The following is a 72,089-nucleotide window of genomic DNA, read 5'->3' on the forward strand; positions in this document are numbered from 1 at the left end:
TTAGGAGTCCCACAAGAAGATCAAATTATACATATGCAGAGGGTCTCTGCCAGTACCATTCAGGCTCCCTAATTGTCAACTCAGTATGTGCGGGCCTCTATGAACCCAGTTAGTTGATTCTGTGGATTTTCTTGTGGTGTTCTTAACCCCTCTGACTCCTTACTAGAATTAAATGCTTTGGATTTTTAATGCATTTCTGTATAGTAAGTATAACATTTACTATTCAAGAATATACTCATTTAAAAAGTTTTAAAAGAGACCATAAAAGGAAACAATCAAGTTCAAGAACATTGAAATGCAGGCTATTTGTAGTCTACTGACACAGCTCTAGATCCATAGCTATCCAGATTAAGTCTGTAAGCTGCATAATATCTGAGTCTTGAAGTGAATTTTATACTCCTCAGAATTAAGTGCACATGTGTTAGAATGATGTACATACATGCACATAAAATAAACTTACTGGAACATACTTAAAATTTTTTCAGTTTGTATAAATTGCCTGATTTATCAAGTGTTGGTGTGTGTGTGTGTGTGTGTGTGTGTGTGTGTGTGTGTGTGTGTGTGTGTGTGTGTAGAATTTGTTAAGCTAAAAAGAGCACTCTGAATTCTAGGGATGTTTCTACAACCTTAGTTTCACTCATATGTAAAACTTTAGTATGTATTACTTGACTTTTTTTCTTTTAGTGTTTTAGATTCACTCTCAATATGCTGTCGAGCTGCTCTTATGCTTACAGATTTGCAGATGTTACAATCACCAGTGCAAATATTATAAAGCATAATAGTTTGTTTTACATAATTATGTGATAAAAATTTCAAGGCAGATGCTTTAAAAAATCAGAAAACATCAAACCTCAGGAATCCTCCTGTGCTGTAAGCTAATAAGGTCTTTGTATTCCTGGGCTACACGACTTATTTTGCATCTTTCTAAGACAGAAGGAAAATATCCTTTGTATCTCAGGATAGTCAAGACAGAACAAGCATTCATTTGATGCTTTTCAATTCCTCCCCTCTTTTATTCTGACCATAGATTCTTAAAGGGGGTTTTCATGCTTTCTTCATTTAAGCTCTCAATGTTATAGTCGGATACTTGGTTAACACAATCCCTGAAACTAATGAGTATCCAAGATTCAGCCATCATTACTGGCTTAAAAGAGCACCATTAAAAATATTTATCCTTGGAGGTGAAAGGATGATTAAGTTGTTGAGAGTGCTAAACTCAAGTTCTGTCCCCTACTCAAATCTTTAAAAAATGAGGACTATAACCCTTAAAACATTTTATCCTTAAAACCATCTAATTAAACTGAAAAATAAAGTAGAAGTAGTTTTAGGTATTAGGTTTTGAGATTACACCTAGATCTCAGAGCCTCGATTTACTGGCTGCCCCTGACTTAGAACTATATCTATCTATGATTGTAATGACTTTAGCTCTTGAAGAAGCTTTGGGTAACAGGAAGGCCTGCTGGAGAGGAACTTTTTCTTCGCTTGGCATTTTTTCTTGTGTAGGATCGAATTCGAACTCCTTGTATAAGTTTGTTACAGTCATTCTCTTCCTGACTACTCTGAAGATCTATGTTTTCTCATGTCTCATGTCTTCCTAAAACCTTTGCAAGAGCTGTTTCTTTTGCTTGTAATTCTCTTCACTAAGGAATAACCTAGCTATTATCTTCCCAGAGAAGGGTTTCCGAAAAACCTACTCACCTCAACTTTTCTATAATTCTACCACAGTGTTTTTTAACTTTGTTTTTCATTTATTTTTATCACTATCTTACTTTAACATTTCTTTTTCTCCCATTACAATATAGATCCATTAAAGCACAATGCATGCACATCTAATTTATTATAATTGCACTTATATACAATAAGCATTTGTAGAATAAAAGACTTTAAGTAGCAAAAGCAATGAATTCAGTCCTTGATAACAATGAACTAGAAAAAAAGAAATAGGTATGATCCAAAGAGATGAAATGAAATCTAAGATACTTTAAAGGGTGACCTTAACATACGTTTTGTATTATAAATAGAATATCTTGCATTAAAATTCTTGTTAATATCTGAGGTACAAAATACTAATAGTCTTTGACCTGATGGTTGAGTTCTGTTTACTCAGAATGTTAATGTTTACCACTGTCGTGACCGTTTCCATCCTTGTTTTATTAGGAAGGAATACAAGGTGGAAAATTTTCTAGGATAGAGGAAAGGGTATCTCCTGAAGAATGTGCTTGGGATTAGTTCTTTGTAGAATGAATCATGCTAGTTAGATTTTGTCATTGCTGTGACAGAATATTCATACTTAAAAGAAGAAGTGCTTATTTTGTTCTACGGTTTCAGTCCATCCTGTGGAAGTATGTGGTGGAGCACAGCTGTCCTGTCAGAAGCAGAATTAAGAGAGCAAGGGTCTAGGGTAAGATAGGACTCAGTGATATGCCTCTTCTAACCAGGTTCCACCTTCCACAGTTCTACCACCACTCAACAGGCTATTGAAAATTTGAATCCATCAGTGGACTAAACTGCAGGTTAGTTTTTAGCCTCCATGATCTAATCATCTCTTAATGTACTCTGACTGAGGACACACCCAGAGGTTAGTGTCTCGAATCTCCTAGGTAGCTCTCAATCCAATCAAGTTGAGAGTCAAGATTAACAACCACATAAATCATGTTGAACATGTTGATTTATGTACTCAGCATGGTTTAGCTCCATCATATTGTTTCAAAATTTAAATAAGCAGTTTTGTATTACTTTTCACACACATTCTTTAATAATGTTAACATTTGTAAATCTATTGCAATTAGTTCTCTGTTTCTTTCAGTAGACTTCAAGGGGCAGCAGTTCTCCAAAAGAAAATTTGTTATTCATGAGAACTGACAGGAGGCAAACTCCCTTTTGGTTCACATGTCCTTCCTTTTGGATGGAAACTGAAATCTTGCTTATCTTTTAGCCCTGTGGACTAGAACCTTGACAAGGACACACTGGAACTAAATTATGGTTCTTTAGATATCAGTGATGTTGGATCCATCATCCACCACATTCATTCTAAGACAATGTGGCCACATAAGAAGAACAAGTCTGTTTTTGGGGATAGTCCAGATAGAGTTTTCTGGCTTATTCTTGATTCTTCAAAGTAAATATACAAATAAAAGCTTAGAAGAAATTTCACTAATTAATGTATTAGCCTGCCATCTAGTATTTTTTCAAGTTTTTGAAAATATCCTGGGAACATTTTTGAAAATTGTCTCCTCTCTTCTCTTCTCCTCTCTTCTCTTTCCGTCTCCTCTCCTCTCCTCTCTTCCCCTCCTCTCTTCACCTCTCCTCTCCTCTGCTCTCCTTTCCTCTCTTCTTTTTTTCACCTCCTTTCTCCTTGCTTCCTTTGCTCAGTTTAGGAGTATAACTTTTTTAATTTCTAATATCATTAAATGTATTATTTCAAAATATATATATATGAAACACAGAAGGTATATGTATATGTATATATACATACATATATGTATATGAGCTACTGAGTCTAGTTTGCGTTGTCTGTATGCACATGAATGTAAGGCTAATCTCTTGGGGATGGGCAACCTATCATGGGGCTCTTTACTGTACAAAAGTCTCTCTCTCAGCTACTGTCAATTGTCTATAGTTTCTTGAACTAGAGGTGCAGCTTTCATGCTGAAATGTTGACTGGCTAGTATTGTGCAGATCTTGTGTAGGCAATAATAGCTGTTCAGAGTTCATGGGTTCAATATCTTTTTCATTGATTTCTCCTGTTTGTTTGACATTCAACATGCCTCCTATATCTGGATGAACAATTCTTTTCTTACATTTGACATATTTTCTATGATTTTATTGACTATATTTTATGTCTTTGGCTTATACTTCACCTTCTATAACCATGACTCATATATTTGATCTTTTAATAATTTTGGTTTAATTACTTTCTTCTCTTATTGCTGTGACAAAATACTCAGTGAAGTGATACAGGAGAAATTTTTATCACCTCTTGAGATTCATTTGTGTGTGTGTGTGTGTGTGTGTGTGTGTGTGTGTGTGTGTGTGTGTGTAGGACTTCCTGGGATCTATGAAGGTGATCCTAATGTGGACACCTAGTAATGAAGGATACAGAGTCTCAATTGGCCATCTCTTGTAGCCAGGTGAGCCTTCCAGTAGAGGGACTAGGTTGCATCAATTGAGCTGCTGGTCACCCTCTTGAGATTCTTAGTCTCACCAATAAAAGAATTTAAGGGTGGTCTCAAACAGAAACTCAGAAACAATTTTGTTAGCTTTTAAAAGAAATGCCAAGGGAAGGCAATATGCAAACATCAGCAGCAGATTGAAGGAGAATGGAGGAGAGAAGGAAAAGAAGCATGCCATTTAAATTGGCATGAAGATCAGTCATATGACAGACTAGCAGCCATGTGATGGGGAGGGAGGCTTTAGAGAAAAAGTAAGGAAGCCTAAACTATTGGAGGAAATCCAAACTGTTAAGGAAAACATGTTTACAAAAGAGATGGAAAGAAGAAAAGGAGATGTGTATATTTTTGAATAATTCAGAAAATCTGGTATACTTAAGAAATTGCATGGCTACAACCTTGTAAACTATTACACTAGGTGCAAAGACTGGGAAGTAAAAGTATAGCATCTCATTAAAGGACTAATTATTCTGCCCATTCAGTCAACATGACTTAAGGTGAACCTTTTTTACTAACACTAGTCATCCCTTGAAGTAATGGACCTGACCCACCTATATTAGGTCTCTACCAGGGCCAGAGATTCTATTCTCTTGATCAAAAGGAGTTTTTCTACCCTAATCAACCAAATAAACAAACAAAACAAAAAGCCAAAAACAATAAAAATTGAAGAAAGGAAACCTTGTTTTGGCTCACAGTTTGGAGGTAAAATCTACCATGGGCCAGAAGGAATGATGTCAGGAGCATGAGTCAGCTGACTACATTTCATCTGGAAGTAGAGAGAGATGAATACTAGCGTTAAGCTGTTTTCTTCTTTTCACTCATTTACTCAACCCGTGGGATGGTCCCACCCTCATTCATGAAACACCTTCATATATTCACAAAGTTGTGTTTCTATGGTGATTCCAAAACTAGTCAAATTGACAGTGAAGAGGAACTGTCACAATGTTCATAGACCTCAAGTATTTTGTTCATGTTTTCTACTTTATTATTGTCTCAATGTTCTAATCCATCTACCTTGTTTTTAAGTCCTGATATTCTTTCCATGTTATGAGGTACTATTCCTGGGCAGATGTTGACAAATAGCTACTTATTCCAGATAGGGAATCAATAACAGACAAAAGTAAGGATATCACCAAAATCCAACTTGGTGAATCAATATGGTATATTGGATTTACTTATATGAATCTGGGTGAGGGGTTACTTAAAGGAGCAGAAATAAATCAGAAGCTCACCTCAGCATGAGTGAGAGCTCACGAAAGTTGCAAACTCAGACCTCACTGCAGAACCTACTGAATTTGGTTGGTTTTACAGAACTTTTTGATGCCCTTGAGTTGTTTACCTCCCAAGTTTTGACCAGCTTCCATACAGGTACAGGATGGAGTGTTTTATCTCCCTTTAGAACATCCTGAGTCTTAACAAGCTTCCCTACAGGATGGGATGTTTTACCCCAGAGGAAATTGCTATACCACAGTCCACTACTCAATTCATTCTCTTGCTGAAACTTTCCACAGATATGAAAAACTTTATTCATCTTTTAACTTCCAAGTCAATTTTAAAGTATTTTTATCTCCTTATTCAATTCCTTTTTCATATTCTTCATTGACTTTATTATTTATTCCAGTAGTTTATTATATTCATTTTCAATTTATTCAGATGTCTGTGTCTTCCTAGATTGTGTTAAACACTGTTTTATATATATAAAATATATGTATATATAATATATGTAAAATATGTAATAAATATGCATATTTGAATTTTTTTATGTAATTCACTCTTATTCTAGTCCATTAATTAGTCTTATTATGGAGATAATAATTTTATGAGGAATCAAGTTTCATGTTGTCTTGATTTTCAAGTTTCTTGTGATTTTGTCCTGGCCTAGCAATATGGGATTAAACCTAGTTGATTTTTTTTTATTAAATTACCCATATTTTTAAGTGGAATTCCTTATAATGTTTAAATGGGACTAGACTATAGTAGGTTGAGGTGTTCTTTCTTTTTGGATCAAGGGTATAAGTCAGTAGCTAAACCTATGTTCAAGTGCTCAGGGTACCATGAATGATATCCAGTACTACTCTGATAGTGTTTTCTTAATGCAGAAGCAACACCAAATCATGGATAAGCCTGCTGTGAAAATGTAATGATAACCATTTAAAACAATTGCTTCTTCAACTCTAATAACTTTTAGAGAATAAAGGAATAAGGATGGTATGGTATACATATTAGGATGTTGGTTACCAAAATGGTTACAGATTGAAAGAGAGTGAACTCAGGAAGACTGAGAATTTATATATGAGCATCAGAGACAAATAGGGAAGTGAAAATAAACAGAGCAGGGGGACTGGGATATTGTATGAGCAGACCTCAGGATTACCAAAGGTATAAAATTATCATTATAAAGATCTAGAGGGATTATGAGGACAGAGGAAAGGAGAAATGAGGTAGAAATGATAGGGGAAAATGATAGGTTGTTGGTAACTGAAATAGTAGAGAGACCACAATAGAATAAGTGTAGAAACAGAATGGCTCTTAATGTAACCAAGCAACAAAACAATTAAACTAAACATTAAGTATATATACAAGGGCGAAAATTTAGTAAAATAAATTTTAACTGAAATAAAAGTAAAATAAAATAACATAATATCACTCAATATCCCTCTCCTCTCTGCATTGCCTTACATACAGATTTAAATCTGCTGGTACAAGAGCTGCCTGCCTGTTTCCCATTTGATTTAAGCCCATTTGATTAGATTGGTCAACATACAGTACCTCAGCCGAGTACAGACTGGTTACCTGTAGAGTCACGTTTATGCCTAGGGTCAGTACACTGTTGGTAGTTTCCATGCTGCCAGTATGATGTGTTTCTTCAGATACTTCACACCTAGTTGGTGTCTGTTTTCAGCTATAACCCTGCTTTCCCCACACTGGTTTCAATGTGCCAGTGGATGCCACCAAATAATTTGCTTTTGCCAGTGTGCAGTAGACCTGTGTAGCAAGATACTCTGTCTTGGCTTGAGTATGTGTGTTCTATTGCATTTTAGTTCAGGTAATCTCTTTTGGGGTGTTGACACGGTTCTGTGATTCTCTGGGTCTTATCTCTTAATATATATGTGCGTGCTATATGTATATGTGGTATGTGTCCCTTCTTTTCCAGTGTAGCGTGTAGTAAGGCTCACCAGTGGAGCTGGGTGGTTTCCCAGCAGCCACTCCTTACATCTTATTTCTCAAATTTCTGTTTGTCTCTTTGCTTCTTGAGACTTTTTTCTTTCTTTCTTTCTTTCTTTCTTTCTTTCTTTCTTTCTTTCTTTCTTTCTTTCTTTCTTTCTTTCTTTCTTTCTTTCTTTCTCTCTCCCCCTTCCTTCCTTCCTTTCTTCCTTCCTTCCTTCCTTCCTTCCTTCCTTCCTTCCTTCCTTCCTTCCTTCCTTCCTTCCTTCCTTCCTCTCTCTCTCTTGTTCCCTCCCTCCCTCCCTCCCTCTCTCTTTCTTTTTGTTTCTTTGTAGACCCATAGTAGAGGTAGAGAGAATCTACGCCTTTCCTACCCTTTATTCAGTGCTTCAGGGTAGAGTCTGTTTCCTTTATACATCTAGCGTTCAACATTTTGGTATTTTATGTGGTCTCTCACAGTCATTGTTTACTGGGATCCTCTGTTGCCTCGCCACATTCCTCAGCTCTGTTTGAAGTTATGGATCAATGTTTCTTTTAGATTCTTGAAGTCACAGACAAGTAGTATTCATTCCTCTTCCACGACCCAAGCCTATCCTTTTTCCAAAATTTTTAAGACTGTGATCAAGAAGGAAAAAAGTGGAAAAAAATTGAAATAAAATGACTTAATATTAGTTTCCCAACTCTTAACATATTCATATTTGGATATCTTTTCTTGGCTTTATCTTAAAGCATGTTGTGATATGTTACTTGGTATTAACTCTGGCTGTCATGGGTTATATTTCTATTCTTATAACAACACCAGAGGATATTTTGTTACAACATAGTACATTTCAATTAAGCAAAATTTCATGTAATTGTCTTGTGTGTTTTACGTTAACTCTCCAGTAAATAAATGTCTTAATTGGTTTTGTGATTCTTTTATTACTAATTACATGTATTGGACCATCTTAAGTTGCAATGTTTCTGCCTTACTTTTTTTGTATTAATATAGCAAAAACTAGTCATCATTAAATCCTTCCAGTCATTGCATTTCAGTTTAGCTTTTATGTTGCAGAATTGCTTTTTTGTAGTAGTTTGGAATGCAATTGTAGTATTTAAAAATGAAAATGTGTGTTAGTTATTTTGTGTTCTTAATTATTTTTATAAGTACACTATAGGTTTATTAAAGTAATTGGATTCAGTTTTCATATTTTATTTCCATCAAAATGTATTTGAAATAAATCATAAACTTGTCCTTTTAAGAGCAGTCACCACTATAAACAAATTATTTTTGCTGAGTGTTAATTTTGAGAACTTTCAAGTCCATTATGAACAAAAATTTTATACAGCTAAAAAAATAAATATTACATATGTCAGTTGAAAATATCAGTAAAATGACATTGAATATTCTTCGTGAGATAGATGTATAAATGCACTCAGCTCTTTCTCATCAGTCTCCTTTATATTTTTAGACAGTCTTTATGTGAATACAATGACTTCAATAGCAAACATTTTAAATGATGCTTGAAATATCAGTCACTTGACTTTGAAGTCACACACAATTAAATCCAACCCATCTTCTCTCAGTTAATAACAGCAATCTCACCAAGTCTAGTGCCTAATTAATACCAGCTATTTGTCACAAAGAGGTGACACATGTGTATCAGAAAGCTGGAAATATTGTTTGGTGCTGAAGTGCAGCCAGCTAGCCCTGCTCTATAGAATGTGTCTTACGTATGATTGGCTTTAAAGATTTCAAAGGCCTCGAGTTTAGTGTGTTCAAGCTGGGATGCGACAGTGCATAGGAGTTGTTGCTGATGTAATGGGTCCCTTTAGGCTGCTAAGTAGGAAGGTAGCTAGAAAAAAAATGCAGCTTTCACCAAAAGACTCAGACTGGATAATTCACTTACCTGATGGGCAGAATTAAGAATAAATCCCCTAAGGTAATTTGCTTAACCTGCAGCTTTTAAGCCATGTGACAGAATACACAACCATAAATTATTTTGCATATGTTGGAAAAGCATTACTGTTTCAAAAATATTGTTTACCTATATTGTTATATATATGGAAATAAAATTCTTATCCATCAAAGAGGTAATGTTTCTTAAATTCATTGGTTGTATATGGTGAGTTGATTTAAATTAAATAATAATTGCAAGTTATCAAATTAGGGGAAATGCTTGAAGCAAATGTGGGTAGGATGTAATTACACAATTCTATTAACACATAATTATAAGGCAGTGGAAATTTATTGAGGAATCTTAGTTCTAGCCATATACATTAATATATAGAGCTAAAATTACACTATATAATAAAATAGTACAAAAACCTTTAAAAATGTAGTCTAACCACAGTAAAAAGCTGATGTTTGTAACATTTTCCCTAACTTTATACCAGTTTTCTGCAAAAGAAAAATAAAACACAGCCAAAATATCATATTAATGAAACAGTCCTTTCTTTCTTGATATAGTAAATTCATGCCTGCCCCACCAGCCAAATAACCGACCAACTAATCAAACAAAAACCATCAACCAACCATCCAATCAAACAAACAAGACCAAAACCACAAGGAACTTGTTTAATTAAAATGTTAGTGTTGTTGGCCTGAAATTCTTCTCACTATTCAGATTTTCACTAGTTACTATCCTAGAGAGACAATTTTTTTCTCTGTCTTTCCAAGATGTTTCACTGGGTGACTAGTCAGACAAGATTTTGTATTACTTTTCATATTTTATTAATATTTATCAAAGGAGAAAGTCCTATTTTGGTTGGAAAAGGGATGCAATTCTTTCAGTAAAACAAACACGAAAACAAAACAAACAAAAAACAAACAAACAAACCAACCCTGATTACTGAAAGTCAGCTATGCTTTTGAAGGGACAAAGCCATTCTGGTTCTTGCAGTAGGTAAGCAGCCTCCACATAGCTACCCATTTTCAAGGCCAGCTGATTGAAAGTAGAAAATGCCAGCAGACTCGATGCTGTTTCCCAGAAACAGATGGAGATCTTCAGGCTCTCTCAGGTTACAAAGAATTCCAAGTCTTAGTGTTTATTGTTTTTCCCCATATGGAATTTAAGGAGTGCTTCCTCACATATGAATACAACCAGAAAAAGCAAAGAGATCTGAAGCTTCTTTAGGTATACACTACTAAACAAATCGTTGATCCATTTTTATTCTCCCTGTTTGGCGCATTTCTTCCTCATCAACCATTACATTTTCAGGCACTTGTTCTAGTCAACCTCTCAAAGGTGTACACAGAAGTCATGCCGAAGAAAACAGAAGCAGCATTCTGATGTGTTGATGAGCATGTTTGTGGTAGAGGGAACTCCTCTACACCCAAGCTAAGAAGCAGTTTCCCAAGGCATAGTGACCCCACCAAGGGATCATGGCAGTGGCTTCTGTCAGCTACCTGCAGCACATCTATTAGCCTTGCAAAAACCAGTTCAGCTAAAACATGTCACCACAGCTCTGAAACATTTCACAATTGTATTTTGAAGTCAGGTTGTTCTGGGAATCTAGAACTTTGTTTAGATTTACACTGGTCATCGAGTTTGGGGCAGTTGTAGAAGGTATAAGCCGGGGGCAGGTGACCAAAGAGGAAGAAATAGATTAAGTGACTCCTCTTTGGAGGACTTACCTTTGTTTGTAAATTTGCATTATTGACCCCCTCCATTCATCTTTACTTGAACATAAAAATTCCATTTAGGATTAAGTATGAATAATAAAAAAATGCATATGAGCATTTACTGTAGCTCAGCTCCTAGAAGTAGCAGGTAAGGTGAAAAGAGAGAATCCATTAAGCATCTTGTTGCTGCTGATGAAGGCTCCCACATCCCAGGGGAGGCATTTCAGTACATCTTCTCATAAGTTGCCACTAACATGTGATGATTTGCTGCTTTTAGGGAGGACTCTTAGGTAACACATTCCAGGATTTTTAGATGTTCATGCTTTCAAAAAGAAATTAATGGGATGAAAGAGGTGAAGACACAATTTGATTTTTATGCCAGGGTTGGGAACTGGGTCTGACATCTAGTGACGCCCACTGACATTTCTTAGTGAGAGCTCAAAACAACCTCCTTTTGTCAGAATGAAAGAAGATATCAATTATTTTTTTAGATGTTCCTTCTTTATTTAGCCAGCAAACAAGTACTTAGAATGTACTCCAGAGTATTTGGAAGGCACTTTTAGTTTTTGGCATTTTTGTATCGTGTTTATCCTCTGTGGTTGGTTTCCCAGGCAAGCATGTGGATGTGGACCAATGTGACTGTCTGTATATAGCTTGGGACCTCAAGCTTGAGTTTTCTGAACAACACTTTGTCGAAAAACTGTAAAATAATTCCTGTGACTGAAACATAAATTGTTTTGAACTTAATATTTTTGCAGTTCCTTTAGAACTATTATTTACAGAATATTTTTTAGAAAGTGTCAGAATATGCAATGTTCATTAATTGCCTTTATGAGTCAATGTGGAGTTTACAAGGGTACATGATTTTATTCTTTAAGGTACTAAATAAATAAAACACTATATATATATATTTGATTACTAAGCTCTGTACAAAAGTAGCCAACCCAGTTACTTGACCATAAGTGAACATCTTCCCATTACATACACTGAGAAGTACAAGTACTTTTAGTTTATAATAGATAGCAAACTTTGACTGATGTGTAGCAGTCAGGGCACCTAGAAGTTTTGGATGAACACTGAAAATTTATCTGTCTATTCAAATTTTCCTTGTGTGACACCTTCATCTCATCTCATATTGTATTTCGAAAAAAAAAAAGGATTTGACACAGTGTGAAGTGTCTATTTTATTTTTTTAATGGAGGGCTTTGCTATTTTGTCTTTTCATGTGCTTTTTGCAGTTTTATAGTTCAAGATAAAGAAAGTATGAATAAAAGACATTTTTGAAGTGAGCTGATTTTATTAGGATCAGTAGGTAGAAAAATAAAATGTTCTTTAAGACTTAATTCTTGATATCTTGAATTTGTTGATTAAATGCTGACAACTTTAGACTATGCCCTATGAAGATGCATAATCAAGAGATAGCTTAGAAATCTAGAAACTTAGATAAACTAGTAGAACCTAAATATGTGAAGGGGGTAGGGTGTAATCTTTCCTTTTTTGATAGAACAGATCGGCTAGGATAGAGTCTTAGACAAGAAAGTGCCAAAACATCAAACAGAATTCAACCCAGATCTGGTGGTAGCAATAGATTAAGACCCAGGATAGAGCAGATAGAGCAAAGAGGAAGCAGGATGGAAAACAGAGCAATAGATTAAGACCCAAGATAGAGCAGACAGAGCAAACAGGAAGCAGGATGGAAAACAGAGCAGAAGGTTAGAATCAGGTTAGAATCAAAGTCAGGCTCAGCATGGCCAGGATCCTGAAACAGTGTCAGGAACCCTGGATGTCAGGAGTCAGGGGGGCAACCAGCAGCATGATGATTTAAGCACAGGACAAGGTAGGCTGGGGGCAGATCACCAACAGGGAAGTGATGCCCCAAGGTTTCTAACACTGAATGCCCCCTGCTGACAATATTCCTCCAGGCACTGACTCTTACATTAACCCCTGCATGCCCAATGGGACTGTTTCCTGCAGAGTTCTAACGTTTAATCTTAAAATAAAATTGGGTGACATCAAAGGCAACCTCCTTATAGATTTCAAAAGTCCTGTTTTTGTTTGTTTTTACTGATGAAACATTAAAGATCACACTCTTACATCTTAGGAAGTTTATTTTTAGGAAAAAATGACAACTTCCAAATAACTGAAAGCTTTCTTAAAATACATAGTATGCCAGTAATAAGCACAGCCCTGAATGCATGCGTAATTAAGTTGAAAATCATGAGTGTTTTTAAAAAGGCTGATAGTCATATATGACTGCTTATTTAAGTTGTAACAGCATTTTGCCTTTACTTAATTTATGTTACCATAATAGTGTCAGTCATTTTTAAAAAAAGGAAATGAAAATGAATTTTGCTTTGAACCTGTGACCTAGTTTAACCTTAAGCCAACTTCTTTAACCACAGGTACCTTCCTTTGATATGGAGACAAAAATGCCTTTAAGTTTTCTTGATCACACAGGCGATAAATGCTCATGTTATATTGTTTCATTATGTTGTTTTCTTTTGAACACATCGTATATGTTTTTAAATTTAATTTACTTACAGTATACCTTTTACAAATAAGCCTAACCTACTATCCTATATCATGAAACAAATAGGAGTTATAGAAAACATACTTCCTCTAAGAAACTTCTAAGTTTTTTTTTGCATACTTCTTTCAGCTTTTAATAGAGCTATCCTCACCAGCTCTTCTTATAATGAAATGTTCTAGCCCCAATTCAATAAGTAATCCAAATTACTTCCTACGTAGTTAATGGAGGAATCTTTCTGGGTTTGCGAACTTAGCCACATAATAAGTTAAAGCAATAGAATAATAAAGTGATAATGCCACTTTACAAGATTGCGAACCTATAAAACAAGCAAGAGATCCGTGCTATGCCTACTAAATTTGTCTCCATTTCTCTAATAAAAAAAAAAAGGCTTTCATTCGAAATAAAAGTGAAGGGTACTTTTGTTAAATATTAAATTCTAGGAGATTAAAAATATAATTTCCTTTTTCTCTTGATATTTCCTTTATCTGATTGCATTACATTCTTGGGAATCACTATTGTATTGCTTATTTTTAAAATTAAAACGCTGTTGCAACTGCAGTGTTTTTGCATTGTATGAATATTTTATTGCATGATGAAAAAGAATGATTGTAAAAGCCTTAAAATGCTCAATTTTTCATTTAAATATTTTACAAGGAAAACCCTACTGAGATACATCTTCTTTTCAGGGGTGCCCTGGTGGGCCTCGCAGAAGGGAGATACCATGTATATAGTTCTACAATCCAGGACATTTACATTTCATAAAACTAACAGAAGGCTCTCTGTTCTAAGTGGAACACTCACATCTTATTTGGTTGTCACATCCCAACCCAAGGTTCTGCTTCCTCCATGCAGACAAAAAAATAAATAAAAATAAAAAAATGAGTGTTCGGAAACCCAAAGCAATTTGCTCCAAAGGTATTAGGTCAGAATGAATGATAATGTCCCATGCATGTTGTTTGTGCCCGCAGGAGGGCCTGATTTATAATACCGCACCTGGATGTGCAGGTAATTTATAAAGCAGAAACAAATTCTTACCTTTGATGAGGTGACCATGTTGTTGTTACTTTTATAATATTAACTTCACAGACATCATTTTCCTATGCATTCCCAATAAATTGAAAAGCTTGCACTGCAAAAGGGCACAATTAAATTCAAATCTAATTATTCCCTGTCTACAAATCATCAATACTGACAGAATTTTTCATACATTTTGAGTTTAATAACAGGTTTGTCATCATAATATTATGCTGCATTTTATATGTACGAAGCACATAGATTTGAAAAGTAGTATTAATTTTTGATCTAACAGAAACTTCAACTTAAAAAAAATCTTAATATTTTTCTATATAAAATGGGAAGTCTTACCCTTTTGGAGGAGGGGATGGGAATGGGTTGGGGAAATGCTGGGGGGTGGGCAGGAGGAGGGATGGGAGGGGGAATCTGTGGTTGGTATATAAAATGAATTTAAAAATTTCTTAAATAAAAAAGAATAATTAAAAAAAGTTAAATTTCTGTAAATGTGAAAATTTAGCACTTAGGAGTGAAATAATCAGAATTTACATGACTTATAAAAGTGTATATAAGAGAAAATAAATTTAAAAAATTATGCAGTTATTTGGACAAAATAAAGATTTAAAAGTAATAGTAATGTCTTTGATTTTAAATTACATAAGTATTCCCCTCTTGGGATATTAATAAAACTTATTTACTGTGTATTCATTTTGATACTACTAACAACTATTTGATTTTTGAATTTGAATATGGTAATATAAACAAACCAAAAAATTTGTTAGCATTTGCAATTTTTTGAAATCATGTTTTAAGTGGTTGAAAGTGTTAAAACCTTTATTATTTTTGCTTATGTAGAATTACATAAGAGAGTCAGCTGATTTGGGCGTTTCAGTAAAAACATAAGTCAAAATATTTATTAGATTGACTTCTCAAGAGAAACCACTGTAGTTCCAGAACTAAGATGGTGTTGACATTTAGAGTCAAAAGTTGATCACATAAAGAGAATTTAAGTTGAAATTGATTCTGTAACCAGTGTTTCCCAACTACTTGTTAACTGAATGATGGGGCACAGCTTAGAGTAAAGATTTATGGCTACCTTTCCATGTCTTGGGAAGGAACCTCAAGCCATGGCTTAAGAAAACCATGTAAATGGGTTCAAAGGTTTGGTAGATAACCTGAAAGATATTTCTGGGAAATTTACTTACTAAGATATGAGATATGACAGAGAACAATAAAGTTTATGTAGATGTATGAAATACTTGCAACTAATATAAGATTAGTCAAACATTTAGTGCATAAAATTTAAATACTTTTTGATGGCTGGCTTTGACTATCAAGGCATTTGTGATTTGAAGACAGTAAAGCAATGACTGCTGCTCTGTTTCCTTGCCATAATGATAATATCCTTTAGCCTGTGGTACAGAAATGTTATTAGGCTTGGCATGGAGGCACAGGTTTTTAAACCCAAGCACTCAGTAGGCAGAGGTTGATGAATTTCTGTGAGTTCAAGGCCAGTCTGGTCTACATAGTGAGTTCTAGGTCATTAGAACTGTATCATGATAACATGTCTCAAAATGCCAAAAAAAGAGGTTGGACAGGGGGGAGAGAGAGAGAGAGAGAGAGAGAGAGAGAGAGAGAGAGAGAGAGAGAGAGAGAGAGAGAGAGAGAGAGAGAGAGGAGGGAGAGTTAGTTTTGGGGATAACATCACATTAAGTTGTTTTTTTTTTTTTTTCTCCACTTGAACTTGTGCATTGATTTGGTACCTGCGGGGGTAAACCTGCCTCTGAAGTCAGACATTCTAGGCTTAAGTCCTGGATCACTTTCTTGCTCTTTGGTGACTTTGGGATGATTAACCTGGCTGTCCCTCTGTTTATTCATCTATAAAAGTGAATCATAATGTTGTTAATAAATGTCTCACAGAATTATTATAAGTATCAAATGAATTAGTAAATGTTTAAGGTTTTTAGAAATGCGCCTATCACTTTAAAGCACAAAATCTACTCGATATTGTTATGCCACTCTACATACAGGTTGATCATATTAATTATAGTTTTTTTCCCCATGGAAGTCACACTTTTCAGAATGTTTTTCAAAGTATCAACTAATTTGTACTTAACACAAATTCTACTGTTTCTAAAGTACAAGTGCTTAAAAAGAAAGGCCTCTTTAGTTGCGTTAATCTTTCTCTATCATGGTTCTCTATTATGACATCTGTCAATGGAAGATGTTTTTTGTAAATGCCACAGCTAGGGTCTATGCATCATAGTTTTTGTTATGGACAAGCACTGATTTATCAGTCTTTTTTTTTTTTTAAAGTTCAACATTTTTTTAAAAGATTTATTTATTATTATGTATACAGTGTTCTGTCTACATGCAATCTTGCAGGCCAGAAGAGGGCACAAGATCTCATTATAGATGGTTGTGAGCCACCATGTGGTTGCTGGGAATTGAACTCAGGACCTCTGGAAGAACAGCCAGTGCTCTTAACCGCTGAGCCATCTCTCCAGCCCTCAACATTTTTTTATTAAGAAATTTTCTATTCACTTTACATACCAATCACAGATCCCCCCACTTCCCTCTTCCCACCTCCCAGCTTTCCCCCGCAACTCATCCCCCATCCCCACATTTCCCAAGTCAAGGTCTCCCATGGGGAGTCAGCTGAACCTGGCACACTCAGCTGAGGCAGGTCGTCCAAGCCCCTCCCTTGTGCACCAAGGCTGTGCATCGTGTCACACCCTAGGCACTGGTCTCCAAAAAGCCCTCCAGTGCACCAGGGATGGATCCCGATCCCCCTGCGGGGGGCCTCCCAAACAGTTCAAGCTAAACAACTGTCTCCTGTATCCAGAGGGCCTAGTCCAGTCCTATGGGGCCTCCGCAGCTATTAGTCCATAGTTCACGGGTTTCCACTAGTGTGGCTGGTCGTCTCTGCATGATTCCTCATCACGATCTCGACGTCCCCTGCCACAGAATCCCTCCTCTTTCTCATCGATTGGATTCCCGGAATTTATCCTGGCGCCCGTTCGTGGATCTCTGCATCTGTTTCCATCACTCACTGGACGAAGGCTCTGTGATGACAGGGTATTCACTAGTCCGGTCACCAGAGTAGACCAGTCCGGCTCATATGGAGAGATTACAATTCAAAATACATTTATGTACTCATTATTATCCTTGCTTCCGTGATTTGAATAATCTGTCAAACCTTGTTTTGATATAATAGGATTTATTTCTTCGCCCATTTGCTGACAGTCTGGACTTTATAAACTGAAGGATGAGCCATCACTGTTTACCACTAGAACCCTTTCTTTCTCTGTCTGCATCCAGCCAGTTTAGCTGCAGAAATGTAAGGAGAGTTGTGTTGGGACTAAATTGCAGTAGCTTGATAGAGCTACATACAGTTGTAATGAATAATGTTTGAAAATATATTAATGGCCACCAAAGCCAGATATCTACTTATATAGATATATACTTTATATAACAAAACCACCAGACTTTGTGAATTATAATTTTTCATGTTCTGAATTCTAATTGTAGAGTAGGTATTATATCTTAGTAGTTCTTTATACTCTATATAGAAATGTTATTACTTCCTAATTAATGTCATCTTTGCATACTGAGTTTAAACACACTTAAGAAGCTTCTAATATGGCCACTTCTGCTAGTTTACATCCAAGTCACCAACTCTTTTCTTTGAATATGTTATTAGAATAAAGATTTTATCTTATATTAAAGGTGAAATTATATCTCTCTGTAGGCTTTAGAAGAATTACTGGCCTGGAAAAATGTCATTATCTGTAACTATTACAGGGTTGTGAGGTACATCAGTTTCCTAGGACCCATTCTGATTTTAGAATCTACAAGGGTCTCTATGTCTCCCTTAAAGAGCATTTATGATAAAGTATTAACCCAGAATCTTGCCAGCAGCTTAGAATTCTCTCACCTGTCAACATAGCCAGTAGCCATTTCATAGATGAGATTTCAGAGCCAGCATGCTGCTCTCTTTAGGTAGCAAGCAGGGATTCTGAGTTGTAGTGATCTAATTAGAACAATGGGCCAAATGTGCCGCATACTCCTTCCTTTTATACTTTTGTCAACTAACTGCCCAAGCTTCCCTCTAGTAACTATTATCACCCGTGCAAGCTTCTTTTTGCTGTCAAAGAACTCGAAATGCTTTCTTTCTAATGGCTAGGAGTTTTTTTTAAAGGCGATTATATGCACACAAATGCCCTACATTTGGGGATGGAGAACTGCTTCAGCACATCTGGAAGGCTGAGATGCCTAACAAGCTTGGTGATGCTACTGTTGCTGGTCTGTGTAGCAATGGAAGTACCTTCTCGTTACAGACAGTGAGAAAAGACAGATTCTCTGTGAATCCAAAGCATGCTCTGGCTTCTAAATCACTGTGCAGCTAGCTGAGGGAAAAAAAAAAGTGGGTGCTGTGAAGTGCCAGTGATCACACGCTTGCAAAGAGTAGGACTTTCTAGTGGAGTGCATTTCTTTGGAATGAGTGATAATCCCCCACAGGCACTATCATGAAGAGAAGTGGCAGTGTGGGCTGACAAAGCCCCACAAAAATTCATCAGGTCACTAGAAATAGAGGAAAGTGGGCCTAAGTAAAACCAGAATTCATTCAGCTCTGCATGGTCTCTCTGATTCAGGATTTGCAAAGGGGTGGTTGGTAGAAGATTGGGATTGTTGGAGATGGCAGTGTGCTATGGCAAAATGATATGGTGCAGCTAGTACAGGAAGGCTTCAGGGTCAGACATAACTGGGTTTAAAGTTTAGGTTTCTTGATTCTCTTACTTGCCAGAAGAGTAAACACTGACAAGTCATTGTACTCAGCAAGGCTTATTTATCAGTAGGATATCTTTTTTTCTGGATGCTTTTCAGGGATCAAACAAACTCAGGCAAGAACCATGATAATTGTCTTTAAAACAGACCCAGATTATGGCACATTTAATAAATGTTTGTTGAATTTTTTTTTAATAAAAAATTTGTTTGTTTGCTTTAATGGGTCACCATGATGTCCCTTTGCTAGTTCAGACTCCTGGGGGTGACTGCTGCCTCCTGTTACCACTCTCTCTTTCATAGGTGCTGCTGTTACATTTAAAATTCCTTTTCTCTGGCGGGGTATAGAAGTTCTTTTCCATGCCACTACCTCCTTTTCTTTGCTCTTTTTCAACATTCTGTTCATCATGTACAGAACCTCAGGGTCTTTCCATGCTGGGGACCTCCAGTTGGCAGGTGGCTGCCCCTGTCATCCTTCTTCTCCTGGCTGGGAGGAGAGCGGGCATGTGTTTATGTGGTGAGCTGAATAACAGATTGAATAGCAGCTTCATTTTATTCAAGCTCTGCTCCTCACCTGTGAGTAGACACACAGGTTTTTATTTTTCTGTTGTTCCCTGGCAACGTGTCAGTGGGGTAGCAAAATACCATGGCAGGCTACCTACTTGTAATGCAAATGAAGTTGTTGAGTATGTGTTGTTTAGTCTTTTTTGTCTTTTTTTTTGGTGGATTGTTAATCCATAGCACAGCTTCTGAAACAAACCTAGGCTTTCTGATGTGAGAGTTCCCAGGGCATAAATTGATTGATTCCTACTGTCCTTTTTGAAAACTTTATGGAAGTGGAGCATATTGATAATTTCAGTTTGGGCAAATGTATGTTATATATCTAGGTTCTGGGTTTCTTAAGAAGCAATTTATCTCGCAAAAATAAACATTTTTGACTATTAAGAGGGGACATTGGTAATGGGACTGCTATATGGATTCTGGCCTCTTTAGATGTTCTTGTTCAAATGTTTCCTAGCCACTTACTGTATGCCAGATGATGCAGTTGCTACTGCATCAAAAGAAACAGAGGCTGTTGTCCTCTAGAAACATAAGATCACTGATGAAGTACTGAATGTTTCCTTGTGGTGCTTTGGGGGTGAGGATGGTGGTTAGGGAATTTCCTGGTGAAAAAGATAATTTAAATTAGAAAGGGGCAGCAGTAAGATAACAAGCCCTGGAGGTAGAGCTCTGGGACATCAAACTATGTGCTTTGTGCAAGTCATGTGCCCGAACCCCTCCAGCATGACATTTGACCTCTCCATGGCCTGCTTTTTCCAAATAAGATACAGGCAAATATTGCTACCTTGTAGGATGGTTGTGAAGTTTAAGTGCAATAACCAATAACATGTGGTAGCCACTGAATGAAGGGTGACCTTTACAGTGAGGAGGCATATTGTATGCTTTTTGTGGAATGCATGAAATAAATGTGACCACATAAAATACACTCAGCTTTTGTGCACCTCTAGTAGTTTTTGATTAATTTGTCTTAATTTTAATCCCTCACCTAAGCAGTCGATTGTCTATGAAACCACCAATCAGCTGAGATTGAAAGTATCTCAGGCAGAATGAAGACATGAAAACTCTGTTCAAAGCATAACATGGTCACTTGGTTTATGTTTCTCAGAACAAATACACCAGGAAATAAAAGTTGACATTGGCTTTATCCCTATTTTATTTCCATATCTGCTTCTCACAGCACAGAGATGTTTGTGCAATTGTGCAGCTGGGGAATTGTGAGATTGTATGTTCAATCTGGTACATGGCGCTAGTGAGCAATTGCATGTATGTGCAAGATGACTTCTTAAAGAGAGTTTGGGTTGACTTACCCCTGAGATTAGTAATAAGCAGATATCCTGATACCCATGACATCAGGAAGCCAATTCATGAACATTGCTAAATAAGCCACCTGTTTTAGATATTAACTTGTGCCATTATAAAATTGCACATGAAAATCAGAATCCACACAGATCTCAGATGTTGGTGAAAATTAGCATAGCATAATTTGCCTAGTGTTGGTTTGACCAATTAGCTGGGGCCTCCCAGTTGGGCCTGAAACCACCTCAGGCAGAATGGATGCATGGAACTGGATTTTTAACATTTAATTTTTAATTATGTGATTATATTTCTGTCTCTGTGTGGCTTGATACTCGTAAGTGCAGTGATTGTAGAGGCCAGAAGAGTGTGTCAGATCTTGTGGAGCTGGAGCTACAAGTGGTTGTGAACTTTATGATGTGGGTGCTGGGAATTGAACACAGGTCCTCTACAAGGCGGTACTGATTCTTAACTCTAGAGTCCTGTCTCCAGCCCTGAAGGTGGAGGTTTGAAACAAGACCACAGCTTCTCAGTATTATCAGAAACTGCAACTGGTAACTTACATATAGATATAGGAGTTGTTGCAACAGATTAGTATGTATAAGTTGTGGATATCCTCATTGTCTGACCATGTAGAAATGGCAAAAGTGCTGTGGGATGGTCTGTATGTCAAATGTGTTGCTGATTGGTCAATAAATAAATCACTGATTGGCCCGTGGCCAGGCAGGAAGTATAGGCTGAAAAAGAGGTGATCAGAACACCTTATATTTTAAACAAAAATGAGAATTATTACCATCCTCACAGCACCACCCTTCCCGCGATTCTGCACCAGCGTTATCACTCGCACTTTGTCACTTCCGTATTTCTGGCAGTATTTTAAAGCGACCTTTGAAGTCTGGTCTCCACTGCCATCATCAACTACTATCCTTCCTGCCTGGCCACGGGCCAATCAGTGATTTATTTATTGACCAATCAGCAACACATTTGACATACAGACCATCCCACAGCACAAAAGTTATAAGTGCTATGTATGTCTCTGTGTTAAAAAATACTAGTTCTGAATGGGATTTATATTGATAGTTCATGATTAGTTTAAGCATGCTTTCTTTAATCATTTTCCAATTTTCACAAAGAGATGTATTCACTAAGCAGAACGTTGGGTCATTAGGGAATTATTTTCTATCATAGTATGATTGAGAGATGAATTTGTTTTTTATATGTCTGTGATGATGACTTTCTAGTTTTGAAAGAAAAAAAAATCCATGTGAATTTCCATTTGTATAGCCAGGAAAGCAGTTTGAAGAAATTGACATTTTTTTCCTTTTACTTAAGCATTTCTCATTAAGAGTTGCTCAGATACCTATGCAATTCTGCTTTGCACAAACATGGCCAAGTGAGAAAATCTGTTGAATTATTTTACATTTAAGAGAAATAAAAAAGAACTGATAATGTTGATTATATTGATAATTAGTATGATATCAATGAAATTCTGAGCGTCTTTATGAATTGTGTTAGTGAAGAGCAAATTTTAAAAGCTGTGACTTAGAAAAAGCATGATATTGGGTTCAAAAGCGCAGTATGGTCATTTGTAGCAAACGCATCAGGAAATAAAAATTGATATTGGCAGTTGTGAAGCTGGAAAATTGTGAGATTTAAACAGCCAGTGTAATGGTACATATACCCTTGTAATATCCATCATGATGCTGAGGCAGGAGGATTGCTCCAAGTTGAAACAAGTATGCAACACATAATAAATACCAAATACTAGCCAGGGTATATGTAGCAAGATCCTATCTCAAAATATAAAACAAAATGAAACAAACTGTGTTATTTTAAAATATTTGATGCTCTAATTTAACTGGGTAGGTTATAGAAAGAGAAAAGAGGATGTGAAGTTGGGAAGAGGGGTTGGAAAAGAGTGTGGGGTGGACCAGTGAGGAGTTAGAGGGAGGAGTTAGTGGGTGAACAGAATCAAAATACATTGTATGCATTTATGATTCTCAAAAAATTAACAAAAATATTTTAAAGTGTTTTTGTGCTGAGGCAGGAGGATTACAATAAGTTAAGGGCCAGCCTGATCTGCAGATGAGTTTTAAGACAGTCTTACCTACTGTGTGAGATCATGTCTCAAAAGCCAGAAAAAAATCAAACTCATGACTTAAAGACTAAGTTAAAATTAAAATAATTAAATCTTTTAATTTGGTTTTATCTTTAAGAAGAGATTAGTTGCTATTACCAGTGCCCACTTCATTCTGTCCTCACTTTTTTTGTCAAACATAAAGCAAGTATAAAATCTGTAGAGTCGTATTAAAATCACAGAAAAAGTGCTACTGTCTTCAGTTACTAGTGACCATCTGTAATCCCTGTTTTTGTTATTGTTTTAGACAGGGCCTCACTATGTAGCCTTGGCTGGCCTGGAACTCACAGGGATCTGCGAAGGTGTGCAACACCATGACCAGGGTATTTAATTTTCTATAAGCATTAGAATCAAATGTTCACAAGGGGAAAATATTCCAGTGTCATAATCAAGTAGTCAGTCTCAATGAGGATAACAATGAGAAAAGTCAAACCATGAAATTCTGAGCGGAGACGCTATAACGTGATGAAGGTGTTGAGAAATGTTTATTAATATAGAATTATAGGTGGAGGAGGGCTGAACATTAATACACTAATACACATCTGATAGTCTCAGTCTGGAATTGTTGCCTCCAACCATAATAATTGATTGCATGAGTTCATTTGTCTAATGGAGACACAGTTGTGAACCAGAGGATATCCTCTTTCTTTGATGCACGCCTAAATCTCACACGGCAGATGCTGTTATTTCCATGAAGGAGTTCTGAGAATTAACTACAGAGGGAACATTTCGCTAAATTTTAAAATTTAATATTTTGCTATTTCTGATTATAGCAGTTGCTTTCTAGAAGGCATTTAAAATAAGAATGCATTTACAAAACTGAAATTTTCACTAATATATGCTTTTCTTCACTCAAGCTTTGAACATTGACTTTCGAGTTACTTTGAACAGGACCCTTATTCTAAGGTTATTGAATTTTAGTTTTCTCTTGTTATTTTTTAATGCTTAGCAACTCTACTAAATTATCATGAGAACATTATTGAAAAAAATATAATACAGTATCATTTTCTGTCTTCCTTAGATGATTGTGTCTTTGTAAAAGCTTGTGTTGCTAAATAACTCTATAATAAATACCACATCCCTTTCCCATTTTCAATGATAAAAGACTCTTCCAGTGTTTTTTTTTTTTTTTTTTTTTTTTTTTTTGCTTTGTTTTGTGTTAAAAGATGGGAAAACCCATAAGACATAGCTGAGTTTTTTTCTTGACAACTGCTTGAGGAGAAATTGTAATAAACAGAACAAGGTCCTCGTGCAACGGTTGAAAGCCAACTGTTTTGTAGAAAATAGAGTGTAGCTGGGGTCTATACAAGGCCTGGCTTATAAAGACCCCAGCCTCTGAAATGCAACTTTTTTCTTCTTATTTTTTTTGCTGGATGAACAGCCTAATGTTCCATGCACTGTACTAGAAGCAGCATTTTATGCAACATTGAAAGAGTCAATTAATTTGCATAATTTCATGAGTATTACCATGACTTTAAGGTAGGCTAGCTTGCTCAAGAGCCTCATCTGCCCAATATTTTCTTTTTTGCCATTTTGACAAATTAATCATTTTTAAAAACAATTAATTATACTTATGACAAACTGAACCCTGTACCCAAGGGTCCTAAATTTTTATAGTAGAAATCTAATATTAATGTGAATAAGGTCAGTGATTTACTGAGCACCTTAACAGTCAACAATGCCTAAGGCTGAACAAAATTAATATTTTGTTTCCCATCTGGAGACTTCAGTAAAATTAATGAGGAAGGGGCTTTATTGTAATATATAATAGATACAAACTTGCTATTTTGAAACTGAGCATTCTGTCTACATCAGAGCCCAGATACTTGGTATACTTCTCTCGAGAGTGGTTCCGCAGAGTCTGAGCTCTGCTGGAAGAAAAGATCTGAACACCAATTACTTCTAATAACTTGCCCAGATATTAATTTAGTGAGCAGTTCGAGTTTTTAAACATGAAATTTAAATAAGCATACTATTAAATATTTGTAAAAGTAACTGAACATTACAGTATTAAATATTAATTTTATAATGACCAAATATGCCAACATGCAAATCTACTCATGAGAATTTTTTTTCAGTTTCTCAAAGGAATGTGATACTGATATTATCAGTACAAAGAATTTTTTAAAAAACTTGCTTCATTTTTTGAAACTTTCTTATTCATGGGTAATGCCTAGTGAAATTCAGAATTTCAGTGAAATTCTGAACCACAGTAATACTTAGCAATTGTGAAAAAAAATATGATAACTCTAGCTCAGCAAATCTGCTATATGGTCCCATAAATATGCTCATGCCCATCTTTGAACACAGGTTATATTTAAATGCAGGTAGTATAGACAGTTACATTTATGTGCATTTTTAAGGTGTTAAAACTCCATTTCAGAATTATTTGTCTTTAACCTTCATATTAACATTAGTTTAATAAAGTTTTATTATTATTTGCATTTTTAAAATTTCCACTAATAGCCTATGCAAGGTAGTTTCACCTTTGTAAAGAACTCCTGTTGAGCACATAGTCAGACAATGTGATAAATACGTATGCATTAGCAGTGCAACACGAGGAGCCAGTGCACGTACATATGTTTTGCTTATATGAAAATCACCAACAAAGAACTCTTTCAGCATCTGAGACAATTGTTAAGTGGTGTTATAGGCATTATAGCTGAGCCCACTGTTACAACTATTATCTGTTCTGCCACTGCGTTCAGGGTAATGTGTACTTAATTTTTGATAATCAATACACGTTTAAATTTAAAGAGCCAATTACTTTATAAATTTCTAGAATTTGCTCAGCACAACAAATTATTCTGCAATGCTCTTGTGAAGTTATATAGTGAGTTTACAGATGTTATATTTTTTAAGCAAAATTTTTCTTCCCAACCTTAAAAAACAAAGCATTTACATTCGGCGCAAATCTGCATTATTAATTCACTGTAAAATAGATCCAGTTGGAGTACTTGTTTTTGCATTAAATTAAGTCTTTGATGTTCTTTAATGCTTTGATTTAGCTTCTAATTTGTCAGAGCACAAATGCACCAGCAGCTGTTGAAAATATCACTTTTGCAGTACTATTCCTGGCCGACAAAACCCCAACAAGTCATCTTCCTATCTGGATGCACAATATAGCATTGAAGAAGTAGTCATTGCTTTGAAGTATCACTTCAATTATAGGTTTTAACCTCACAGGTCACAGTTAGATTATTTATACAATGTCAGAGTAATTCTGCCTCAATTTTAGGCTTTCTATGTGTCCAGAACGTTCACCAGCTCCACCAGGGGAAATTTCAACTGGCTGCTATGGTGGCGTTGACCTGTATTTGATAGGGTTAGACCACATTTGGCTGATTCCTGTATATTTTGTGCATTATTTAAGTTTCTAGAATGTATTTAATAGCAAAAAGAAACTACACTAGGATTTTCTTCTTTCAAAAACCACAAGACTAAGATGATTTTTTTTTATCATATGGTAATAATGAGTCCATCAACTATGTGTTACATATGTATGGATGTATATTTAGCCCGTGAGCCAGTAAAACATCTTATTTGAAAACCACTAATAATTTTGGAATCTTTCATTGTAAATTTAGTCATGTGTCTCTTTCCACTTGGGTTAAATGCCAGCATTGATGCTTGACAGTAAAAATGGACAAATCTACCATGCTGGTTAAATTGTCTAAATTTATTACATTAGACATTTCTTGGCAAATGCATCTGCCAGCAGGAAATTTAAATGCTACTTTTGTATTAAGGCAACCGGCTCTGCCATTTCTCACTTTTTTGATAATATTCTGTCTGGTATTTGCATTAAAAAGGATGTTATAGAAGAGCATGTTTTTGAAGTACTTGGACTGATAACAAATTATTAAAATGAAATGTATGCAATCTTGAAGAGCAAAGTGGAAGAAATCACCTGCCTATGGAAGTAGAGTATAAACTTTATTTTTTATGATTTTTTTGAGACAATCTCTCTATATATATAGTCCAGGATAGTCTAGAACTCTCTCTGTCACCTAGGTTAGTCTTAGACTCTCAGTAATCCTCTTGCCTTAGCCTCTTGAGTGCTGGAATTAGAGATATGAGCTGGCATGTCCAGATAATTACTTATGATTTGAAGATACAAAATTTTCTGTTGATGCAAAAAGGAACCCTTATACACTGCTGGTAGAAATGTAAACTAGTCCATTTATTGTGAAATTTAATATGGAAGATCCTAAAAATTCTGAACAACTACAAAACCTTGCTATATTACTTCTGGATATTTATCTAAAGAATACTAAGTCAACATATCACTGAAATATGTACACATCAATATTTGTTTCTCTATTTATAAAAGCTAAGCTATGGAACCAACTTAAGTGTTCCAAACCAGAAAGACAAATAAAGTAAGTATGCACACGTACACAGTGAAATTTTTTTCTGCCATAGGGGGAAATGGAGTGATACCATTTTCAGGAAAGTGATGTAATTGGATATAATCTATCAAATCAGTCTCAGAAAGAAAAAAAATATCATGTTTGTCTCTTTTTGTGGGTTTTAGATTTTGTATAGGTATGTACAATTGTGTATTTATATATGAATTAAAAAACAGAAATGGAACTGTCAGGGAGAACAGGGTAACTAATAAGGGGGTAGAAAAGAGAGAACAAGAAGACACTGGGGTTATGCTCAATGTGTATTACCCAGCTTATAAAAATGTCCTAGCCCAGCATCGTGTACAATAAATACATATCAGGAAAATTAAAATATTTCTAATTATGGAAAACTTTACTAGTTAACAAACTATTACACAAATTTTAGGGGTCTGCTAAAATATAACTTACATTATTGATTAAAAACAAGAAAATGTGTTGATGCTTTTTCCTGTCTTCTCTTATTTTTAAAATCAGTGCCTACATCAAAGTGGACAGCTACAGTTTTGGCTACTTCGCAGTGTCATATGGCTCAGAACTCTGGATTTTCTTAAGTTTCTTTAAATATAACATTTTGAGATATTATAAAAATAAGACGTTGTCACTCAACTTGCTTATTATTACTCAGAGAACTGCAGATAGCATGATTTTTAGGAACCCAAATAGATACTCACAAGTTTGAAGAAGAAAAAAAGACAAAAATAAGTCAACTCTTTTAGATTCTTCCACTCCCTTATTTTACTTAGAAACAACATAGAACATTCACATTACTTCAGAACTGATGTAGTAAAGTGCACTTGAATAATACATTGCTGTCCTGACCAGAAGATGTTTGCTTACCCACAATAAAGTAATTCGCTTCTTAGCACAGCTGGGTTCCCTTTTGCTAGTGTTTTATTTTTTATGAAGTAAAGAGAAAACATTATTTTTGTAAACCAATGTTTTAATCTAATTGATGACAAGTCAATGGCCTTGAATAGCAATGGCTGCTGCAAAACACTTCTCAATTTGCACATTTTAGGGCCTACTAAGCTGGAGAACTGAAGCATGAGGCAAATGAAAAAATATGAACTTCATAATCTAAGGAGACCTGCATGTGTACAGCCGTAAAAGCCACAACTGCCAGCTCAGGTGGAAAAATGTTGAAGTGAGAAATGTATTCAATAAATAGAAAACACAGCATGGAGCTGGAAAGTGTGCATGAGAAACTGGTTAGGAGATGTGGGTAATGGAAACGGAAGCAGATGGAGCATGAGTGTACATTAAACAGTAGTGTTCATGGCTTGTGACATCAAGAATTCCACCGGGAGTCTAATTCTTAACTATCTTCAAATTCATTCAATTTAAAATATCATGGTCTTGTTATCATCTAATTTTGCAGAAATTTTATTGAAAGTGTTATTGTGATGAACTACATTTCATAGTTGAAAATGCTTGCTGATAGAATAGACTGGAAGTTGGAGGTTGATAACTTGATATTGCTGTAACTTTATCAAGTTCTGCTTACTTTGTTGTGGGTACAGTGATTCCAGCGCATGAGTTTGTGTCTGCTTCTGATGTCCAGGATTGCACAGGCATCTTAGACACAGGATGCTTGCAGGAAGAGGATGCCATGAGCTTCTTTGGATATGAGAGATAGTATTTCTGAGACACTCCCAACCACATATAGAATATGCCAGTCCTGCCAGGACACAGATTTTTCATTCTATAAAATAAAATAAAAATGAAAAGTTTATGAGCAAATGTGAAGCTTCACTGTCTCAGAACGGCTATTCTAATTAGATAGAAGTCCATTTAAATGTATAGACTTTGGGTCTGGTTAACTTTCATGTGGGATTTTTTAAATTTGCAATTTTAAGTAATAAAGTAAATAAATATAAAAAGGGATATGGTATTGACTGGTGTTTCCAACAGCAAAATTCTTGCTACTTTGGTAAAATACATTGGAATTCTCTTCCTGAGTAATTTTTGTCACCCACTGGCTCTCTTTCGTGGGATGTACTGTGAGGGCAGCTATCCTTCCCTGACCATTTTCATGCTGAAGTTTGAATCATGGTTGTGTTTAATAGTTCACGATGGATTCACGTGGGTGTGCTTCATGAAGTGTGTTTCTGAATTTCTTTGTACTTTTGTCTATATTTTTAACCAATTAACTATAAGTTATATCTTTATTTCAATGAATAATGATTTTCTTTGTACTTTCTACACGTTGGCAGAATACACCAGACAGAAAAAAAATGTATGTACATGGATAGTTGTTGTAATTTGACAGATTAAAATCACATCGTGTTTTTTAAATATGCTGTTTCCTTTTCTTTTATTTAATTTTTGATATGATAATCTAATTGCAACATTTCTTCCTCCCTTTTCCTCCCTCCAAACCCTCCACTATAACTTCTCACTCCTCTCCATGCTCCTTCAAATCGATGGCCTCTTTTTATTTCAGTACTTGTTGTTGCACACACACATATGTATCTACATATTTATTCTTAAATGTAATCTGCCCCGTCCATTTAATGTTACTTGTATATATGTTTTTAGGGCTGACCATTTGGTCCCGGATAGCCAAGTAGTGTGCTCTTTCCTGGGGAAAACCACCTTTTCTGCTTCTAGCTTTTCTCAGTCACCAGCAGTGTTTTTTCCATAGGGTTTAGGCCTCGTGGGCTTTCGCCCATCCAGTTGGACATGTCCTTTGGTGTAGTCCAAAGGTTCAGCTTATGTCTGGGCAGTCATATAGGGGAGACTTCATGGATGTAGATTCTGACATTATTAGGAAACACAGTCTCACAGCAAACTTCCTGATCCTCTGGCTTTTTCCATTTTCTATCCCTCTTCCTGAGTGTTCCCAGAGCCTTAGGTGTGGGGGCATTTTGCAGATCTATTCTTTGGGACTGAGCTCCGCAACTGTGCATTTGGTTAGTTGTAGTTTATGCTAATGAAATGTTTGATAATTTTACTTCTTCTCTCCTCCCCCATTTCTAGCTTCTGTTTCTTGTAGTCCACTTCCATAACACTTTACATTGATTTCTGATGATTCAGTAAGTGAAAAAAGTATGTGTCCTGGTATTTACTTTCTTCTTTATCCAAAATCAGACAAATGGGACCACAGATACTGATAAATTCAATACCGTCTACACATTCTAGTTATTGAGTAGTTAATTTTTTTTTTATTTTAAATTTGTGTGTCCCTCCTCTGGTTAGCCATCTCCTCACTGATTTGCTAATCCATCCCCATTTCCTCTCCTTGAGGACTTTGGTGAACACATTTGCTTTCCTCTCCCACTCCTGCCTCTGAATCACATGATCTCAAGCACATGTGACATTGCTCTATATAGTGATAGGACTTTCCTTGTAGCTTTCACTACTTCCAACTCTTGTCCTTTTCTTTTGATTGAATACAAGAGTTTTTCCTTCTTCTTCCTCTTTAGATTATAGACACTTTACTCATCATTTAAGTATCCTGCAACAGCCTGATATTTGGCCTCTGCTATAACAAAAAAAGTTCTATGAATTCTACTCTAGCAATGTTTTTATTTGAAATTTAAATTTTGTCTGATTTCTCAGTGGTTTCTGTTTCTTCTGAGATGTTCCCATTGAGCCGTCATTGACAGTTGCTACTGTTATTTCTCTTTCCTTTTGTCTTTGATAGCCTAGCTCTCTCATTAGCTCTCCTGCTCTTGTGCTTCCAAAGCTCAGGGTGGCCATTCTTAGACAGCTGCTGCTCTCAAGAATTTACCAGTCACCTGCGTGCTGACCCTTGTCAAGTTATTATAATAACTGGGTTGAGCTATTATCTTCTCTTCAAGACACTCCTGTGTCAAAATACTCCTTATTTTTAGTGGGATCCTTTATATTACTAGATACTCTCATTCAAATCTCTTAATATTACTCTAGGATTATAGGAGCTCGAGAGATAGCTCAACAATTAAGAGTCCTTGCTCCTCTTCCAGAAAACCTGAATTTGGTTCTCAGCACTTTCATCAGGGAGCTCATAACTGCTTCTAAGTTCAGATCCAAGGGAATCTAATGCTCTCTTCTGGCCTCAGTAGGCACGACACTCACATGTCCTGTGTGTCCATCACCCCTCTACCCCACAACCCTCACTCCAGACAACAATTTTTCATGCTTGTAAATTACTTCTGATTTTCAGCATTACCAGAAAGTGTTTGACTTATCTTTGTTAAGACATTCTGCCCAAGAGACTTTGAGTAAAGTCCATTAATTTATAAAATTCGGTACCTTAAAAAATACAAAATGAAAAATTGACCTGTCGGACAGTACCTAAATTCCATGATACATCCAAAGTAATTACCGTGTAGTTTACATTTACCAAATTACTATAAATCAGTTTAGTGAATCCTCAGTATTTTTAAAATTAATCTTTATGGCACTTCTATGAAGTAGGTATACTGTTTACATCATTTTTCTGAGGTTCAGGGAAGTTGATATCTTTGTCTTAGACTAGAATTGGGCCAGTGGCATTAGGAACTCTGGTATGGTGAAGCCCCAATCACCTCTCCTGACTTCTATAATATGGAGCTTCAGGTAAACATAAAGTTCCTCCCCTTGGCCTCTTGTGAGCCTTTTACTTTACCTGGACTGGGCTACTAAAATCCTCCACTCACTTTCAAAATATTGACCACCATTCTGAGAACATTCTCTTTATTCTTCACCATGTCCAAAATTTTGTCTGTATTGTTTCCTTCAAGAATGCCATCAGTATATCTCATCTCTCGATCTGATGATTCATTTTTCTCCAGGAGGCACTGACTCCCCCTCCGCTTTCTTTATGGAGATTTCTCTCTCATTTCCTCTTCTTTCAACGTGGATGAATCTTCCATCTCTGTCCTGTAGGTGATAAGCCTCTTGCTCAGCCCTGAACAGTTCAAAGACTTAAGGATGAGCAAGAAATAAACTGCATCCTGAATATTTTCCAAGTATCATGCTGCCACATACTTTTCCAGAATCCACAATCACAAGCAAAGCAAAGTATACTTGTTCCACTCAGAATTTACAATCTCCGTATTTATTTTTCTTTGTTCTTCTATCATTTATGATTGAATATTTAAATACTTTGATAAGTCTCTGGCATTTTTGTGCATAAATGGACTAAACCTCTTATTTAAGAATATGAGGCGACAACAGATATGCTTAGAATCTAAGCTCTTTCTGTTTGCTGCTTGAGCCAATGCATTCATCTGTTCATTCAGGAAGAACATACATACTTTTTATTCTGTGGTATACAAGCTCTGCCAGACTTCAGAAAGTGTGGTAGTTAATGAAGACAATCTCTTGACGGTCCATGTCAGCTTTTTTTAAAGAGCTGAGTGATTCTGTATTCATTTATTGTTGGTATAGAAATGACAGGTATTATAAAAATGAATACATGGCACAAGTGTGTATTTGCTTTTATTTTCTCTTCCTTTAATTTTAAAGGATCATTATGTAATTCTCTTTCCCACCTTTAATAAAAAAATGTATGCCGGGTGGTGGTGGCGCACACCTTTAATCCCAGCACTCGGGAGGCAGAGCCAGGTGGATCTCTGTGAGTTCGAGGCCAGCCTGGGCTACAGAGCGAGTTCCAGGAAAGGCGCAAAGCTACACAGAGAAACCCTGTCTCGAAAAACCAAAAATAAATAAATAAATAAATAAATAAATAAATAAATAAATAAATGTAAAAAAAAAAAAAAAAAGAATGCCATCAGGCTACAATACCTTGACCCTCATTGGTTTTCTCTGAATGCCTAATAGAAACTATCATCTCCCTCTGGCTTGTTCTGCCATTTTACATCAGAATTCATAAATGACTTATGTAAGGGCAATAATCAAAACCTGTGGTTAAAGCCAGATACAGTGGCCCATGCCTGTAATCTTAGCACCCAGGAAGCTGAGGCAGGAGGTGCAAGAGTTCAAAACTGGTCTACATTAGCCCATGTCACAAACAAACAAACGACAACAAATCTAACAAACAGATATATGAGATAATTGATTCTGCTACTCACCCCCCTTTGTTTCACATCCTTAGTAGTCCTACTTTTATTTTCCAGTCCTGTTTTGTTTGTTTTTTCATTGCTAAATTTGGCCTGTTCATCTTTGAATTAGTCTATTTTGCTTCATGTGATGCTCTCGTGTTCCGGTCATTCTCCTGAATATACTACATTTTCTTTTTTGTTAAGATCATACTTAAATTATTTTTGCTTCCCTTTTCCTCCCTCCAAAGTTCCCATGTAGCCCTCCATGTTCCCTTACAAAATCATGGCCTCTTTTTCACTAATTGTTATTGCATTCATATGTGTATTTGTATGTACATATATATTCCTAAATAGAACCTGTTCAGTCCACATTATGTTATCTGTATGGATGTTTTCAGGGCTGACTACTTAATACTGGACAACCAATTGGTGCATTCTTCCCTGTGGAAGACCACTTCTCCCGCTCCCAGATTTACTCAGTTGCCTATAGATCTCTATGTAAGTTGAGGCCTCACAGCCTATCCCCCATCCATTTTAGCATGTTCATTAGTGCCATCCTCGTTTAGATGTTGTTTGGGTGGTTGTGTTGGTGAGCCTTTATGGGTATAGCTTCTTATGTTACTAGGAGACACAATCTCACAGTTCCCAATCTTCTGACTCTTAAAATCTTTCTGCCCCCTCTTCCATAATGTCCCTGAGCCTTAGGTACAGAAGCGTTTTGTAGAGGCATCCATTAGGACTGGGGTCCTCACCTCTGCATTGTGATTGGTTGTGTTTTTCTTCAGTGGTCTCTATCTGTTGCAAAGAAAATTTCTTTGATTAGTGGTTATAGATTCTCCTACAATAACCATGACTTCATTATCATTGGTTAGCTAGCTATGTTTCTAGTACCAGGAACGGTATCCTTATGGTTGAATGGGTCTCAAGTACAATTAGAGAACTGTTGGTTATCCATTAATAGTGATTTCAATGTACCACATTAAAAAAAAAATCTATTCAACAGCTGATGGACCCGTAGGCTGATTGATAATGTGGATCTCGTGAATACTGCCATAGTAAACAGTGGCATTTAGGTATCTTTATTGTATGCTGGTATAGTTGTGTCATGTACAGTTCTATTTTTTATGGTTTTTGAGGAACCTTTACTAATTCCTATAGTAAATGAAATAATTTGTATTACTAAGATCAATGTGTAAGGGTTCCTCTTTCCTCTGCATTCTCACCAACATTTGTGGGCTTTTGTATTTTATAGCCATTATGACTGAGGTACAATGGACCTTTGAAGTTGCTTGGACCTGCATTTCTTTAATGGCTGAAGATGTTGAACATTTAAGGAAAAGCATGAAAAATGTATTCCTGAGAATTCACCAAAACAGGAAAGGGAATATCTTTGATATCTTAAAAATGTGTATATTAGAAATATTGACATACTTAATGGTAAATGGCTTAGTACTTTCTCCTTTAGGTGGGCAGGGCATGATGTTCACTCTAATCTCTCCTGTCTAGTATCCTTCAGATGGGGCAGGGCACGTCATCCACTCTAATCTATCCTGTCCAGCATACTTCAGATATGGGCAGTGCATGATGTCCACTCTAACTTGTCCTGTCCAGTATTATTGTAGGAAAAAGAGAAAGAAAGAAAAGACATACACGTCACAAGGAATGAAATTGTCTAGGTAAAAAATTTCAAGGAATCCATTAAAGATACTTTTAAAACTGTTAAGTATATTTATGTAGGTTGCTGAGTGTACATTTAACATACACAACTCAATAATTTAAATTTAAAAATATAATTTACAAAATTCTTCTCTGGAAGGAAATGCTTAGAAATAACTCAATGTGATAAAACATGTTCTTGATCGGTATACGGTGACTTACAGGAGGGTAAAAACGATCTAAACAAATGGAGACACATAATGTGTTTATGAATTGGAAAACTCAAATAATAATGCTATTGCTTCCCACAATGAAGTATAGTTTTAATGCATATGATTTTAAAATAGAGGTAAACAAGGTGGTTCTAAATGTATATGTCCAAATAAACTAGAGTAACTTTGAAAAACGAAGTTAAAATTTGAAAAAGTATACTCTCTTATTTTAAGACTTATTGTACTAGTACAATGTTCAAAACAGTGAGGTATGGTTGGAGAAATAGACATAGATTAATGATGCAGAGCACAGAGTCTTGAACCATGAAATATACTGGTCAAAACATGACCAGTATATTTGTGACAAAGGAACATATGCCAATCCATCAATTTCAACAAAAACTATTGAAACAACTGGGAATTCACATACAATAAATCTCAACATGAAATGTCCAGCAATGTAAAAAACTGTGTCAAGAGGATCACAGATGTAAATGTAAAGGGACAAATTATAGCACTTTCTGTAAAATCATAGAAGAAAGGGCATCATAAATGGTGGGTATCTAAAGAACACTTTGACATTCACTGAAACATGATATATAAAAATGACAAATGCTCACTCAGGATGATATTTTCTAGTTCCATCCATTTGCCTGTAAATCTCATGATGTCATCTGGATAAGTGAGACAGTTGATGAGCTTGAACTATATAGGGGGCCCCCAGGCAGTGGGATCGGGACCTGTCCCTAGTGCATGAGCTGGTCTATACTGAGACACTTTGCTCAGCCTTGGTGCAGGGAGGAGTGGCTTGGACCTGCCTCAACTGAATGTAACAGACTCTGCTGACTCCCCATGGGAGACTTTGTCTTGGAGGAGGTGGGAACGGGGGGTGGGTTGGTGGGGGAGCCTGGGGGGCAGGAGGAGGGAGAACAGGGGAAGCTGTGGTTGGTATGTAAAATGAATAGAAAATCTCTTAATAAAAAATGACAAATACAAATCATTCAAATGAAATTACAAGTTTGAACAAATTGTAATTTAATTTTTAAAAGTATGAGGTAAAATATGAACATCAACTGCATCGTTGAAATATGCTTATTTAAGATAAAAATAGACCAATTGGACTCTTTCAAAATATAAATTGTAATTCTGTAATAGATTAAGGTGATGAAAGGAGAACTCTAGATTGTGACATGGTATTTACAAGTCATGCATCTGGAAAAGGATTTGGATGCAGTTATATAATGGTCTCTCAAAATTTATCAGTAATGAATTAAAATGGAGAAAACTAGCTGATGGAAGTCTAAAGTGGAGAGGACTTGGGGCAGGCTAATAAACACAAGGAAAATATCATGATCATTGGGAAAGTACAAATTGAAATTTGAGTGAAAAACTAGTGCACACATACAATTATTTTAAAAAGAAAATGTGACAACGTGGTAGTCTGGCAAAGATGTAAAATTGTTAAAAGTTTTACATATTGTTAGCAAGAATGAAAAAGGGTGCAATCAGACTGAGGGATAGTTTAGTAGTTCTTTCATCGTTTTTCGATGTTTTAAAATTATTTTCTTTTATGTGTATGAGTGTTCTGCCTGCCTATATGTATGTATACCCCATGTGCGCCTCATATCTACAGTAGTCAGAAGAAGGCATTGGATTCCCCGGGACTAGAGTTAAAGGTAGTTATGCTACCATGTGGGTGTTGGGAACCAAACTTGAATCTGCAACAAGAGCAGCCAGTGCTCTTAGCCACACTTTAGCAGTTTTTTTAATAATGGTTTAACTCACACTATGACCTAACAATTCAACTCCTAGACATTTACCATAGAGAAATGGAAACATATGTTTACATTCAAACCTATGCAAGATTGTTTATAACCATTTTAACTTGGCTTTGCAAATGGGAAGCATTCCTTTAGAAGATGAAGTACATGGTCCATTTACTTCACGAACCATAATTATGACATTTGTAAGATGCAAAATTACTATCACAGAGAAAAGACCAGTGGTTATCAGAGGTTAAAGGTGAGATTGAGTGACTTCATGCAAGAGCTTTAAGGGGTGATGAGGTGCTTTGTATCCTGATGGTAGTGGTTACAAAATTTTAAACCTGGGATAAAATTCATACACCTGTATACTAAAGTCATTGCTACTGTATGCTAATTTTAAAATTAAGATAAGAAATCATTGGGTCTTAAGCCTAACCTTCTCTTTTTATATAATGTAGTTTAGTTCATATAACAAATTTTATGTGGTTGCTAGGGATTTGAACTCAGGTCTTCATATTCATTCAGCAAGTACTTTACTGATTGAGCATATACCCACATTCTTGATCACTTTTTAAAATAAAAACAACTATAGTAACAAACCTAGTCTTCAAAATCTTGGAAATTGACTTTAACTTTCTGTACAGTTTATTTTTATTTAACTATAGATTGATGTCACATGTACTTTAGATATACATTGAGGGAGAACATCAGGGATAATATAATCCAGAGATCCTACACACTAGCTGTATTATTTATTATTTCTGTTGTTGTGATGAAACACTATGACCAAAAGGAATTTCTAGAAGAGTTCATTTGAGTTCAGTGTTACAGAGGGACAAAAGTCCATCATGGCAGGCAGGAATGAGGACAAGTAGCAGGCAAGATGGCAGGAACAGGAAGCTGAGAAATCACTTCTTTAACCTCAGGCATACTGGAAGTAGAGTGTGGCTTTGGACTCTTGAAGCCTGTCTCCAGTAATGTATTTTCTTCAAGAAGACTGCACTTTCTAAACCTGCCCAAACAGTGCCACCAACTGGAGACCAAGTGATCAAAAGCCTGAGCCTATGGGAACATTTCTCACCAAACTATTACCATTCCCTTCCCAGGGCCCCACAGGCTCATGGCCATATCATAATGCAAAATTCATTTAGCTCAACTTCAAAAGTTCTCATAGGCTTTCACAGTTTCAACACCGTTTAGAAGTCCAAAATATCTTCTGAGAGTCAAGGTTATAACCTCTTAATTGTAACCCCCTCTAAGGAAAAAAACCAAGAAATTATACTCTTCCAACATACAATAATACAGAATATACATTACCATTCTCAGATGGAAGAATGGGAATACAGTGTTGAATGATTAGAAGAAAACAAGACCAGAACCTAGCAGGAAAAAAAATACAAAACATGTAGCTCTATATCCAATGTCAAAGGATTTAATTGGCTATGCTGCTCTAGCTTTGCAACCTACCACACATACTTCACTTTTCATCTAGTTCTACTCCCAGCATGAAGATGGAATCCCAGTTGGAGATTCCAGAACCAGGAATCTCCAACATTTTGGAGTCTTCAGTGCATGCAACACAGGCTTCACTTTTACAGTTTCATGCATGGCCTCTCATAGCCTCTTACCATCTCAGGACCTTGGTACAGGGACTTCTCTGCCACATGCTGCCTGATCTCAGTGACTCTCAGAAACCACAGAGGAATAATTAACAACCTACCAGGCATGGTGACACAAGCCTTGAATACCAGCACTTGGGAAGCAGAGGCAGGTGGAACTCTGAGTGCTTAAGTCCAGTCTGGTCTACATAGCAAATTTCAGAATAGCCAGAGCTACATAATAGAGAGACCCTGTCTCAAAAATAAAGTAAAATAAAAATAAGAGAATCAATAATCCCTTCATTCTGGCATTTTTCACGCCTCTTTTGCCATAACCACATGAATGACACTGCCAAGTTTGGCTGCCCATTTGGGATGGACACTGCCCTCCTTGAATCACACTAGGAGAAGCTCTTTCATTTAGTTCCTTTTCAGGAACAGAACACCTTAGCATCTCCTTCACAAGCTTACATGGGTGGGGTTTTGACCTTTGTATACCTTTCTTATTGTTCCAATAGAGAACGGATTTCTTTTTGATGGTGCTAAACCCCTTAAGAGTTATTGTCTCTTTTCCATCACATGCCTTGGCTTCATCATTAATCTTCTTTGTTCTTTTTTTTTTTTTTTAAAACAAACTGTCCATTTTGCTTTTCTTTTTGGCTCAATTGATCTTTTTCACTATAGACCTGCATGCCATCACTAACAACCATGCCACAGATTCAACATTATGTTGTCTTGAAATTTTCTCCATCATAGAAATTAGTACATTACCTTCAAATTTAGCCTCAGACAAGTTCTTAGGGGAAGGGCAGAAGGCAGTCTTATTGTTTGTCAAACTATCAGAGGAACGATCTTTAATCCAGTTGTTAATGTCCTTGTTTCCCATTAAATCATTTTAGGCAGATCTTCACAGTCATTTCACTTGGAGAACCACCATCTTCAAGGCTCCTATTACCATAGCCCATTCCACTCTGTTTACAGCAATCAACCACTTTTCTAGTTCAAAGCTCTAGACTCTTCTACATGTCACCCAACATGGCCAGATTCTTCATAGCAACAACCACTCTCTGGTATTAATTTCTGTCTTATTTGCTTTTCTGATTTTTTGATAAAACATTATGATCAAAGCAACTTATAGAAGAAAGAGTTTATTTTGACTTATGGCTCCAGAGGGGTAAGAGTCCATATGGTAGCAAGCAGTAGGCATGGAGGAAAGAGTAGGAAGCTCAGAGAGCATATCTTTTACTGCAAACGGGAAGCAGAGAGAGAGAGAACTGAAGGAGATGAAGCTATGAATGTTTCTGTCCATTTTTCCTTTCACTTAGAATGAAAAGTTTATATTCATGGGTACATATATGATGTCTCTTGCTTTATTCATATTTTTGGAGCTCCAAATGCATTAATAATGTTTTAGTAATAATGATGGAAAATAAAGATGTCATATAATTAATACAAAGTCAATTAAGAGTATAAGATGAATTACTAAATGGTCTTATTAATAAAAAACCCAGAGCCAAATATTGGGGTTAAAACTGAGAGATCAGATGAATAGGACAAGCCAGAGTCAACCTCACCTTACCAACTCCTCAGCCTCCAAAGAGAGCTACTCCCTGTATACCCACGCCTACATGCCTTTCTGTCCCTGCCTCTCGCTTCCTCTCTCTGCCCAGCTACATTACTTCTTTCTGCCCAGCTCTGTCACTTCCTGTCTGCCTGTACAGACCTCCAGACCTTTATGGTTATCTAGTGTTGGAAGTAAAAGTGTGTGCCACCATGCCTGGCTCTGTTCCCAATGTGGCCTTGAACTCACAGAGATCCAGATGGATCTCTGCCTCCTGACTGATAGGGTTAAAGGCATGTGTTACAGTTGCCTGACTTCTATGTTTACTCTAGTGGCTGGCTTTTTCCTTTGATCCTCAGATAAGCTCTATTGGAGTACACAGATAAAATATTACCACATAGGAGGGACTATTTATTGGAGTCTTTCTAAGTACAGATGTGACTTAGGTAATCAGGAAACTGTTCATTGATTTAAGTGTGCAAATCTATGTGACAAATATCTGAGTATATACAGCCAAGATATTCACTTTTAGACCTATCACAGTCCCTACACTATTATTTCAAGCCAGGATGTCAGTCTTTTATAATTCCTTCTGAGTTTACACACAGAATAAGATCTGCTATACTGTAAAGAGATTCTATGGGTCTTAGGAAAACAAGAAAAGGATACCACCCCTGAACAGCTTCTTTTTTCTCCATTTACTTAAAATATTTAAAAAAGTATAAAGAATATTAATTTACTACAAGAAATAAAAGAGATTCTTTTCTATACTGTAGACAAATTTCTAAATGGTCTTAATAAACACGGAACCAGAAATTTGGGTTAAAGCCTGAGAGAAAGATCAGAGAAATAGGACAAACCACGAGCTAACCTCACCTCACCAACTCTGCAGCTTCCGAAGAGAGCTTCCTCCTGTATACTCATGTTTATCTGCCTTTTCTGTTCTGTTCTCTCATTGGCTCTCTTAGCCCAGCTACATCACTTCCTTTTCCTACCCAACTCTGTCATTTCCTGTCTGTCTGTACAGACCTCCAGGCCTCCATGGTTAACTAGTTTTGTAATTTAAGGCATGGGCCACCACACCTGGCTCTGTTTCCACTGTGGCCTTGAACACACAGAGATCTGCCTGCCAGGTGATAGCATTAAGGTCATGTGCTACCATTGCCTGACTTCTTTGTTTACTTAAAATGGCTTGCTATTTCCTCTGATCTCCAGGCAAGCTTTATTTATTAAAGCACAGATAAAATATCACTACATTTCAGCACAAATAAAATATCACCACACTATACCATAGAAAATAACCCCCAGGTAGCTTTTAGGTCAAAGTATAAAATGTAACATGAAGACTGTACAGAATGGTAATTGATTTCTAGCTATGGATGGCAAGGATGAGGTTCTAAGTAGAGTGGATGGGATTATCAATGAGGAAACGAGTAGTTTTAACAACATATGAACTGAGATAATGTACATTGATGAATACACTCCAAATCCATAAGCAAATTTAGGTTTCTATTGGTTAGAGGCAAATGATATGGACTTTGAAATAATATCAGAAAGATAAGTTCTTGAGACCAAAGTTTGGCTTATATATTCTAAAATTTGAGTCTCTTCATTTGGCAAGCCAAACTGTTAATGAGCTCTTTCAAAGATAAATTGTGCTATGGTCAGTATGTAAAATAAATGAAAAATGTTAATTAAATAAAATAAAAAATAAGGAAATCAAACAATAAAAAAGATAAATGTGTACATTTCTAAAAACATTGTATAACTTTTCAATTTGGGTCATGACTTCTGCTTATGGTGTTTGTTTATAAAATCCCATTTAAATGCAATGCTGCAATTTAATACCATTTTTATAACTACTTCTTATTGAAAAATCTTTCCCCACATTCCTGCAAAAATATTGACCAGTAGAGAATAAAAGCAAATTGTAACACAGAACTTACCAAATGTATTTTATTCTGTGACCCTTTGAGAAATTACTACATCATTCCCATTTTATAAATAAAAATGTCCAAGGCACAAAATAACTTGTCCATGACTATATAGAGATGTTGCTATCAAATAATTGTACAGATTATTAGTTCAATTTTGCATAGTTTAATGATTCAGAGCATTTAAGATTTTAAAAAATTAATGTTTTTTATTTTTGATAATATGCTAAATATTAGTTCATGTCTAAGTGTCTGTATTACCAGCAGAAACTCTGAAGCTTATTTTAATTAAGAAAATATTTTCAATATTGTTCTACAGTTTATATAAATAGTGAGAAATTTTTGCACTTTGAAAACGTGGGATAAAACAAAGCTAGGTGATTCTTCTTTTATTTGAGCCAAGAAAAAAATAGTACTGTGAATTCTCTTCCCAGATTGTTACGTGGAAGCAGTTTTTCACCAAAAATCTCCATTTCTCTTTTTTTCTTTATAAAGTGTATTCATACAAAGAGGTTAGTGTGAAATACGATTCTGAGCACAGTTATACTAACAGTGAATTTGGATTGTTTTGTGACACATTTTAGATTTCCATGACAAACCAAATGCTTTTTGTCCACCAGTGATGTAGAATAATTAATCAGAGCCATCCTGGGAGGAGGACCCATGCCATTCTGTGTTGGTTTGTAAAACAGGCCTGGGTGAGAGGCCTCTCAGCAGGCTCACTCACGTTACCTGTAATTTTTCACATGTGTATAGTTCATCACTAGTGACACTCTGGCTTTCAGATCAGTCATCTCTTAGAACTTAAAATTGATATATCAGTCTCAGCATAAAATGCTATCATTCCCGTGGACCAACTGTTTACCGGAGTATAACTCCTCCTGTGTCTCATTTCATCACACTGTTCCACACAGTGATGTTTCAATGTGAAATGAAGTTTTTTCATGCTGTGCTTCTTAGTAGAAAAAAGACAGAAGTACATGTATGATAAATGGTGACGATTCCATGATAACCCTTGGAAAACAACATAGTGTGGAAGCATTGTGTATTATATTTGCTTTAATAATTTAATGCATAAATGTGGCTTTTAAACTTTTATAACAAATATGATTTATGCAGCAGTGAGAGGAAGATCAATTATATTTTCTGTGAATCACTTTATCTCCCATCTTATTCAAAAATTAGCAGAATTCTACTGCTGTTGAATTGTCATGGTGCAATATCTGTGTAGGCTACACTATTAATAAAAAGTAAAATTATCATCATGATTTTCAACTGTATGGATTTAATTACAGTTTTTTAAGAGAAAGATTTTATTTTAAAATTTTATTAAATCCATTCACTTCCTCTATGTGGAGCTTGGGACCAAATTCTGGCTTTTAATAGCAACAACAGAATTTAGGAAAAACATCTTGTTGAATTCCCTTATGCCTGAAAGACACTGTAGTGTTTGCATTCTTTCTTGGCACAAAGTGCATTTTCTTTGTGGCTCTGAGTGTAGTCTGGCTGTGACATCAGCACCCCACCGATTATTACTAGGACTGATTCAACTGCCTTGGCTCACTAGGCTGGGCTCTGCAGACTTCCTTCACAACCCTAAAAGCTGTACATTGGCAGAGGATGATGACATCCCTGGGGAGACTAGAACCACTTAATTGTTGTCAAAATGGAAATGAGTTTTTCCTTTTAGCACGTCTTGATTTAATCTGATAGGCTGCTTTAAAATGGAAGGTAAAATTGTTTAACCAAAAATGGATTCAGATAATGTTTTAAATTTGATATAGCAATGCAAATACTCAGTGTTTTCCAGAGAGAACATTTTTAGCTTACGTTTTAAGTTCTTACCTTTTTATTTTCTCATTTTAATGAATATCTTTAGATGATTTCAATGAACACTATAGTATGCCATGAGATGATGTCTAAGTGTAAGACACAGCCAAGAGATACATGATAAAGAATAAGAGATTTCAAAGAAATGAAGAATGGAAAAAATATTTTGTAGTAAGATTTTTTGAAAATAATTTAACCAACAGGTGATTATTTTCATTCTATTGAAAATCTAAAAAATTCAGTAGCGACTAGATGGCTTGCTGACACACCTTTTCAGTGCATATGTGCATGCACGGAGTGTATGCAATCAGGTAAAAGGAAATAGTTCAAAACTGCATGATTTATACTTTTATTTGGAGCTCAAAATTATGTTGAATCTGCTTTTCTTAGCAGATAAGATATTTTGGTAACATTAATATTATGAAATTTATGAAATATATTAATTTATGAGATACAGCTAGAAAACAAAAGGTAATCTGTTTTTATGCTTTGAATTAGTTTAAAAAATGTATTACCCCCAAAGCAAATTTGATGCTATATTTTCATGTCTAATTAGCATTGGGAAGAAAGTATGTTTAATAAAAATATTTCATGAATTATATCCACCACTTTGTTTACTTGTATTATTTTAGGAAAATTTCAACAACAGGCTTATTTTAAAAGCTCAATTCAAGTTGACCTTACATTACTTTAAAAAAAAAATACTGTACTTTTATGTACTCTTATGTTCATAGCAAGATGTATATCATTCCCGCTCTGATCTACATTCCTCCCTGCTATCAATATCAATATCAATATCAATATATATATATATATATCAATATCAATTCCACAGTCCTCCATGTGATCAATATCCCATGTAGACATTTGCTACAATTGATTAACTCACTATTTTGCATTCTGTTAATAGTATTTTATATTCTTTTTTTTTTTTTTTTTTTTTTGGTTTTTCGAGACAGGGTTTCTCTGTGTAGCTTTGCGCCTTTCCTGGAACTCACTTTGTAGACCAGGCTGGCCTCGAACTCACAGAGATCCGCCTGGCTCTGCCTCCCGAGTGCTGGGATTAAGTATTTTATATTCTTAAATAGACTATCCTTTTAGGAAGCTTTCAAATGGTATCAGGAGTTCCACAGTCATTGTAGGAGACCAGGTTGTATGGGTTGTTCCTATAGTCTTAGCAACTAGGGAGGCTGAGTCTAGAGGCTGGCTTGAACCCTTAATTTCAAGACCACTTTGGAAAACAGAGAAGGCACATCTCAAAAGAGGAAGAAGAAAAACAAAAGAATAAGCCAGTGGACTAGAGTCCTTTTTCATGTTAACCTGGTGAAGAAGAGTTAGAATAAGAAAACCAGACTCCATTTCAAAAGAGAAGATGGAGAGCTTTGGTAGGTCACAAAGGTAGCAACTGAACAGTTAAAAAGCAAAAGAAAAAAGTCAGTGCTGCACGGACAAGAAGGAAGCCAAGCTGAACACAGCTCCAGCCATGCGGAGCCCTGGGAGGGGAAGGCAGAACAGGATTCTACTCTGAAAGGTAAGGCAGCCGGCTCTGAGACTGGCACCCTTACCTTCAGAACAAGCCAATAGCCTTCAGAAGCCTCAAAGCCAATGTCACATTGTGACGATACAGTGATTTCACTGGCAGATGGGTTTAGCAATGGAAAGGAATCCCATATTGTCACTCTGTGTGAGCCAGGGAGAGCAGTGGCTGAATGCCATCTTTAGAGGGAATCTTTTGTTTAGAACTGAGCTACTCTGGAGGCTTAAAAAAGGGAACACTCACAAGTTAAAGTGCCTGAATTTAAATTGCCACAGACACAGAGAGAGATGCTTCCCTGGAAGGCAGTCATAAGAGAATGGGAGGGGCGAATTCAGATAAGCTGGAAAGTAAGATAGCAAATGCTCAGCTCAGAAAGTGAAACTCACAAGGAAAGACAGCCCTCCTCTCGGTTGCTGGGAGCAGACTTTATCAGTTAAAAGTATCTCTGGATCTGACAACCTTGATTTTAATGTCAGTGGGTGGATTAACCTCTGGAATGATCTACCTGTGTTGAGGTTCACTGTTGTGCAGTCTAAAAAAGCTGAATTTCCTTGACTGTCCCTGTCCAGCAGAATGGGCAATCCTTCCCTTCCTTGTGTAGACTTAAAGGTTTTGGTTGCTTCCCTGACTTCCAACACACTCGTGAGACATCCCATACCAATTCCACATGATTCCTGAACTAGAGAATTAAAAGACGGAAGTAGCTAAAATACTATGATGTTTCAAAATTTATTAGTACAATTGATCACTGATTAGGATACAAACAAGCAGATAATAGCCCGAGTTGATGGTTCAATTGGGAAAGTACCAGAGACATAGGCTGGAGGATCTGAATTCAGATCCCAGTACTAACATAAAATCAAAGCATGACCACATGTTTGGAACCCTAGCCGTGGTGGGGTGGAGACAGAGATATGCCCTCTAGCCAATTGGTGAACTCTGAGGTAAGGGACCCTCTCTCAAAAGATAAGGTGGAGGGTAGTAGTGATAATCCCCCACATGCATTCACACATGTCAACACACTTTTGTTCACAAGGGCCCTTACACATACTATACCCCCACTCCTCACACAAACAAACACAGAACTTTTCTTTTAAAACTAGATGAATTTAGGGCCAATACGATGGCTCAGTGAGTAAAGGTACTTGTCAAGACTGACGACCTGAGTTCAATCCCAGGACACATATGATGGAAGGAGAGAATTGACTCCTCAAAGTTGTCCTCTGACCCCCACACATGTGCTGTGGTGTGCACATGCCCGACCCACATATGCAATAAATGAATAAATTTAAGAAAAAGATAATTCACTTCAGGACACTGAGTTGGAAGTCAGCAACATAAAAGAAAAAGCGAGAGAAAAATCAATGAGAAAATCATCAATATGGGATAAAGGGTAGCAAGTTGGAAGACAAATTAAGTGGGGAAATTGATACTAAAAAAATAGAAATGCTGAAGATGAAGTTCAATGGCTCAAACAAAACCACAGTGGAGAAAGCATCACCAGTAGACTTGCCCAGCTGAAGGAAGAATACCAGGCATGGAAGACAGGGTAAAGGAATGCTGTACTGATACATTAACAAACATTTGAAAAAAATTCCACAAAGATATGCTTAATATTCAAGAATTCTGGGATAAGAACAGGAAACCCCAAACTGACTCAAAGGAAAATATAGGCATCCACAGTTAATAAAATTTGACATGAAATAGGAAATGTTATAACAGATTCCAATTAAATCCAGAAGATCATTTTAAAATACCTTGAAACTTATTTGAAACTTATTTTCCAAGCCTTTAAAATCCAGAAGAAATAAATAAATTCCTAGACACATATATCCTAATAAAACTACACCAGGAGTATATAAACAGCTTAATGGATGACCCATAACAAGCAGTGAGATTTAGATAGTAATAAAATGTCTCCCAGTAATAAAAACCCTGACTAAATGGATTCACTACTAGATGCTACCAAACCTTTAAAGAAAGGCTAACTGCCATGTTCCTCAAATGATTATATCATATAGGAAAAGAAAGAACACTACCAAACTCATCCTACAAATACAGGCTTACTTTGATACCAAATATATTTAAGAACACAACAACAGCAAATAAAATTATAAGCAAATTTCATTCCTAAAAATAGTTGGATAATTTTCCAGTGGTTTTTGTTAACCAAATTCAGGAGCACATTAAGAAGGTTATAAACCATGTATCTTGACTTTATCTCAGGAATTCAAGATGGTTTGGAATGCTATAATAAATATAATAAAAATATAAATGCATTCACAAATAGAAATAACACAACTATCTCAATAGCTGCCATAAAGCTTTTGAAAAAAATTAAACACCATTTTGCAATAAAAGCCACACAATTGCAGGAATAGAAGGAACATATCTCAACTACAACCAACATATTACTAAATGGAGAAAAACTAAAAAAAAAAATTCTCTACAAGTAGGAATAGAACAAGGGTATCTAATTTCTGTATTCTTACTCAGGGTAGAATTAGAAGTCTTATCTACAGTAATAAAACAAGAAAAAGAAATGAAAATGGTACAAATAAGAGGAGGTAGTTAAGGTATTCCTTTTGGCATACAAATCAGTAGTTTTTCTACACAACAATAGCTAATTTTCCCACAAAGAAATTAGAAAAAATAACCCATTCACAATAACTTCAAAAATATATATGAGTAAACCTAACCAGGGAGGAGAAGGACTTCCACAATGAAAACTTTAAGACTTAGAAAAAAGAAACAGATGATGAAATTAGATAAAAGACCTAATCTACACAGATTGCTGGAATTAATATTATGAAGACGACTTTGTTGCTAAAAGAGATTTACAAATTTAAGGCAATATCTATCAAAATGATATTTTTTCACAGAAATAGAAAAGTAGTCCTAAAATTCATATACTAGCTCCAAAGACTTTTAATGGCCAAAGTAAACACACAGAAACAGTAATAATGGAAACGTCATAATACCTGATTTCAAAGTATACTACAGAGCCCTAGTAAAAAATAAAAAAGGTGTGGTACTGACATAAGAAGTAGACATATAGACAGTGCAATAAAATATAGGACCCAGAAATACAGGATACAGACACAGGTCTAATCCTTGATAAAAGTGTGAAAACTACACTTTAGGGGAAAAAGCTTCATCTGCTTCATTCAGGGAAAATGAGTCAGAGATGGAACATAGCATTCCTTGCCCTATGTGAAAAGGGAGGAATTTAAGTTTCTCTTCATTCTGTGAAATTATGACATATCAAAGTCCAAAAGGATCCATATTAAGATGTTAAAAACACATGCTATTTTAATAAGTGATTGCTAATTGCGAGAAATTATTTTTGTTACAAAAAATTTGAAACATATAAAAGCAGAATCTTGCAAAAGACTCCTCTATACCTAATGCAGTTTGAACAATCACCATGATTTTCCAGATTTACTTTGTCGATGTTCTTTTTTGAAATACTTCAAAGCTATTGTGTGACTGACACTTTAAAATATCAGCTAATTAGATATACAGCAACAAACTGATGAGGATTAGAAATATTACTACAAGATATAAATGACTACCTGGATTTTGTTTATATAGATACTGTCTGAGATGAAAATTGACATATTTATATTTTGTAGTAATAATATATTTCTTTGTTTAAATCTATAAAGGCTATGGGGTCTACTGAGTTACTAATTTTTGCATAAGAAAATTATTTAATTGTACTCTTGTAATCCTGTATTAGTTAAAATATTAAGGCCACTCCACGTAGTTAAAAGGGAGGTTTATTTTGTGGGGTAACTTACAAGTGAAGGGATAGGTTACAGGGTCTGGGAAAGGTGTAGCACAGTCCGTAGGTGTTCTCTGGAGAACTCTGCTTGGTCTACCTCTCGTGTTCAGGGTCCAGGAACCAAGAGAGCCAGTGCATCCAGATTCCGGGTCTTCAGGGTCCTCTCTCAGCCCTGCCTTGTAGGCATGACAGTTACTGAAGCCTCAATGGGGGCTGGAACTTCCAGATCAAAGCTGGAATGGCTACCCACTACAACCCTGCATTTTATTTGAGTTATATGTGCAGGAAACTCTATAAACTTTAGACAGTTCATATACATTAAAGGGTAAAAAATTATAGAGAGTTAAGTATACTTTTAAAAATATATTATATATAGCCAAGAACAAAAATTGCTTTATTTAAAAAATATGTATTCAATATTAATTATGTGTGTATCTTTGTGTAGGTATGTGAACATGAGTGTACTCAAAGAGGCCACAAGATTTGGATCCCATCTAATGTGGGTACTTGGGAAAGAATGTGGGTCTCCAGAAGAATAATACTGCCTCTTAACCATTGAGCCATCTCTCCAGCCCTGACCTTGAATCTTTAATTTATCACTTAGCCTCATAAAAAAGTCACAGTTCATAGAAAAATCTTTCCCCAGATCTTCAAATGAGAGTTAAGTTCTATATTCCACTAAGAAGCAGAAATTAACATAACAAAATGTGTTTTACGGAACACCAAAATACTAATTAGGGAGGGGCAAATATTAAGGTACATTTTACTAGAAACTCAAACAATGGATCTTCTAGTATTTCCCCAGGTCATGCCAGTGTATTTTCAAATTGAGTCCACTTCTACAGAAACCACCTAGGAATATAGCTCTTTGACAAGTATGGAAGTTTCCTTGGCACTAACAATTCATTGATGGTCAACTCTGTTGTTCTATCATGGGGTATTTGCCTGGCACTCCTGTGTTTCTGTTGGTCATCCTCTGATGTAGCTGAAGGTTTTTCTGTGTTCTGCCTGGTCTGCGGTCGCTCAGACCCAAGTAAACACACAGAGGCTTATATTAATTAAAACTGCTTGGTCATTAGCTCAGGCTAACTACTGACTAGCTCTTACACTTAAACTCATCCCATTTCTGTTAATCTATATGTTGCCACATGTTCTGTGGCTTTACCTGTGTGTCATTACATGTTGCTCTCTGGACAGCGGGCTGGCGTCTCCTGACTCAACCTTTCTCTTCCCCCATTGTCTGCTTATCCTGCCTATACTTCCTGCCTGGCTACTGGCCAATCAGCTTTTATTAAACCAGTGTACAAAGGCATTATCCCACAGCACTCTGAGGTCACTGTTCTGGCCAAGCTACTTTCTGCAGCCAGAGTTGCTGCCAAATCCACCGAGCATTTGCCTGTCCACTAGGAGTTTCTATAGATTCTCAGAGGTGACTCGTCTACCTTGTCCACGGTGGGCTACCATGGTAGATACAGCTTCTGGCTATTCTACCCTCAATATTTATTTTCAAATTTCTAATTTTTAAAACTTAATAAGTTTTATTACATATTTAAGGTGCACAACATGATGTTTGTGTGTATGTGTGTGTGTGTGTGTGTGTGTGTGTGTGTGCGCGCGCGTGCGCACGTGCATGTGTGTGTGTGGTAAGATAAATAGTTCAGTCAAGCAACTACTTCATGTAGTGGCTGTTTCTCATTTTGGTTAGGACACCTAAAATGCAATCTCAACAAACTTTTAGTGTATAACACAATGGAACTGAAGTTCTTACATTGTGCATTAAATCTACTGATGTGTTCCTTCTGTACACTGCAATTTGTATCTTTTGATCTACATTCCCTGAATTTATTTCTGCTCCTTTCCTAGTAGTTGTTGTTCTCCTTTATATTCATCTTAAAAGACTGAAGATTCTCCATGTAAGTGAGATCGTGTTTTTTTGTACATCTCAGTTATTCAGCCTACCACTTAATCAGTGCCTCCTTTTTAAAAGATTGAATATCATTCTATATGGGGATATATATGTGAATAATGTAAATGTATGTGTGTATGTGTATGCACGCATCATATAGATGGCCTCTGACAGTAATTTAGCATGTGGAGTTTTTACTTTATGATGGTGAGAAAGAAGTATACAGACATCAAAAACTATAGTTCATTCCAAAAGCTTTGATCTGGCTAGCTTTAGTATGTGGTACTATACTCTATTGTTGCTGGTGATGGGAGAAAGGTAAAGACTCCAATCATTCCTATGCTCATGAAAGTAAACAAGACACTCTGCAGGGCACTATGTTGCTATCCAGAATGTTTGGTAGGTCGAGGGGGGGGGGGTGATTAACTCATTTTGACAGGTGATATTTTAAGCTTATGTTAAGCTCATTGTAATATAACCCCCTGTGAGTCAAGTGACATTTCTCTTGTTTCTCAGTCTCTCTCAATCATAGTTTCTTTATCTATGATGCATTTCTTCACACTATAGGTTTTTAAAAATTAGGAACATTTTACCATAGGAGATAATGAAGAACATGGAATCATAAAACCAAATGTAGTCAATACTCCCTGAAAAAACAGAGTGTTTCCAAGAAAATCTTAAAATATAAAATTTTATTTCCGCTAACAGTAATGGAAGATTAGGACATTTCAGCTGAAGATGTCTATTTAATAAATTAAATAGCAAAATATTAGAAGTTTCTAGGTTAAGACTCTTGGGAAGAATAAAGGGATTTTAGCTCTGTGGATAGTATCTCTTCCTTGACTTTAAGAAGTAGCAGTTACAACCCTTGATGGTATCATGGAGCTAGGGCACAGCAGAGTCCCTAGCTAGCCAGCAAGTTCTTGACTCTAGAGAAAGGGTTGCTCCAAGGACATTATAACTGAACTAAGCTTCAAATAAAGTAGATAGACAGATAATATCAAGTCTTAAACTTGGTTAAGAAAATCCTTGTTTCTAGTGTCCCCCAAAGGACAAAAGATCCTCTCTAAAGTAAGACAATATCATTTGTAAAAAAAAATAGTTATTATTTGAATTTCTTTGAGTTTTTTAAAGGGCTTAAATAATGCTTTATTATGTGAATACTACTTTGATTTTCTTTCTTATGAGATTTCTTTTTATTTGTTTTATTTTATTTTATTCTTTTGTATTATTAATCTTTGGTTTTGTTTTGTGAGAAAGGATCTTGCTTTGCAGTCTTGTGTGTATGATTCTCTTGCCTCAGTCTTCTGTGTACTGGGATGATAGACATATACCACCACACCCAGCTCTTGTTGCTCTTTAATGCTATTAAAAAAGGCATTTTACAATTAATTTTTATATATAAATTTTTGTATTGTAGGATTTGTTTACTTGAAAACAATGAAAATCAACATTTTAAACTATTGCTTGCTAAATTGCCATTCAGAAAGATTGTGGCAACAACATATTCGTGAAGGTATCACGTTTCTTCATACTTGGAAAAACTATGCCTCATATTTATAAACTTTCTGCACTTCAATTATTTCAAGTATATGTGTTTTCAATTAATTAATTATATAAAGCTTTGTTGATATACTTGTGGACATTTGATTATTTTTGTCAATAGTGCCTTTTGTTCATTTTTACATAAAATTTTTAATTGATTTTAAGAACTCTCAGGAATACATACTATATTAAAATTACTACCCCTTCTTCATTGATATTGCAAGTAGTCTGAAAATCTTTTAAGGCCTGCAAGGATATATGGACAGATCTGAGTCCATCTTAGCCTACATTGGGAAGCATGCTCGTCAAACTACAAATTTATATATAATTTTAACGTGGAACTGATTTTGATTTAAAGCATGAGATTTTTGTTGAGAGGAAAGTGTAATGAAGAAAATTTTAAGGAAAATATACCTATATTGTAGACATCAGATATAAACTGAGTGTTTCTGTGTGGATATATGTGTGCATGAGTGCATTTGTCCATGTGTCAGTATAAGCAAGGCACCATGAATTCAAGTGAGGAATGATGTCAGAGCTCATGGGAATTAATGAAATGGATGGGAGAAAAACACCAGAATAGCAAGAACTACACTAAACTATAAGATGTGAATCTACACTTGAAGTTTTTAACTGATTATGTTCAAGCTGGAAAAGCCAAGCTAGTGTTAAAGGGTTAAAGGAATGTCTTAAGAACCAGAAAATTCAGAGTCAGCCAGTAACTGTGATGTGTTAAATGCTAGCAACAAATTCAAAGGAACTTAAGATATCCTGAGGCTCAAACAGTGTGTTTTGAGTTAGATCTGACCTGCTGCTTGTCAATTATGTTTTTGCTTAAAAAACAACACTGTTGGCTAGACACATATTCTGTAGGATTATTCACAAGATTATAACACAAAAGGAAAGCCATTATTTGTGAATAGCAAAATTAAGCATATAAAATTTTGACTGTTTCAATATACTGGAAAGAATGAAATTCTAGTATTAATATGAATTTCTAACTTGTAAATGAGAAGTATGATGAATTAGTGCTGAGGAAGATCAACATATTGACTGTGGTCGTGGGGCCCTGAATTCTCTTCCTGCCAGGACTCTTGAACAGAATTTTCCTAAGATATAAAAGACTAAAACAGACTCTCCTCTATGTGATCAGCTCTATTGGCTATCTCTTGTAAAAAGATGTGAACAATGGTAACTGAAAGCAAAGGACCTTGGAAGAACAAGAAAAAAAGATCAGAGTGTCTATAAGTTTAATATCCAGAATTACTGATAAAGCTGCCTCCAGCACTAAAATAATGTTAATGCAATTTATTTTGCTGAGTCTTTTAAATACATAACAAACTAAAGGAAGGCAAAAATATAAACAACGAACTTGGAGTCTGCAGTGAATATGTTAAGAGACACATGAATGATCACTGCACAGACTTCTGAGGTGTGCCTCTTTACAAGCAGCTCTCCACTTTCTTTCCACCAGTTTCTATACAGAAAATCTGTTCCTTTGGACTTTGGCCTATTTACGCATTAAAAAGTGGTGCATAACTTTTTCCATTTTTAGCTCTCATATTTTATAATAGCCCTGCAGCAAAATGTTTTGCTTCTAGGGCTGGGGAGATGACTCAACCTTTAGATGCTTACTGCAGAGCATGAAGACCCTCGTTCAAATATGTAGAACCCACATAAAAAGGTAAGATTTGCTCTCTTTAACCACAATGCTGTGGAGGACAGAGACAGGAGGATTTCTGTCACTTCATGGCTCTCTGGGTAGCTTAGGTTCAGTGTGAAACCCTGTCTCCAGGAAATAAGGTGGAGAGTGATAAAGACCCTTGGCATCCTCCACTGGCTTCCATATGTGTGAGAACACATACTCACACCCACATGCTCATATATATTTTATAAATACACTCACTCACAAGAATGGTTTTGCTTTTGTGTATTTCTTCTTCCAAGGAAGAATCCATGTTTCTTTTCCTCCTGTCATGCTTTTTGAGATAATCAGTGATGGCTAAAATTGCATTTAGGTGAATGTCTCAGGAATGTGAAGTCTCCCTTAGATGTTAGCAGGCTGTTGGTTATTTGCAGAGTGTTATTTCATTATTTAGGAAGATAAAGGAGATAGATATTCATGAGTGAAGAAAGGAAAAGAAGACATGAAGACCTAGCATCCATTGCACTGGCCATTCAATAAATGTTTCTTGGGTGCTCGAAGCACCCAAATAAGCATCAAATACTGTATTTCTCTGAAATGATTACGAGACATATAGAAGTAAGTTAAAGATTTCAAATAACTGCCAAACTGGTATATGAAAAAATCCCTTTATTCTCAAACTTTTTTTGTTGTCAAAATTCATATGTTTAATATCTAGAAAATTATCCTAAATTTTAATTTCAAACCATTTCAACAACATGAGATTTATAATAGATTATGAATATTATTTCTCTATTTGTAGGCTTTTTTCTTTACATAATAGTAAAGAATCTGTGGCTATATGGTGGAAAATGTTTGGCCCTACAGATTTTGGAAAATTCTTCCTTTGATATTAAATTCACCAGATGTGTTTATGCCAAGTATGTACTATGTAAATTTTAAGCAAAAATCTATTAAACATATTGAAGCAACCTAAGAGTTTCTTCATGGATGAATCAAAAACTATACATATGTTCCTGTATATGGGTGGGTGATTTATGTCTTGAAATGAATAAAACTTTATTACATAATTCAGAAGTAATTAAAAACATTGTTTTAATTTCCATCTTCTTGAGAGAGGGGAATTAGTAACCATTTGAAAATGTCTGTAAAGATGGGACAGTGGTAAAGAAGTGGGACTGAAGAGCAAGTGGCCTTATCTCATGTCAGCAGGAAGTTGATTGAGAAAAACGGTGTCCATGACTGTGTTCCTCACAGGAGAGGGGCTTCAGTGAAGTTCAAATCAGTGCCATAATGATACAAATTAAGTTCATCCTGTGCTTTCAGGACAGTTATGCAATTAGGCCTACTCTCTCCAAAAATGTTAGTGATATTAGTAGATTTCTATGGAATTACACTCTATGCAACACAGAAAATTATAAAGGACATTAGGTTTTTGTGATTGTTTAGAATTTGTAGCATCTAAGGGACATAACAGATGAAAATATTTTAAAGGAAAAAATAGGAATTTAAGTTATTTTAAAGTAAAAATTCATCTATGTGAGTCCGTAGATTATAAAGTAAATAAATTTCAGTTATGTATCAAAAGTAACCTCAAGGACTCCAGATGTTGTTTAGAACCCTACAAATTTCACCAGAGTGCAGATTTTTGTCTCTAACAGGCTTTACTACACAGAGTGCTAAAGTCATTTCAAAAGGAACTTCAAAGTAACAGTTTACTAATTCTGAACTTGGAAAATAATGTAAACTTGTTATTACTAATGTGATGTTGGGTCAGCTCACCATCTCAGCAAAGAATCACCAGGTTATTAAAAACCAAAAAGACCTGTGCAAAGGATGCCTTGAAACATACTGTTGGCTGAGGGAGTGAATAGACTTAAATACAGTAAGGTCCAGCCAGGGCCATATTGGCATTGTGCTGCATCTCTGGAAATCTGGGTCTCAGTCCAGTATCAGTCTAAAAACAATTGTTACCTAGCTCTTGTCCACAATCAGTGGCACCTTTTTTCTTTCCAGTGTCTTGATAGTTATAAAGTTGAAAAACAGTATAGTAGTGTCAAGAAATGAACTACACATATGGCAGCCCATGTTTTGTGGAAAGCTAAATGCAAGGATGACAATGGTATTTTGGTGTGGAAGGAGTGATGGCTCAGCTGTTAAGAACCCTGGTTGTTCTCCAGGGAACATGAGTTTGATTCTCAGCACCCACAGTGAAGCTCAAAACTGTCTATACTCCAGTTCCAAGGGATCAGACACCAGGCACCAGATGAGCATGTGGTGAACAGACATCCATGCAGACAAAATACCAATACATATAATAAATTAAATTAAATTAAAAAATGGCATTTGGGATAATGGTGATTTTTTTGTTTCATTATTGTTTAATGAGGATTGAAGGCCTTAAAAGAAGTTGTGTTAAATTACATATATACATACATATATACATACATATACACACAACAAAGACATCACTGTTGATGACTATTGATCTTTTATAAGTATAATTTATATATGTGCAATTTTATAAATTAATTTATACTTAACTATTTTTTATTCATGTAAACCTTATGAGCCTTAAATATATTAGAAAATAACACCAGAGGTTAATGGTAAGGACATTTTAGTAATAGACTGGATGACATAAGTGGTTGTTAGTTTTTTTTTTTTGAATGGGTTGAAAGACAGCTGACTATAGATCTGCTTTTCTATTTTAAATATAGTGTGTGTGTGTGTGTGTGTGTGTGTGTGTGTGTGTGTGTATGTATGTGTTTTGTTTCCAAGAGATAAAAATTTTAAAAATTACCCAATAAGAGAAGAGATGGAAACAATATTTTCTGTTTTCTTTGATACTTTAATTTCATACTAAAGCCATTCAAAATGTTTAGGTGCTATCTCACAGTTACCAAGGAGAGATCCTTTCCATGTCAATAATTGTTGTGCTTAAAATAGAATACATTTTGATATTTAAGAGGTATTGGCCTTGATTAATACAAGTATTATGTGTTAGATTCTCTGAATTTATATCTTTATACTCTTGTTTTAAATTTAAGTAATAAGAACCACCAATTATAATGACTTAAAAGAAATCCCATCACAATATTTGTTAGTGACTATAATGCATAAGAAATGAGGAATAAGCATCATGAGTTCCAACTAGTTTGGTTTGGTTGTCTCTGTAGCTCTGATGCCCCTTGCTCATAGAATTCCTCTTCCCTGTCTTTGACTGGACTCCTGGAGCTCAGTGTGGTGCTTGGCTGTGGATCTCTGTATCTGCTTCCATCAGTTACTGGATGAAGGCTCTATGATGACAGTTAGGGTATTTACCAATCCGATTACTGGGTAAGCCAGTTCAGGCACCCTCTCCACTATTGCTAGTAGTCTAAGATGGGGTCATCCTTGTGGATTACTGGTAACTTCCCTAGTACCAGGTTTCTCCCTATCCCCATGATGTCTCCCTCTATCACAGTATCTCTTTCATTGCTCCCCCACTCCATCCTGCTCCATCTCAACTATCCCATATATTCTCATCCCCCATCCCCTACCCTCTATTCCCCCCAACCCCCAATTTACTCATGGATATCTCATCTATTTCCCCTTCCCAAGGTGATCCATGTGTCCCTCTTAGAGTCCTTTTAGCTAGCTTCTCTGGAGCTGTGGGTTGTAGCCTGGTTATCCTTTACTTTACATCTAGTATCCACTTATGAATGAGTACATACCATGTTTGTCTTTTTGAGTCTGGATTACCTCACTCAGGAGACCAACAGCTATGGACCCTCCATGGGACTGGACTAGACCCTCTCCATAATTGAGACAGTTGTGTAGCTTGATATGCTTAAGGGCCCCTCAGGCAGTAGGATTAGGATCCATCCCTCGTTCATGAGCTGGCTTTTTGGAGCCACTACCGATGATGGGACTCGTTTCACAGCCTTGATGTAGGGGCAGGGGCTTGGACCTACCTCAACTGAATGTACCAGACTCTGCAGACTCCCCATGGGAGATGTTACCTTGTCAGAGGAGGGAATGGGGAGGGGTTGAGGGGAAAGGCTGGGGGGGGGGCTCTGGAAGAGAGAAGAGAGGGGGATCTGTGGTTGGTATGTAAAATGAATAAAAAATTTCTTAATATAAAAAAGAAACGAGGAATAAAAATACACCTTATTTTAAAGGATCTTAGTATAAAAATGGAAAGATTATAGAAATAAAAGTTAGTTGCTTGTTCAGAATGAGAAGTAATGACAGATGACTAGGGTTTTGGGATGTGAAATTAAACAGCCTTCAAGGGTACTGAAAAATCTCAATTAGTAAAGACATGGATAGAAGGAGACAATCTGGTAAAAGAAAGATCTATGGCAAAACTTTGTTCACGCTTGATACAGACCAGCAGCAAAGCTTTCCTCTCAGTCAAGGAGTATTGCTGCACAGAATCAGGAGGGTTTGAATGAGACTGTACGGTCATGAGTGCTCAGCAGTGACACTGAGACAAAAGTGAAGCTTTTCAGTGTGGAAATGATTTCAGCAGGAAATGTGTATTGAATTGTATTCAATTACAGTTGAATTGTAATTGAATCTTAACATGTTTTGTGCTGCTTAAACAGAATATCTGAGAGTGTGTAACAAGTTAAATAGCAGAGATATATTTCTTAAAATTCTGGCTTCTGAAAGGTTTAAAATACAGGAGCCCACATCTGGTATGGATCTTCATGCTATGTCATTCCATGCTAGAGGCAAAGGGCAAGGGAATGCCCAAGGGGATTCTCACTAGTGCATGTGTCTGAGAGAGAGACGGAGAGAAGAGTGAGGGAAGAGAGGAAGTTAGCTGAATTAAAACTCGGTTTTTTTTTTTTTATTAAACCTCAATACCTATTATGATAACTCTACCACTCCTATGATACAGATATTAATTCTTTCAGTGCTCATAAACTCATTACCACTTAAAGATATTGTTTCTCAAAATTTTTCAACATGTGCACTTTGGAGAATGCATTTAAATCATAGCAATGCCTATTATGTGAAAACTTTGCACTCAACTGTCAAGGAATGCCTGCAAAATCTAAAGGAGGCTTAATCGTAACTACGCTTCATAAAATAAACAACTGCTTATACTGGTCTCCTGAAAATCTGCTTGATCTTCCAGATCCAGCTCCAATGATCTCTCCTGGAGAAGCTGTCCTGGAAGTCAGTCATATGTGCCCAAATATCCTGCTTGCCCTCTTGTGTTTGTGTGTTAGAGGACAAGGATGTTTTTGTATTTGCTTGGGCATGTTCTCATGGCTCAAAACATAAATACTGGAAGACTCAGTTGAATGACTGCCTCTGAGACTAGAGAGTAGTTAATGTATTTAGAATTATTGTGGCTTTTTATCCTCCTCTATTTCACTTGCTGCTTCTAATGTTTCAGTCTGTGCACATTTGGTCTTGTGGTGTCTGAGTGGCGAAACCTGTCTCTTAGGGCGGATTACCTCAAACCAATTCGGTGGTGCTGCTCCCCTCTATCATCTGAAATTTAACCAGTCTTATTAACTCCCATTCTAAAGTTCTCTTTTAACTATATTCATAAATAGGTAGATTCCCCCCACCCCATAGTGAAATACTATTTTTCTTTATTAAATGTTTTCTGATACTATCCACCAATTACAGTTTTAGTTGCTTACAGCATTGCTTACAACTCTTCTCCACAGTAAGAGATTAGGAAATATAATTATTTCTTGCTATCTGAATCACATGCAGAAGCAAAGATATTGCATGCTATAAGACATCAGTCCGGAAGCTAATTGCTAGCCTGTTGCAATTGCACCCATATTGGGAAATAATGCTGAAGTGATCCATCAGCATTATTGATACTATTGCTGACTTCCTGCCAATTTTCCTATTGTGCTTTGAGTATCTTTACCCCTTACATATTTCTCTATTCACAGTCTGGCAAAAATTTGCAGAGAAAGTATCCAAGTGATGGGCGCACAGCAGGTGCTGGATCAAACAGGCCTTGTTCTCTGGCCCTTGGGAAGTCTGCATGGATCAGAGGAATCCAGGGGATGCCCTTCAGATGACCTGCAGTAAAGCTGCAGAGGATATGCTCAGTTTCTTCCCAGGGATAAACAAAGTGTACATGAGGTATTTTTGTTAGCTCAAATAGGGGAATCATCTATCTATCTATCTATCTATCTATCTATCTATCTATCTATCTATCTATCTATCTATCTATCTACCTGCCTATCTTTTTGTCTATCAACTGCCTGTATGTATAGTTGGTTAAAAGTGACATGAAGTAAATCTTGTCTAATAGATACTTAGAGAAGAGCATTATTTAAAGATATAAACATGAAAGGTCCATGTTTTACCTTTTGATCTTTGTATGGGTATTCTGGTTCCAAGTAAATATAATATCTAAAAAAAAAACCCACCAAGACATGAGAGTTCTGCATAGTGAGAGAAAGTATATTCCTAACAGTATGTGCTTTGAGCAGCTTCCTGTGAGGTTTCAAATGTTGGCAGAAGAGTCGTGTTGATTTTGACTGGGTCATAGACTTCATCAGTGGCGGCTTGTAAGCATGGAACCGGGTAGAAAGCATTATCTGTTTAAATACTTCTTATTCATGTGATGACAAATTATTTCTTTTATTAAGGTTGATCTTTATGGTGTTACAATTTGACAGATATATATTGAACAGCTATTTGGTTTTTTTTTAAAGAAATTTTTTTATTCATTTTACATACCAATCACAGATCCCCCTCTTTCCTCCTCCTACCCCTCCAGCATCCACTCCCCAACTCACCCCCCATTCCCTCCTATAAGAAGGTAAGGTCTCCCATGGGGAGTCAGCAGAGCCTGGTACATTCAGTTGAGGCAGGTCCAAGCCCCTTCCCCTGCCTCAAGGCTGTGCAACATTTCCCACCACAGGTAGTGGGCTCCAAAAAACCAGCTCATGCACCAGGGATGGATCTTGATCCTGATCCTCTTAAGCAGATTAAGCTACACAACCTTGAACAGCTATTTGTAAAAGGCATTGAATCAGAGCCTGACAATATGAAAGTGAAATGACAAATCACTGTATTGGCAAAGTTTGAAATTTAGTAAATGAACACAGGTTATAAAGGGAGAAAAGAAAATGGACTAAGATGTCTTTTCAAATAAAAGATTAATGACAACAATTGTGGTATTTGAGCACTCTTATATCCTTGTCTCTTACAAAGGTAATTATGGTTGTTTGGTTCACTGTAGTCTGGCTAATAGATACAAATCATATGGCTTTTTAAACGTAAAGTGGAAACTTCAGTTTTATGCCATTGACATAAGAGGACAAAATGTGCAGCCACTGTGTCCTACTGGGTCGAGTACTAGTCTTCTAAGCCCAGGGTTGTGGGTTCAAGTCCCACTTGGAGTATGTTGGTTGCATTGTTGGTTAGTGGGTCAGTATTTGACTCCAATTCTGAGGCCCAAGTTCGTACCCTGGAGTCATGTGGAAAGATGTGAGAAACTACTCCCTTAAGTTCTTTGACCTCCACATGATTGCTGTGTTAAACATGTGTACCTCCCACAAATAAATAAATCAAAATGTAAAATATTGAAAAAAGAACTAAGGAAAAGTAGGTAAATAACATTTTATTTAATGATTACCTCAATGAATTGAGTCTTCACTAGCTACATACTGATTTAAATTTCAAAACTATGGAAATATCCATTAGGTTTATTTTCCTTAGGTTAGAAGGGGTTATATGATACTACTACAAAAATCATTTATTTATGTTATTCTCTCTCTCTCTCTCTCTCTCTCTCTCTCTCTCACCTTGTGTGTGGGCATGTTTATGTGTGTGTGTGAATGAAAGCAAATGCCCGGTCACAGCACACATATGGAGTAGGGAGGTCAGAGGACAAGTCTTTGGAGTTGGTTCTCTCCTGCCACCTTGTGGGATCCTGGGATCAAATTCAGGCTCCTCAGATTTAGTGGGAAAACTTGACTCATTGAGCTGCTTGCTGGCCCCTCATAATACTTTTAAAACTGTCTTTTTTGATATTATAATCCCAGAATTTTCTCCCTTCTCTTTCCTCTCTCCAACCTCCACTCATGTAACCCTTTGCTGTCATTCAAATTCATTGCCTCTTTTTCTTTAATTGTATGGCACATATGTGTACCTATATAAATACATTCTCAAATATCCAAATACCACCTGCTTAGTCCGTATAATGTTACTTGTACGTGTATGCTTTCAGTGCTGACAATTTGGTATTAAATAACCAATTGCTGTGCTTTTCCCTGGGGAAGACTATTTCTCAGTTTTCCTTAGTTGCCTGTAGTTCTTTGTGCGGGGATGAGGCCTTGTGAACTCCATCCATCCACGTTTGCATGTCTATTGGTGTTAGGTTCTTGTACAGGTTATGTTTAGGAAGCAATGTTGGTTAAGACTACAATTGGTGTAACTCCTGGAAATTTCTAGGAGCCCAAGTGATTGTTCTCTAGGTGTAAGATTGGTGTGTAATTCACCTGTACTGAGAATATATATCCTAAATTGTCAAACTAGTGTTTGAGTTTCACTGTATGTGTGCCTGAACTTTTTATTCAGAAATTGTATTGTAGATGGATCCACGGGTGGAGGGGAAGCAATAAAGAGAGGGATGGCAAGGTAAAAGCAATTGAATTGAGAAATGGGAAGAAACAAAATACAAACACCTGGTAGGTAGCTGGGAGGGTGAGGGGAGTCAACTCAGAGAGGGAGAGGGGAGAATAAAATAACAGTAAAGATGTCTGAAGAGGTCATAGGGAATCATATCGTCTTCTATCTACCTAAAATTATACATAACGCATGTGTGAACATGTTTCCATCTGAAATGGCAATGCTCTCTCCAAGAGCTTCAGACCATGTAACAAAACCCCAAATACCAGGCATGAGAAGCCCCCTTACAAGTTGTTGGTTAAGGGAGTCCAAGATGTTCCCAACCAAAATTATAGCCTATTGCTGCTGCTTTTTTTCCTCCTAGAAGTTGAAAGAAAATTCCTTTTGTTGAAGATATCATTCACATCAATGGTAGAACTCAAGCTGGATCTGACCTGAAAGCATTTTGGTGTAATTTTGGGGTCTCTTAAACTTCCAGGAGGACCAGCTTCCATGGCACCAGAAGGCATCATGCAAGCTTCTAATGTAGATAAACAACCAGTACTACTTCTAACCACCTATGATGCCTATGAACTACAATGATCATAATGGCATAATAACCCAGGAAACATCATGAAAGAGATGGCAGAAAGATTATAAGAGCTGTAAGAACAGGGTGCTTGCTGTGAGATTGTATCTCCTAAAGTGATAGGGAAGCTTCACCCATGATTGCTCAACAATATTGTTGCCTAAATAAGGACAACACCAATAAATATGCTAACATGAAGGAGGAAATCTCACAGGGCCCTAACCATAGACAAGGAACTAGAGGCACCTAAGGAATGCTGAGAGTCATAGAATAGTCTTCCCCAGGGAGGAACTCTCCAATTGGTTATCCAATACCAAGTGGTCAGCTCTGAAATCATATAACATATAGGAAACACTATGTAGACTGAATAGATTCTACCTATATTCTATCTATCTATCTATCTATCTATCTATCTAAAACAATTTTAAAAAGAAGCCAGAAACCATGAATCTGAGTGAGAGCAAGTGGTTGGGAATACATTGGAAGAGTTGGAAAGAAGAAAGGGAAAGGGAAAGGGAGAAAATAATGTAAGAATATTTTAATTTCAAAGAAATTTAAAAAATGAATCAAAACTTTGGAAGACTGTATATATATATATGTATGTATGTATTGGATGTGTTGAATTGCATTATATTTATTAGGAGTCTAATAAGTGTTTATTAATGTTGTAAGAAAAAGAAGTCGCAGTAATATGAGCTCAATGTTGTTTGAAATGGCAAAAACATCTGTATCTAGACATTATAATAATAGTGCGTACATGCACATGCACACACACACGCACACACGCACACACACACACACACACACACACACACACACACACACACGGTCAGGGTAGTCAGGGTGAAGTGTCAGATGACTAAACAAAAGTTTAACGTGTGCTATCTAGCACACTATTTCAGTGAAACTTAGCTGTCTCAGCCTAACTTGGAAGAAAGTCAGTTATATACTCTTCTAAAAACATTGTATCTTGAGAAAATGTCAACTTACTACACATTTAACAAGGCTGGGTGATGTTCTTAAGAGATATGTTTTCATTGAATGACTATAAATTATTTGTGACTAGTGAACTGATTATAAATAGATGTTTGCATGATACTATGGTTGGTATTAGCAAATGTATCTTTTGTTACAAATTTTCTGCTATATAATACTATGCTAAGAAAACATTAGTGTTAGAGAATATCGAAAGGGAGACTGATTTCACTGAAAATGCCTCAAAATTAGAAACATTAACACCCAATTTAGCAAATGGATGATTCAGAACATTTGAAATAAAAAACTGATTGTATTATAAAAACTACATGTATTTGTCCCCCCCGCCCCCACCAAGGAGAATTTCCCTGATTGTTCATGAGCAACACTGTCATTCTAATAGATAAGCAACATGTTGAGCAACACAATTCTCTTTTGTTTTAAAAACAATGCGTGTGTGTGTGTGTGTGTGTGTGTGTGTGTGTGTGTGTGTGTGTGTGTGTGTGCGTGCGCGCGCGTTTTAGCCAGAGGTCAATATCCAGAATCTTCCTCAGTCATTCTACACTCTATTTTTTGAGATAGGTGCTTCCGGAGGGCTAGTCTGACCAGCCAGCAAGCCTGAAGGATCTGCTTGTCATCACTTCCTCCAGGGAGTTTTGTACATGGGTTCTGGGGACCAGAACTCAAATCCTCGTGTTTGCATGTCACTTTGTCAATGAGGTATCTCTTTATGTCTCTGCTTCAGAACAAGTTCCATGTAGTTCATATCATTTCAGTGGTGGTGGGGGGGTAAGGGCACCTACATACCTAAAAGCTATTTTAGAATCTTCAAGAGGAGGTTAAAAACCAAATGGATACCAAAGCATATTTACTTGGCCATAGGGTGGTGGGATAAGAGTAAAAAACTCAGCCGGGCAGTGGTGGTGCACACCTTTAATCCCAGCACTCGGGAGGCAGAGCCAGGCAGATCTCTGTGAGTTTGAGGCCATTCTGGTCTACAGAATGAGATCCAGGACAGGCACCAAAAATATACAGGGAAACCCTGTCTCGAAAAATCAAATAAATAAATAAATAAATAGATAGATAGATAGATAAATAAATAAATAAATAAATAAATAATTCATTTAAAAATAAAAAAATCATTTAGTTGAAAAGTATACAAAACTGAAATTTTCTATTAAGCACTTCAGACATTTCCTTCTCCCCTCCTTTTCCCTTTCCTTCCCTTTATCATTCCCCCTTTCTCTTCCTATTTCTCCTCTATTTTTTGAAGTTACAACTGGCATTAGAAATAAGAGGATACTTACTGAAGAAAAATTACAAAGTTACTGTGATTCTGTGAGGGATGAAGAAAACATTTGTTAGGAAGTGCGTTTCTGGTGAAATTCTACACTTATGCTTAATTCTCCATACTATGAACCATAAAATTGCATTTTAAAATTAATCTCACAAATTTAATAACTTTCTATAACACAGTTATAAGAAAATAGCTCACTGAAAGTTATTTTTTTCTGTTATACTTTTTCTAGAGCTTGAATATTTTATGTGGCTGAATAACAATATTACAGTGGGCTAGCTCTGTGTAGATGGTCCTTTTATTACTTGTTATATAGGATTTAAATAGATATTTTATAAGTATCATGCAGATATATAACTTTCCAGCCATGTATTTTGATATTCATCTACAAACCATTATTTCAAAAGACAAATTGTGCAATTAGAATTTTTGACCCATGTACTGTCTTCCATATGTTTTGCTGTACCTCTCAGATGTAGCTCATTTCAAGGTCTATATAGTAGAAACAAGTTGCACATTTACCCAGCAGATGAATAAACGAATTCCCTTAGGAACAGTGCAAGACTTTCATGTTTGAGCATGTTGCTACTTTGTCAATGAGGTATTAACAATGACACCTTAATGGCAGTAGAGTCATACTTTCACCATATGCCTTATACAACTTAGCGCTGTGCCCTTTGGCTATATTTAAAACCTCCTGCTTAAGAAGATGACAGATGAGGTCAACTTGAACTGGCCATAGACCGTGTCATAGATTAAACATTTTCTTTTCGCTTGATTGGCACCTTATTCAGGAAACATGCTAGGAAAAAGCCATGTGGTCACAGTGCCTAACTACTGGAAGTGTGTATGGAATTGAAGGAATATTGCCAAGGTGCCAAGCAAACTATGATTTATAAACATCAAGGGGAGGTTATTGGCTTCATCTGCAGTCAATGAAAGTCTTTATTATCACTAAGTGTATCTTATGGGTTTTATATATTGACTTTCTTTAAATAAGCCAAGAACTTATAAAAAGATCACTAAAATAGAATTTGCTATAATCCTCACACAAGTTTGAGAGCAGGAGGCAGGAGGTCTAAAATGGGAAAAAGAAAAGTGGAGAGAGGCAGGCGGTGAAGCAGATCTGGGTAATTTTAGCTGTTGGTAGACAAATCATAAACACACCCTTTTTTGGGTCTGGTGAAGTGGAAAGATGGATACTTTCGTTGGAGTGCAAAAAGCAGACAGCATGGATTGATTATGTGGTGAACATTAGCTCCAATATAAAAGAAGCTGGCCAGTGACTCATTAGTCATTTATTGTTTGTACTGAGTTCTAGTTTTTATGAAAACTAAATCCAGTCTAGTTATTGAAATGCTCAATAAGCCAATTACTTTGATTTAAATGTAAAAATTTAATCATTGCTTTGAAACGACTTTTGCTGGCCAAGAAAGTATCTGATGTTAATATCATAAGTCAGATACTCATACCTTGACAGCTTTTTCTGTCTTCAGGTGGAGGGGAGGCTTTCGCTCATTAGCAGGAAAAGGCCTTCAAGGTAATGTGATGAACTCCCTACAAATGTGTCATTAAAAGCAGGACACTGCTGAGCAGCAGAGGAGAGTTTGTATTTCGAGAAGTTGTTGACGGTTGATCATTTTTACTCTAGCTGAAGAGGGTACCTAATTATGGAGTGATTGTTTGATATTGGGAAACAAATTTGATATTTGAAACAAAATTTCATTGCATTAGAGTGGTCAGACAGCTACTGATCTATTAATATCATTTGAGCAAGCAACCGCTTTTTCATGTGATATTATGATCAACTGCTAGGGATAGAAGAAGAGTGATTCCACTAACCGCCATTTGTTAATGAAGCTATATTTATTTTTATGAAAACATTTCTGAGTTTGGCCTCACATTGAATGAAGTTTCTTTTGGGCATAAACTGATCTCCATACAGGTGAATTCAGTATTTACCTCAACATGACAATTTAAAATAATGATTTCTGTGTGTAGATTTTCTGTTTATTCATTTGGGATGGGGTAAATGCTCATGTGTAGGGATGCACTGAACTCAGAGTTAAGCAAGCAGTGGAGAAGTACACAGAAAACATTCCTGTGATGTTAACTGGGAGCCTTCATGGATCTCAAATGGGGAAATGCATCTGGAACTCAGAAGGGTTTAAAAATCTCCCATCACTTTTTCCTCTCAAATATTTGTTTGGTTTACTTTACCTCCACATTTACTGTACTTTTAATTTTTGGAAAGGCAGACAGACAGATATGTTGTAGATTGTGTCATGGAATGTTGCTTCCCCTTAGCTTGTGAATTAATGTGTTATAAACCCAGAGGCAAATTAGTGTTTCCTAATCTGGTTGCACACTGTCAGGAGGTAGTGTCTAGTAGGTCCATGTTAGATTAGGTGTTTTTCTCTCACACGCACATCTGATTTTGGTCAGGAGAGCAAATAAAACTGCCCAAAGTTTGAGTAAGAGGCATTCAAATAACAGAACTTCCAGAAAGATTTAGTAAGAGCTTTCCAGTGATAGGAATCAAGTGTACTGGCAAGGAAAAATAAACACAGATAAAAATCAGATAATGAGAACTTTCCCAATACAATCTCCTTACATTATGATTACAATGGAATGGACAGATGGCATGATAGGGTCACTGACAGCAAAAACATAAGGTCATTTAAATATGGATTTTTTTCATGTTGTTATATTAATTTAGCTGCTATTTATATCATATTGTAAAGTAACCACATTACTTTACAATAACAGACATATTGTAAACTAACAGATATATTGTAAAGTCTCTAAAAGTGACAGGTTTCATAATAACTTTACTTAAACATGGAATCAAGGTTCTTGGGTAAGATTAACATTCTCTTTCATTTGACCTTATCTCTAATTCAGATTTGTTTACATGATAAGATGCATAAACTACTTCTATTATTGGAAATTAAATACAAATTGAATTTGTTATAATTTGGTGCTTTATGTCATGCCATATTGTGCTTAGAAATTATTACAAATATTTGTCTTCCAAAAGGTCATATCTAAAAAGGAATGACTACCTCTTAATAAATTAAGGCTAATCTGGAGCCAGAGAGATAGCTCAGCAGTTAAGAGCATTTGTTCAGTTCTCAACACCATTTGGTGGCTTACAATCACCCAAAACTCTGATTCCAGAGGTTCCAACACCCTCTTCTGATCTCCATGGAAACAAGGCACTTGCATGGTGCAGGTACATACACGTATGAAAAACACTCACATTCACAGAATAAATGAATCTAAAAAAATTAAAAATTATGGCAATCTCTGAGCATACATTTAAAATCAAATTAAATTTAAAAAGATGCAGAAGAAAAAAAAGATGTAGAAGATTTTATAATTATCTTGAAATCACAATGCCTGGGAAGTTCAAAAGCCAATAAAATTTCGATGATGAAAATGTAAGTGTTGAATCATTAGTTTTTATTACTAGTGCATATTCTAAGACTTGCACTTGGAAGAAGCTCAGCACTGAACTTCTCCTTTAGGAGGAAATAGAACAATGGGTGACTGTCTACCATTATAACTTTTGTGGGCCTCCAAAGGAACAGGTTTCTATTTTCTGAAATGGAGCATGCTATACTTTGGATATTAATATATCTCAAAGACCATGTGCTAAAGACTTGGTCCTTAGCTATGGATCCTGCTGAGAGGTTGTGCAACCTTTAGAAAGTGGCCCCAGTGGAAGAAAGTTAGGTCACTGAGTGATTGCCAGTAGGACCCCAGCCCATTCAGTGCCATAAGGTGAGCAGCTTTATTTAACATTCACATCTTATTGCAATGGGCTGTGTTGCCACAGGCTAAAGCAACAGGGCTACATTACAGTGGAGGGATACCACATAAACTACTAATTAAAATGGACTTTTCTTCATTTTAAGTTTACTTGTATCAGACATTTTGTCACAGTCAACAGAAAACTGACTGACACAGAGTGCTATTGGTTAATGAGAAAACTTGGGATGCCTAAAAGTCTCTGAAAACAACAATAAAAAATCAACAGGGCCTAACTGCAGCATCAGAGAAGCTGAAATACAACAAAGAGTTTCTAGTATAACTTGAGAGCCATCCAGACTTCTCAGCAAGTGCCTTCTCTCTTTAAATGAGAAATGAAATATGGGGTGGATTTCTGACATCTGGCTTTTTACAGGCTTGTTTAAAGGGCTGGTTCTCTGTCTCCTAACTTGGGGTGCTGATAGAAAGCATTGGTTATCTCAGGGCTACCAATAACAGAAGAACTCATGAGCTTGCTGCTTGCTACAGCACCAGAGAGTGAACAGCATTGCATATAGATACCAGAAGAATCAAGAAATTTCATGCTATTGAAGCTGAGTAAGGCCACTAATTGGGAGATTGCATTCCTAATGACAGAAAGGATGCATCCCAAGAAGAAATTTGGAAAGGACTCTGGGCTCTGTAGCTAGTGTGGGAGCCTGTTCTCGGGTTCCTCGTGGCTTTACCCAGCAGGTCCGCATAGAGGATGATTAGGACCACAGGCCTGAGTGCAGGTGTCTGAGATGGTCTGCACTTGGCTGTGCTGGGGGAGGAGGTCTTTTGCTCCACCCCTTGGTGTCTCTATAAAAACCCTGGGGCAGAGACAGTCAGGGCCCGTTGGAATAGGTTCCAGGCCCTCTCGAGGCTATCCTTTATTTTCTATCTGTTTATCTCAGCAAGATTCTCCGCTAATATTTCCTGCTGCTCGCACTCAAGAAAACTCTGGGGAACTGTGGGGGTGGTGGGTAAACGCCCCACAAGCTAGCCCGATATATAACAAAATCTGGTCCACAAAAACATGGAGAAATGGCTGTAATTTCAGTTGCACATAGTTTAACAATTCAGACAAATACACAGGTAAATATGACTCAGTCAAAGGAACAAAGAAATCTCCAGAAACATACCCAAAGTAACCATGATCTGTGAGTTACCTGACAAAGAATTCAAGACTATTGTTTTAAAGAAGCATAGTACATTTCAAAAGGACATAAAAAGATAGCCAAAAGAAATTATAAATAATGGATTAATAGAATATCAATAGACAGAAATTATTAAAAATCCAAAGTGGAATTCTTCAGATAAGGAAAACTTACTTTTTACATTTTTAAAAACTTTACTAGAGGGTTTCAGTACTATTCTTGATCAAGAAAACTAAAGAATCAATGAATTTAAAGATACATAATTTAAAATTATTGAGACAGATTAATAAAAAATGAATGAAGTAAATAAAATTGAGGAAGTTATGGGAACATCATTAAATGACCCAATATATTCATTATTGAAAGCCCTAGCCAATCAGTGTTTTATTTATTGACCAATCAGCAACACATTTGCCATACAGACCATCCCACAGCAATTCTCAGTTACACAAAGAGTTCCAGGCCAGCCTGGGATGCACAAGACCCTTTCTAATTTATATATTTATATGAGTGTGTGTGTGTGTGTATGTGTGTGTTTGTGTGTGTGTGTGTGTGTGTGTGTGTGTGTGTGTGTGTGTGTGTGTACATTTGGGTGCACACACTGCAGAAATATTGTACAATCCACATCACTATTTCCTCTTCCATACAATTCTAGCTCAGAGGATATGAGGAATTGCTGCATGACCAAAGACTAAATTATGGAAATGATAGCTATGAAAAACCCAACTTCTAGAGGCACCAAAATTGATATACAGGGGCTTTAAACTAGGGCTATGAGATGGTCCTATATGGTAAGAAATAGGAAGAACTAGGAAAGGCTTTTCCAGGATCTTCCCTCAATTTCTCCTTCACATGCCCTTTGCTTTAGTAGCAGCTATTGTGTCTGTCCTCTGGCTTCCATGTGGCTTAATGCTTGCATTGGGAAGAAGTATGTAAAGCCGTAGTGGCAAGAGGCTTTGCTAGCTCAGCGTCTTCTGTATTAGTCTGGATGCTCCAAGAAATAGATGTAAAGCTTTGTATTAGAGGAAGAGAGAAAGAAAAATTGGAGTGGGAGAGCTATTAGATTGTAAATCTGGC

This window comes from Peromyscus californicus, unplaced genomic scaffold (assembly GCF_007827085.1).
Source record: "Peromyscus californicus insignis strain IS unplaced genomic scaffold, ASM782708v3 Scaffold_11__1_contigs__length_118956290, whole genome shotgun sequence".
In the NCBI taxonomy this organism is placed as follows: domain Eukaryota; kingdom Metazoa; phylum Chordata; class Mammalia; order Rodentia; family Cricetidae; genus Peromyscus; species Peromyscus californicus.